The 72,089-nt window shown below is 41.6% G+C and overlaps 1 long non-coding RNA gene across 1 annotated transcript; it reads left to right on the top strand.

The window, feature by feature from the left end:
- The first annotated feature begins 1,185 nt into the window (after positions 1-1,185).
- LOC124595936 lies at positions 1,186-36,208 on the top strand. The gene is made up of 2 exons (XR_006978264.1): positions 1,186-2,173; positions 34,875-36,208. It is a non-coding gene; the product is annotated as an uncharacterized LOC124595936 (long non-coding RNA).
- Positions 36,209-72,089: the final 35,881 nt, after the last annotated feature.

Below are 72,089 nucleotides of genomic sequence, written 5' to 3' on the forward strand. Positions count from 1 at the left end.
ATATGCCGCAGGACTGCACATGGCCACCTGATGCCCTATCACGCACGATATTCCAAGTGCGACGAAAAGCGTGAGCACAGCAAAAACGTCCTCGTAGCTGCGCATGCGCAGTACGGCCTGTTTTCTGGCGCTCCCTGGCAACTACACAAAGTCACTAGACAGTAGACACTAACGAAGTCGGGAGTTGGTGTTCTTGGTGTCACGTGGTGTAGCCATATATTTGTACATTGTACAGATTACTCATTACTTTCATTATTTATTGTTTTTCTGTGGTTACTGATTATTTCACAGTGAGTGGTGGACAAGAGCAGTGGAACGTGATGAAGTGTAGTGGATGCTTAATAGGTTGCCTCCAGTTTTTCAGACTTAGTGTGACCAGCCGGGACTAGTGCAGCAGGGGATACAACCCATCGGCTTTGAACAATGACGTCACAAGTCGCCAGAGAGCATGTATTACAGAGATGAAAGAGCTGAGGAGAATGTTGAGAAACAAAGGAATGCGAGAGATAAACATTGATCTTGTCAAAAGCATAAGTGTTTTTTGACTTTTTAAAAAAAATCTCACGAGATAGAATAAACTGATCCTACTTTATTAAGCAATATCTTGTCAAAAGCCGAGAAGCGATTGTTCTTAATGTTCTAGCTCCCTTCAGTACATAATAAGTGTTTTTTGACTTTTTAAAAAAAAAATCTCACGAGATAGAATAAACTGATCCTACTTTATTAAGCAATAGTGTTTTTTTGGCTTTTTTTAAAAAAATCTCACGAGATAGAATAAACTGATCCTACTTTATTAAGCAATAGTGTTTTTTTGGCTTTTTTTTAAAAAAACTAACGAGATAGAATAAACTGATCCTACTTTATTAAGCAATAGTGTTTTTTTGGCTTTAAAAAAAAATCTCACGAGATAGAATAAACTGATCCTACTTTATCAAGCAATATCTTGTCAAAAGCCGAGAAGCGATTCTTCTAGTGTTATAGCTGCCTTCAGTAGCTGATAAGTGTTTTTTGGCTTTTAAAAAAAAATCTCACGAGATAGAATAAACTGATCCCACTTTATTAAGCAATCAGTAAAAAAACGAAATTGAAACATAACAGCAAAAGCTTATTAGAATACAGAACTGCTTTATTATCTATGCCTCGAAGTGAAGACATTAAGATCTATGACTAAGGAATGACGTCATTGTTCAAAGCCGACGGTTTGTGTATCCCCTGCTGCACTAGACCCGACCAGCCTGTGGAAATGGCTTATTGATCACGATGTAGTTCCAAGCAAGATGATGTGCAGAAAATGCCAGCAACCAGCGAAGTTTTTATTTTATGACTTTTCATTTAGATGTTGGAGGCCGCGCATTGTGCGGAAGGGTAGTCGTATGGTAAAAGTTCAGTGTACGTTTCACCAGAGCGCACGAAAAGGTTCTTGGCTTGGGAATTCACTGTCAAGTGTGATCGACATTGCTCACTTTTGTTCCCTTTGGCTCTGTGCTTCGTATCCTAAGACGGTAAAGCTCAAGAGGATAACTGGTTTCACTTCACTGACGGTAGCGAACTGGACCTCAGCATGCCGCGAAACCTGCTTCGAATCCTGCGCGACGTTTGGGTGGTCCAGGCACCGTTGTTGAGGTAGCAGAAGCGAAATTCGGCGAAAAAAGATATTCTCTTGGTAGGAAAAAAGACGTGTGCTGGGTTATTGGCGGTATACAGCGCGGATCGCCCAAAATATTCCTTGTTCACGTCGATAAACAAGGAAAAGAAACTTTGCGGCGCGTTTTATCAGAAAATGTTCTCCCTGGAACTAGCGTTATAAACAACTGCAGTAATGTATACGGCACTCCGAGTGAGCAGGATTCGGAACAGAGCGATGAAAATCATGGGCTGCAATTTGTATTATCTAATAATAGCGATGCTGATACACGAACTGCGCAAAGAATATTGAGACGTCTTCGAAAATTTGTACCGAAAGGTCGCAAGCGAGAACAGTTTCAGGGGTATCTGGCAGAGTGCGTTTTGAGACAAGCATATCGGCCCAGGGAAAGATTACATCACTTACTTGTCGAGGCAAGCAAAGTTGGCTCATCACGAGGGTCAATGATAGCTTAGTATCATGTGGCAAAGGCAGTTGTAAATGCCGCAACAGGGTGAAACCTACTGCCAACGATTCCATTCTGTACAGGTAAGTAAGTATTATATTTGACGGCGTCATGGTGCCGAGTGTTGTACTACAAACTGTATAAAAAATGATGCATTTTAGAAACTATTTAATGTGTCTTATAGATCATTCTATGTCAAAGCAACCAGATCATGCCACCCACTGTCTCAGATTTTCATGAAACTTTGCACATTTGCTTATAACACTTATTATAAATTTTTTTTTGGTCTGAGACAAAAACGTTTTATATTGAATTTTCAATGCAGTTATGTTCTGGTAATTACGATCTGTAGAAATGTGATACTTATCTACATAAATACTCATAAATCAGGTTTTAATTAAGCCTTTAATTTAGAATTTGTTTCATCAGTTAAGAGGTGCATATAGTTAACAGAAATGCATTTATTTCAGCAGTAAAGTTACAAAGAATATTACAAAAAATGTTTAAAATGTCATGTTCCATTTCTGGTAAAATTAGAAGGGCATTGGAAAAACTCTTATCACCTTTCTCCAACCCGCTGGGAACATAGTTTTGGTAGTAGTAGTAGTAGTAGTAATAGCAGCAGCTTTTTTCATATGTAAGTCTGTTTTTACACGGACATAGGACATGTCAAAGTGTTTACAAGGTTAGATCAATTTAAAATAAGCTAACTCTTATACATTTACAGACTTCTAGTTAGAAATAATTATTAGATTTACTCCTGGCATACAATACTTTTTTTACAAATAACTTATTAAATAATGTAATGCCACACTGTTCACTCATATTTCACTATCAGTCACTGCACACACTATACACACATTGTTTCATAACTCTTCACTCACTACACACACACAAACACTGGTGATCTTTGGGCCATTTTCTATATTGCAACTTGCCATTTGCTATCCTGAAAAACTGAGTCAGCATCCCTCAAAGCTCAGATAGAGGAAGAGGTGTTAGTATTGTGCTATGCATAGCTTTGGGGTAAGTTTTTCTAGAAAAGGAAAAAACATCAGTGTGAAGGTGTTCATATGGAATGTTGGATGTTTTATAATCATTATTATTATTTATTTGTATTACTTTTTTTTTTACCAAACCCCTACTCTGTTTCATCTAAGTAATCCTCCAATGTATAAAATGTATTGCATAATAGGTACTTTTTAGCTGCCTTTTTAAGTAAGTGTATTTTTGCAATTTCTTTAATCTCTTTTGGTAATTTGTTGTACAGTTTCATTCCTTGGTAGAAAATGCTGTTTTGAGTTTTATGTTTATTTTTTCTTGGTAAATGTAAGTTGAGTCTATCTCTTGTTGCATGGTAATGGACAGAGCTGTTTGTGCAGTAATTGCCAACATTCTTTTTGATGTGCGCAACTGACTGGTAAATGTATTCACATGGAGCAGTTAAAATCCCCAGTGTTCTGATCAGATCTTTACAATGAGCTTGACTATTATTTTTGGTTATTATTCTTATGGCTCTTTTCTGGAGTTTGAAAATTGTGTTAATATTTTGTGCATTTGTTCCCCAAAAAAAGAATGCCATAACTAAGAATTGAGTGTACATATGAATAATATGTAACTAAAAGACACTGCATTTTACACACTGATGATAGGATTCTAAGGGCATAACATGCTGATGACATTCTGTTTGCAAGTACCTTTGTGTGTTTACACCACTTCAACTGAGAATCAATATTCATGCCTAGAAATTTTGCATTTGTTATGCAGTCTATAGAGGTGCCATCTACATTTAATTTCACATTGTCATTTTCCCTCTTTAAACTAAAATTAATGGCATTAGTTTTCTTTATGTTCTATGCCACTTTATTGCTTATTGACCGATAGTAAACTTCCTTGAGAGTTTCATTTGCTTTCTCTGCAAGGAGTTCTCATATTCTCTCAGTGACTATAATACTGCTGTCATCAGTGAAGATAATTTTTTCACCCTTAGTAACACTACTGGGAAAGTCACTGATGTATATCAGGCATAGTATTGGTCTTAATATGCTACCTTGCAGAATCCCTATATTAATGTATATTGGTTCTGGTAAGTGTTTTACTAAATGTTTAGATCTATTTGAAGTATGTGTCACTTCTACTCTTTGTACCCTGTCTGCTAGGTATGATCGAAACCAGTCACTAGCTACCCCTCTTATTCCTAATGCTTCTAATTTATTTAGTAGAATCTTGTGGTTGACTGTATCTCTGCATCTCCTTGATCACATATATTCTTGACGAAGGCAAAGTACTACCAGTCCTCGTATGCAGCTTTTGTGGATAGGTGTACATACATTGCAGGGCATTTTCATTGAATGAGAAAATCAAGAAAAGGTTTTTACACCAAGTTACTCTTCTAATTTATGATAAATTCGCCAAATAGTTGTAATCGTGAAAATTCCTGGTACTGGGTATTGTGCATGTTGTCAAAAGTCTCCTCGTGGTTCTTGTATAGGAAATCAACAATGATTTTCTGTTGAAAGTGAAAAAAAAAAAAATTGATATTTGCGTTGGAGATTGGAGTGTGGAATGTCAGGTCCCTTAATCGGGCAGGTAGGTTAGAAAATTTGAAAAGGGAAATGGATAGGTTAAAGTTAGATATAGTGGGAATTAGTGAAGTTCGGTGGCAGGAGGAACAAGACTTCTGGTCAGGTGACTACAGGGTTATAAACACAAAGTCAAATAGGGGTAATGCAGGAGTAGGTTTAATAATGAATAGGAAAATAGGAACACGGGTAAGCTACTACAAACAGCTTAGTGAACGCATTATTGTGCCCAAGATAGATACAAAGCCCACACCTACTACAGTGGTACAAGTTTATATGCCAACTAGCTCTGCAGATGACGAAGAAATTGAAGAAATGTATGATGAAATAAAAGAAATTATTCAGATAGTGAAGGGAGACGAAAATTTAATAGTCATGGGTGACTGGAATTCGAGTGTAGGAAAAGGGAGAGAAGGAAACGTAGTAAGTGAATATGGATTGGGGCTAAAAAATGAAAGAGGAAGCTGCCTGGTAGAATTTTGCACAGAGCATAACTTAATCATAGCTAACACTTGGTTTAAGAATCATGATAGAAGGTTGTATACATGGAAGAACCCTGGAGATACTAAAAGGTATCAGATAGCTTATATAATGGTAAGACAGAGATTTAGGAACCAGGTTGTAAATTGTAAGACATTTCCAGGGGCAGATGTGGACTCTGACCACAATCTATTGGTTATGACCTGTAGATTAAAACTGAAGAAACCGCAAAAAGGTGGGAATTTAAGGAGATGGGACCTGGATAAACTGAAAGAACCAGAGGTTGTACAGAGTTTCAGGGAGAGCATAAGGGAAAAATTGACAGGAATGGGGGAAATAAATACAGTAGTAGAAGAATGGGTAGCTTTGAGGGATGAAGTAGTGAAAGCAGCAGAGGATCAAGTAGGTAAAAAGACGAGGGCTAGTAGAAATCCTTGGGTAACAGAAGAAATATTGAATTTAATTGATGAAAGGAGAAAATATAAAAATGCAGTAAATGAAGCAGGCAAAAAGGAATACAAACGTCTCAAAAATGAGATCGACAGGAAGTGCAAAATGGCTAAGCAGGGATGGCTAGAGGACAAATGTAAGGATGTAGAGGCTTATCTCACTAGGGGTAAGATAGATACTGCCTACAGGAAAATTAGAGAGACCTTTGGAGATAAGAGAATCACTTGTATGAACATCAAGAGCTCAGATGGAAACCCAGTTCTAAGCAAAGAAGGGATAGCAGAAAGGTGGAAGGAGTATATAGAGGGTCTATACAAGGGCGATGTACTTGAGGACAATATTATGGAAATGAAAGAGGATGTAGATGAAGGTGAAATGGGAGATACGATACTGCGTGAAGAGTTTGACAGAGCACCGAAAGATCTGAGTCGAAACAAGGCCCCCGGAGCAGACAACATTCCATTGGAACTACTGGCGGCCTTGGGAGAGCCAGTCATGACAAAACTCTACCATCTGGTGAGCAAGATGTATGAAACAGGCGAAATACCCTCAGACTTCAAGAAGGATATAATAATTCCAATCCCAAAGAAAGGAGGTGTTGACAGATGTGAGAATTACCAAACAATCAGTTTAATAAACCACAGCTGCAAAATACTAACACGAATTCTTTACAGACGAATGGAAAAATTAGTAGAAGCCGACCTCGGGGAAGATCAGTTTGGATTCCGTAGAAATACTGGAACACGTGAGGCAATACTGACCTTACGACTTATCTTAGAAGAAAGATTAAGGAAAGGCAAACCTACATTTCTAGCATTTGTTGACTTAGAGAAAGCTTTTGGCAATGTTGACTGGAATACTCTCTTTCAAATTCTAAAGGTGGCAGGGGTAAAATACAGGGAGCGAAAGGCTATTTACAATTTGTACAGAAATCAGATGGCAGTTATAAGAGTCGAGGGACATGAAAGGGAAGCAGTGGTTGGGAAGGGAGTAAGACAGGGTTGTAGCCTCTCCCCGATGTTATTCAATCTGTATAATGAGCAAGCAGTAAAGGAAACAAAAGAAAAATTCGGAGTAGGTATTAAAATCCATGGAGAAGAAATAAAAACTTTGAGGTTCGCCGATGACATTGTAATTCTGTCAGAGACAGCAAAGGACTTGGATGAGCAGTTGAACGGAATGGATGGTGTCTTGAAGGGAGGATATAAGATGAACATCAACAAAAGCAAAACGAGGATAATGGAATGTAGTCGAATTAAGTCGGGTGATATTGAGGGTATTAGATTAGGAAATGAGACACTTAAAGTAGTAAAGGAGTTTTGCTATTTGGGGAGCAAAATAACTGATGATGGTCGAAGTAGAGAGGATATAAAATGTAGACTGGCAATGGCAAGGAAAGCGTTTCTGAAGAAGAGAAATTTGTTAACATCGAGTATAGATTTAAGTGTCAGGAAGTCATTTCTGAAAGTATTTGTATGGAGTGTAGCCATGTATGGAAGTGAAACATGGACGGTAAATAGTTTGGACAAAAAGAGAATAGAAGCTTTCGAAATGTGGTGCTGCAGAAGAATGCTGAAGATTAGATGGGTAGATCACATAACTACTGAGGAGGTACTGAATAGGATTGGGGAGAAGAGGAGCTTGTGGCACAACTTGACCAGAAGAAGGGATCGGTTGGTAGGACATGTTCTGAGGCATCAAGGGATCACCAATTTAGTATTCGAGGGCAGCGTGGAGGGTAAAAATCGTAGAGGGAGACCAAGAGATGAATACACTAAGCAGATTCAGAAGGATGTAGGTTGCAGTAGGTACTGGGAGATGAAGAAGCTTGCACAGGATAGAGTAGCATGGAGAGCTGCATCAAACCAGTCTCAGGACTGAAGACCACAACAAGAAAAATTGTAAACACCAGACGCAGTTGTTGTTTGTACATCATTCTGTAGTTGAAGACTAGCTTTTCTCGATAAATGTTTCACAGTTCCTCCCAATACATCAAATACTGATTACTGTAACTAGTGGTTCTTTATTTGAACACTGCATCTATCAGTGAAATGATGCATTTCTTGACTAGCGGGTAGTGTTATTTGTGAGCAACATTCACCAATTCTAAAACATGCTCCATATCTGCACTTATAAAGCATGGTCATTTCACATCAGTGATGTGGTCCTCACATGACCATTTCTAAATCCAGGTTCAACAATATTTTGGGCAGATTCCAGTATATGTACAAACTTGCTGCTCGATATCTCGCTGGGTTCTATCTCTACAGCCTTTTGTAGATAAGGATCTGAAGTTTACACCACCTACAACAATGCCAAAGTACCAAATTTGGATAACTTTCATGAAAGGCACTCTTAAAGACCCTGCTTTTGTATACTGAAGAGACGGGTCTACGGAAGTGTCCGATTCCACCCATCTTCTTTGACCCATGACGTAAGGGTGTTGTGGCGTGTGATGTCATTACGGCACACAGTTTATGAGCTGGTTGTGTTTGTAAATGTCGCCTTTGTTGTATTTGATGGTACCCTCTGTGTGTGTGTGTGTGTGTGTGTGTGTGTGTGGGTGGGTGTGTGGGCTGAAATTTGTTGGTGGTAATTAATGGTTTTTTTTTTCGGTCCATTTTTCTAGAGTTGTGATGTTTCGTGTATTTATTGTGTATCGGATGTGTTAGTTTACGTAGGGATGTTTGAATTTTTAATTTTTGAGGTGTTGTGGTTTAAGTTCTGTTTTTCGTAGTTGTAGGTGTTGGCTTTTTCATATCAGTAGTTATGGTTGACCTACATAGGTCAAGGGAAATGACCGATTACAATTTTCATACAGTTTTATATACAGGTATTGGTGTTTTGGTATTGTCAGCTGTGGTCAAGGGAATCGTCTGATTCGATTTTGTAATTTTTTTTTTTTTTGTGTGTTTGACGATTGTGTTTCTTTATTTTTACTGTTACATTTACCTTGCCCCTCCCTAAAAACCCCAATTTCCCACGGTTGTCCCATTAGTTTGGTTGTATCTTTGGAGGAAGATGTTATTGTCTTATTTATATGTATTTTTGTGTTTTTTGCCGTGTGTATGTAGTGACATCATAGGCGCCATATTGGAGACACTTAGAATAGCCATTTCCACCATATTAATGATGTTATGTGTCAAAGCAGGAAGGTGGAATCGGACACTTCTGTAATCCCAAAAAGACTTTTAGTGGTGAATACGACTATATTACTGATTAGATTTTGAAGTACATCAGGCGACAGCTGTACTAAGTTTCAAAAATGGCAGAAAATTCACAGTGTGACTTGGAAAGCCCATGTTTAACGAGCCATAAAGCATAATTTTATGGATGAATTCAGCCAAGAATTGGTAATATGACACACAGCCATTTATTACTTTTCACACACACAGTGTATATGTTGGTCTGTGACATTGACGAGTAAACAGCCATGCATTTGACAGTAGTCTCTGACCTTTTCTATCAAAATGTGTGCACCTGCAAATTTGATGAAAACGTTTTGGGTTCCAAACTATGGGTAGTTTTGGGCCCTTATAGCTGTACTGTGTGTTCTTTAATCTTTTTTATCCTGCTATTTATAAGGCAGAGTATTCTCTAGCTTCAGAAGCAATGTACGAGGTTTGCACAGAAAGTAATGCACCACATTTTTTTTTCTTCAGCAATACTTTATTGAACATAGTGAGAAGTACACACATGATAAGGTAGTGTTTTATCTACACACCCTATTTTTCCACATAACCTCCGTCCCGTTCTACGACCTTCCTCCTGCATGGAACAAGGGTGTGTATGCGCTGCCGGTACGAATCCTTGTCCTGGTGGCAGAGCCAATGCTTGACTCTGTGAATCACCTCCTCATCGTCTTCAAAATGTCTTCCACAAATGGCATCCTTTAATGGCCCAAACAAGTGAAAGACCTAGGGGGCTAGGCTAGGTCTGTAGGGTGAATGGGATAACACTGTCCAACCCTGTTTTGTGATGTGTTCAGCAGTTCTGAGACTTGTGTGGGGCCAAGTGTTATCGTGTTGCAGCAAAACATCTCCTAGGGTTGCTGTGATGCCAAAGTCGCTAGAAGTGTGTCTTAAGTTTTTTTTTTTTTTTAATGTGTTGACATATGATTCTGAATTAATGGTACTACCTCTCGGCATCACATCAATGAGAATAACGCCTTCACAGTGTCAGAACACAGTGATTATGACCTTACTGGCAGAGGCAGGTGCTATGAATTTTTTCTTTTGTCGGGAGTGGGAATAGCTCCATTCCATCGATTGTTGTTTTGTTTTGGGATAAAAATGGTGAACGCAGATTTCATCACCTGTCACAATCCGGGACAAGATCTCCCCCTCAGGTCCAAAACATTGCAGCAAATCAAGACAAGTGTCTTTTCCATGAGATTTGTGATCCACCGATATACACTACCGGGACCCATCTTTTACACACTTTTGAATATCTAAGAGTGCGGACAATTACATCCACACTGCCTTTGCTGGTTGACAGATGCAGTGCCAACTGGCGAGTCATAATGTGTCTGTCCTCCTGAGTGACAACATAAGTTCGCTGCAACATGTTAAGTGTGACAGCCTTGGATGGTCTCCCTGACCACTGCAAATCGTGGAGTTCCGCTGAACTGCCTTCTGAAGACCTCACCCTCCGTGGTCAGCGACAAACTGTACTTCTGTCTTAAGCCGTTGCTCCAGACTTTGCACAAGTGTTTGTGAATATTCCCTACAGTTTCTTTCTCTACAGTGAGAAAGTCAGTGATGGCATGTTGCTTGTAATGTACATCACTTACAAACGCCATTTTGAAACTGTACTACAGCTACGCTACCTGTCCTGAGTGACGGAAACTTGGTGTGCTCATTTATGAGATTTCAAATAATATGTACACTCCTGGAAATTGAAATAAGAACACCGTGAATTCATTGTCCCAGGAAGGGGAAACTTTATTGACACATTCCTGGGGTCAGATACATCACATGATCACACTGACAGAACCACAGGCACATAGACACAGGCAACAGAGCATGCACAATGTCGGCACTAGTACAGTGTATATCCACCTTTCGCAGCAATGCAGGCTGCTATTCTCCCATGGAGACGATCGTAGAGATGCTGGATGTAGTCCTGTGGAACGGCTTGCCGTGCCATTTCCACCTGGCGCCTCAGTTGGACCAGCGTTCGTGCTGGACGTGCAGACCGCGTGAGACGACGCTTCATCCAGTCCCAAACATGCTCAATGGGGGACAGATCCGGAGATCTTGCTGGCCAGGTTAGTTGACTTACACCTTCTAGAGCACGTTGGGTGGCACGGGATACATGCGGACGTGCATTGTCCTGTTGGAACAGCAAGTTCCCTTGCCGGTCTAGGAATGGTAGAACGATGGGTTCGATGATGGTTTGGATGTACCGTGCACTATTCAGTGTCCCCTCGACGATCACCAGTGGTGTACGGCCAGTGTAGGAGATCGCTCCCCACACCATGATGCCGGGTGTTGGCCCTGTGTGCCTCGGTCGTATGCAGTCCTGATTGTGGCGCTCACCTGCACGGCGCCAAACACGCATACGACCATCATTGGCACCAAGGCAGAAGTGACTCTCATCGCTGAAGACGACACGTCTCCATTCGTCCCTCCATTCATGCCTGTCGCGACACCACTGGAGGCGGGCTGCACGATGTTGGGGCGTGAGCGGAAGACGGCCTAACGGTGTGCGGGACCGTAGCCCAGCTTCATGGAGACGGTTGCGAATGGTCCTCGCCGATACCCCAGGAGCAACAGTGTCCCTAATTTGCTGGGAAGTGGCGGTGCGGTCCCCTACGGCACTGCGTAGGATCCTACGGTCTTGGCGTGTATCCGTGCGTCGCTGCGGTCCGGTTCCAGGTCGACGGGCACGTGCACCTTCCGCCGACCACTGGCGACAACATCGATGTACTGTGGAGACCTCACGCCCCACGTGTTGAGCAATTCGGCGGTACGTCCACCCGGCCTCCCGCATGCCCACTATACGCCCTCGCTCAAAGTCCGTCAACTGCACATACGGTTCACGTCCACGCTGTCGCGGCATGCTACCAGTGTTAAAGACTGCGATGGAGCTCCGTATGCCACGGCAAACTGGCTGACACTGACGGCGGCGGTGCACAAATGCTGCACAGCTAGCGCCATTCGACGGCCAACACCGCGGTTCCTGGTGTGTCCGCTGTGCCGTGCGTGTGATCATTGCTTGTACAGCCCTCTCGCAGTGTCTGGAGCAAGTATGGTGGGTCTGACACACCGGTGTCAATGTGTTCTTTTTTCCATTTCCAGGAGTGTATGTTACATTTTGCATTTGTAGCATTGTTTTCGGCTGAAGGAAAAAAAGTGATGCATTACTCTCTCAAATTTCCCACCAACCAAGCATTTTCATACATACAGCATACTGCCTGGTTTGTAATGTTGCAAGTAAAACAGCTGGAATTTCATCATTTGCTTTAAATGCTTTAACAATGAATACTGCAGTATCATGAGAAACTCTGTTTACTCCAACCTTGTTTAAATCATTACTCTTGAACTGATGATTTCTTTCTTGTCCAGAAATTGTGTGATCTTTGGTGAACTTTCTTTCCCGATCAAACTGAATTTTTTGAGTTTCTTACTATGTAACATAACGGTGATTCTTGAAATGGTGTCATTGCAGAACTTAAACAGATAAGAGGAGCCAATATTTGATTATCTAAAGGGCTGTGAAAACTAGCATGAGCTGACTGTCTTTTAGCTGTTCCTCCAATTCAATCGCAATGAAATTTTCCAATATTCTTTTCATGCAGACATAAATTGATAAAATTCTTGAAATTATTGTACTGGGCAGCAGATCCATCACTAGAGTAGTGTATGTGCTTGATGTCTCCTGTTGTTATCCTCAAACATTTAGTCAGCCTCGTTACGAATACATGAAACTGCAGTGGTATCATGACGAAGGCAGTCACTAATAATGCACACTTATATTCTATACTTCTTTACTTCCAAAGTAAACTACAACGGGATGCAACACATTTTTGAAATGAAATGGTGGCTTGTTAAACCATTAATTTTTAAAAGCAGTTCAACTGTAAACTGTTCTACAGTTGCTTGATTTGTCTCTAGTTTATCTCTGTCAGTATAAACCTGAACCCACTGTTGGTATTCTATAACTTTTTCTAGCTCATATTCTTTGAAAACATCTACCAAATAAGCTTCTAGTGCAGGTTTTTTGTGACATTGTTCATAATGTCATTGTTTGATTCCAAACCGCGCACTGTCTTCTTTGATTAGTACCTTATAGTCATCATCGGGTTGGAATTTTGATGTATTACACATACAGAGTGAGTACCAGTGGTGCTGACTGTAATACACCACTTTGGCCAGAGTTCACAAAATGTGGCGAATCCTGATTTGCTGCCATTCTGCCTACAATAGGCTATGGACATTTCTTTCAAGTAGAGACATTCCTGCTTACGAACTTTTTTGCCATGCACTCTTATTGCTATGTAATCATTTTTACCCTTTGCTGGTAGTGCCAAGATGTGAGCCCCCATGTTAAGTTCTCTTGCTTGCTTTACCATTCTCACAGAAACGTTAAATTCTTTTGTTGTTCTAAGCTCCAGCTGGTTGGGCCCAGGGTCAAAATTTGAACTTTGCTGGAATGACTTGAGTGATGCATTTTATTTTCTAGTTCATTAATTAAAATGTTCATGACAGTGCATTTCTGGCATTGATTCACCATTTGTGTGTCCATAACAGTGAACCTCTTGCCAGCAGCAGCTGTTGTAGCCTGGGGAAGAGGAAAGTTCGAGATGAGTCGTTAGCTTTAGCCAATGACATAATGTTAATGTCTGCTGTCACGTTGCCTTGCTGTGCATATATTCGCAGTTAGCTGTGAGTTGCCAAAGCCAGAGAATGTGATACTTAGAGAGAGAGAGAGAGAGAGAGAGAGAGAGAGAGAGAGAGAGAGAGAAACATGGTTGTGGTGGCAGCTTAGCCCATTTGAAAAAATCAGTGTCACATTATAGTCACCATATTGTTTAGTGTTTGTTGCATGTTTCCTGTGTCATTGGTAAAAGCCAACAACTTGTTTCGAGCATTCCTCTGTATTCTTTTAGCATTGGTGATGCTTTTGCTAATTCATTAAAGCTTTAAAAGGAAATCTTCAAGAAATGCCAGGGAAGTATTCACTGCGTAGTGTGCATGTAATCAGTAGCCGTAGGTTCTTGCTCATCTAGAGCCTGTATTTGTGATGAGCAAATTTGTGCCTACACCTGGGGCAAAGCTGCTGGCCCAGCTTGAAAACTTTATTAGCCAACAGTTTCAACTTTTCAACATGAGTAATATCAATTGGATATAAAGCCTTCTTAATTTCATGTTTGTTTTTTCCAAATGGATTACAACAGGTATTTTGTAGAAATTGAAAATTTGTCATCAGCTGGGCATTGTGGTAGGTATGGACAAATGTGAACATCTAGTATAAAGTCAAGTCCAACAATTATATTTCTTTCAGTAGCTGAGGCTGACTTTAACCATAGTACAATTGCGAAAGTTTAAGACCTGCCACCTCAACTGCAGCAGGAGAGGGGGAATGCACCAGACACTTCTTGCTTCAGAAATTAGTTCAGTCACAAAACTTTTCAAGATTAAGATAATCATCAGATCAACTGCAGAGAGGAACTGACAGTTCAGAGAAAATAAATATAATTCAGCAATGACTGAACAGAGAGCAATTATTTTTGGCTATAAGCAGGCAGTTGTAAAAATTAAACAATTAGCTTTTGAAGCTTAAAAAATTCTCTTTCAGGTTCTAGCAAGTTATAAAAGATTAAAGAACATACAGTTGAGATATTGGCCCCCAGAACTACTCAAAACTTTGCACCCAAAACTCTTTAATCAGATTTACAGGTGCTTAAATTTTGATAGAGAACAGGGGCATTGTACAAAAAGCACAAGACAGCATGACTGTCATACACTAAATTCTCGCTAATCTGGCCCTCAGTAATCTGACCCAAATCTGGTAAGGTGCACAACAATGAATTATTGTGTGCTACAATGTTGTGAGTGAATGGCAATGTTAAGGAATGCTATACATATATGAAATTGTGGCATTTTACACAGTTCAGTATCATGTCTTTCTAAAAGGTTACAGTAGACCTCAAGCAGGAAATGGAAATTTTAAATTGAACCAAGGATCTTCACTAAAAGCCATTGCTACAGAAGAATGCTGAAGATTAGATGGGTAGACCACATAACTAATGAGGAAGTGTTGAATAGGATTGGGGAGAAGAGAAGTTTGTGGCACAACTTGACCAGAAGAAGGGATCGGTTGGTAGGACATGTTCTGAGGCATCAAGGGATCACCAATTTAGTATTGGAGGGCAGCGTGGAGGGTAAAAATCGTAGAGGGAGACCAAGAGATGAATACACTAAGCAGATTCAGAAGGATGTAGGTTGCAGTAGGTACTGGGAGATGAAGAGGCTTGCACAGGATAGAGTAGCATGGAGAGCTGCATCAAACCAGTGTCAGGACTGAAGACAACAACAACAACAACAACATAAATCACTACCAGTGCAATATTGTACTTAGAAGAAACCATGGATTAGCGGAGAAGTATTCTCTCGGTGGTTCCATGAAACATTTGTACTGACGGTGAGTAAAGAACCAAAGGAGAAAAAGCTTCATCTGAAAGCTATCCTTATTGACAATGTTCCTAGTCATTCGTCCAATGTATCTCCAAAGTCCGATGGTACACAAGCACTCTTTCTTCCACACAGTGTGACGGCCCCTATTCAGCCCGTGGGCCAGGGAATATTGGAATCAATTGAATGTCATTATCAATTTGGACTTCCTGTCTCCTTGCTCAATGAATGTGAAGACATACTGACTCTATGCCGAAGGTGTGAAAATCAAGCGACCTACGTGATGTTGTTTTTCAAACTGCCAAAGGTGATTATGGATAAAGCAGGGTGTGCTGCCATAATGAAGAGCAGGAGAAAAGTGTGGCTATCTATTGATGCAGAGCTGCATCCTGTACTGAGCAATGACGATAAGCCAGACAATTTGAAATATTAGATTGCTGATACTTTTGTACACTTTCATGTTCCACATCCAGGAGGAGGAGAAATTGGTGGAGATGTTGCGAAGTGGCTGCATGAGGAAAACTGGAAGACAGACCAAACTTTAACACATGAAGAAATAATCAAGAGCATGCAGTGAGGTATAAGTGGAAAATGATGAAGAAGAGCACAGATGGAGAGAGCATGAAGATTTCTCACACTGCTGGTGCTGAAGCTGCAGACGTTTTCCTGCAGTACATTATGCAACAAACAGATACATGCAGTACCAACGTAATGCTTGTAAAACAGCTGTGTGACAAAGCAAGCTGCTGTTGCGTATCACCGTTGCGACAGTTAAAAGTTCGGGACTGATTTCATAGTGAATGTTGATACTACTGTTTAATTATGTACACATTCAATGACAAAGTTTTCTTTGAAACTGAGTGTATGTTTTTAAAATTGTGTCTCTGGACTTAATAAAGTATATCCCGTATGTTGTTAAAATAAGTTTCAGACACTATCAGTAATCCAGTGCTGCTGCTTCTCAGGCACCCATATGTGCAAGGAATGGCCAGGTTAGTGAGAGTCTAGTGTATTACCAATTCTTGGCTGAATGCAGCCGTCAAATTATACTTTATGGCTGGGTAAAGATGGGCTCTCCAAGTTGCACAATGTATTTTCTGCCATGTTTTGAAGTACTGGTAATACATCTGTCATCCAATGTTTTTAAAAGTTCAATCAGCAATATATTTTTACTTGGAACAAAAAGTAGTTTAAGTATATAAAAGCGGGGCTTGTAATAGTATGTTTCTGTCCTCTATCTATGAGAGGGTGTAGAAATCAAACCAAAGGAGATAAAAACTTGAAACTTTGTACATATCCATCAATGACACTGAGAAACCTTTCCATAAAATTTCATCAGATTTGGAATGGTTGAGTGGGAAGTCTGGGTCCACTTGACATGGAATGGCCCAGCAATGGTTAACTGTTACCAATTTATTTTCCTCATTTACCACAGAAACAAACAGGATGGATTTTACAGCTGCTTCTTTTCCAGCAGTAACAGTTGGATTTCATTCTGAGTTATAAAACTGTAGTTTTCGGCAAAGTCCATTAACAGAATTGCTTATTCAGGGGTTAAATTTTCTTTCAAATTTTGCAGGGGTCTTACCTGCACTTCAGACGCAAAGTAGTACATTTTAAGTGCATGTAATTTTATCAACAACAACACTTTGAATTTTTAAACAGTTGCAGTTGGCCTGGTGGTCTGTATTAATCTTCTTGGCTGTACTCAATTTTGTCAGCAATATCTTTGTAAGCTAATTTTTCTTTCGAAAATTCTGACAGTTTGTCATCATCTGGATAATTATCGCAGTGATTATGCATGCAGTCATAGTTTTCTGGGGTTATTGAAAGTTGGGATACATCCATCGGCTTTGACCCATGATGTCATTAAGGCAGCAGACACTCCTACTTCATATGTATTCAGTTAGGTGACCACTACATCACTCATACACCTGCAGACGATGTGGGAAGTGGGAGGTTTGTGGGTGGGGACAAACTGAATAAATGTCAGTAACACCCATGACATCATTCCAAACAAATATCCCTTAAAAAATGACGTACACGGTATCATACATTTTGCTTGACGTAAATAGCTCAAACAAAGACAGCAATAACAGGAATCCACACACAACTCAAAAACCTGGCACTGCATATTATGCTTGACCTATACGCATGCACACCATACTATGCAAGCCACCTAATGGTGTGTGGTGGAGGGTACTTTTCTACCACCAACTAAGTCCTCCAACCCTGTTCCACTCGCAAATAGCGTATGGGAAGAATGATTGTCAGTGAACACCCGTATTGGCTCTTGATTTCTCGAATTTTCTCATCATGGTCCCTATGTGAGACATACGTATGGGGGAAGTAATGTGTTGCTTGACTCTTCCAAAAAAGAGCTCTCTCAAAATTTCAATAGTAAATCTCTCCATGATGCACAATGCCTCTCTTGTAAAATCTGCCAATGGAGCTTGTTGAGCAACTTCATAACACTCTTATGCCGGCTAAACAATCCCGTTTGGAAACTCGGCGCTCTTCATTGTATCTTCTCTCTCTCTTCTATCAGTTCTACATGGTAGGGATCTCAGATAGATGAAAAACACTCAAGAATCTGTTGAACAAGTGCCTTATAAGCCACTTCTTTCAAGGACGAGTTAAATTTCCTTAAGATTCTTCCTATGAATCTGAGTTTGGTATCTGCTTTTCCCACTGTTGGTTTTGTATGGTCATTCCACTCAAGGGCAGTCTGGATAGTTATTCCTGGGTATTTTATTGCAGATACTGTTTCCAGTGGTTTGTCATCAATACTATAGCTGTACTGTAGTTGATTTCTTTTCCTATGTTTGCGCAATATGTTACATTTATTTACATTCAGGGACAACTGCTAGAGCATGCACCATTCATCGATTCTCAGATGGTCATTCTGTAAATTGTCACTATCTTCTAGCATTTCTACTTTGTTATAGACAACTACATCATCTGCGAACAGCCTTGAAGAGCATCCGATGCTGTCTATTAGATCATTCATATATAGTGAAACCCCACTTTTACACATTTTAAGGGACTTCAGAATGATGCTATAAATTGTGGGAAAATTTAAAATGTGGGAAATAACGTTTTAAGCTGTAAAAGTTACATGTAGGATACCCCCTTGCTTTTGTGGACTTTATGTATGATATACACAGTTGAGCCAAAACATTATGACCATCTGCTTAATAGCTTGTTTGTCCATCTTTGGAACGAAATACATAACTGATTCTGCGTATCAGGTATCCGACAGTTTGTTGGTAAGTTTGTGGAGGTTTGTGGCATAAATAATGGGCGGCTGATTTGCATATGTGGTGATGGCGCCTGATAGCGATCCAGATGGGTTCCATATGTTTTACATCAGGCAAATTTGGTCAGCAAAACATTGTGAGTTCACTGTAAAACTCCTCAAACTACTGTAACACAGTTATGATTCGGAGACATCGACAGTTATACTGCTTAAAGATGACATTGCCATGTGGGGAGAGATCAAGCATGAAAGGATGCAGGTGGTTCATAGCTGTCAGTGTGTTTTTGATTACTACCACAGGTCCCATGCAAGCACAGGAGAATATCTCCCCTGACATGTTTCCATTAATTGATGGTTGAATGCAGATAGTCCCATGCCCACTGCAGTCGTATTTGATGGTGATGTTGGGTCAACATGCGAACACGTAGTGGTTGTCTGCTGCAGAGCCGCATGCTCAACAATGTATGATGAATGGTGTGCTCTCAAACACTTGTGCAGGCACCAGCATTGTGCTCTTGCAGCAGAGATGCCACAGATCATCATCTATCGTACTTTACAGAGCTGACAAGCCTCCGAATCCCATATCTTGTGAAGAGCTCATGGACGTCCAACCATTTAGCATCTAGTGGCAGTTTCACTGTCCTACCTCTTTCTGTAGATGCTCACGGCAGTAAGACGTGAACAGTTGATGAGCCTTGCTGGTTTTGAGATACTTGTTCTCAGGTTCTGCATAATAATAATAGAGGCATTTATCTCAATGGATTTCCCCATTCGCAGCCTGATTCTTCGGTAGGGTGATCCTCCATCCGTATGTGCTCCGCTTATGTACTTCTATTTCAAGTCATGTGCCCGCAACAAAACCAGGCAGCATTCAACGTGATGGTGGGCAGTGGTCGTAATGTATTGGCTGATTAGTGTATGTACATAAGCTTGTCAGGGACTTATTATTTGATAAATGTTTATTATCTAATAAAAACCACTGACGTAAATGGAACAGGTAACTGTATGGGATGAAGAAACGTTTGATTCAGTTTCGTACATCATAATCGATGTTAACGGAAAGCCTCAGTTGTCATTCATTATTTAAGCAATGAAACACTACAACAGTTACATATTTTTTCATGCTTAGCATGACACAATTCGAGAATTTTTTCTCATTGTTGAGTGCAAATATTTGCATAAGTATTTTGTGTGGTGTTTGCATATGTGGTGTTTGTCTCTTGGACTGTAGTTGTCTTTCTGAGATTATCAGGTACTGTGCCTCCTCTGTTATGTAGAAAACTACACACAGGCCAACTATCACTCACATAGTTAGTTTGTGTAACACCACAAAAAATACATATGTAAATACTGCATTTCACAACAAGAATACGTTCCTGAAACACATTTTGTTCATATTGCGTTCCCACTGTGCGTTAGGCTCGCGACTAACTATCATGTTCTTATTGTGGAAGAAGTAAGTCTTCTATGTTATCATGTTTTTATTAAAGATCACTCAGGGAAGAACACATAACATAGGCAGTGATTACACAATAATAACCAATGGAATGTTACAGAAAACTTGGGTAGAACTCCCCAAAAACGTTCTGTGAAATCAGTAACGGAACAATTATAACATAGCACATCTTTTCAAAGTCATGGAACGCTTGTGTGCTGCGGCAAGGAGTAAGTAGTTGTCAGCGCTCCTCGCAGCCAGCACGTGAACCCTGTTGACACTTGCGTTCCTTCAGCTGATCGCGGCTGCCAGCCGTGCGACCCCCTTAGTTGCCACACAGCCCCTCACAGGTGAGCAGAGCACCGTTGTTGGTAACTGGCTCAGACGCTGTCCTCGAATCTGGCCAGAAAGTTCACACGGCGTCCGGACCGCGTTGTACATTGTGTCTGCTTCGAAGGAGCTTTGTGAGGTGCTGGATTATCAGTTGGCGAAAACGCCGGTTGGCGGAGGGAGCTGTACGCATCTAAAGATTCCTCAAAGACAAAAGCAGGTTTAACTCGATCGACCAACACTGTTCCTTTTTCCATTCACCATAATGTCCATCGTTTTGTCCCGTCTTGTTATTACGAAGTGTGGCCCAGTGTAAGGTGGCGTGAGCTCTGGTTTAATGCCGTCTTTGCCTAGCATGACATGGGTGAAGTGCTTGAACTCTTTATGTAGAAATGTATGCAGTGTCCCATGTTGTGATGCCGGATGCAGTCACATGTGTGAAATCTGATACCGCAGTTGGATTATAAACTGGGACGACTGTGATACATCCCTCGGTGAGGCACCTGGATCGATAAACTCACCTGGTAGCCACAGGGATTCTCCATAGACCAACTCAGCAGGATATGCGTCAAGGTCTGGCTTAGTGATGCTGCAGAGGCCGAGTAGTACTAAAGGAAGAGCCGTGGTCCACTTTGATTCATGACACAGTAAGGCGGCTTTGAGGGTCCGGTGCCACCATTCAGCCATGCCGTTGCTGGCTGGATGATAACTCATTATTACATGATGTGATACACTGCAAAACTTATTCAGCTGAGTAAACAATTCGGACTTGAATTGGTGTCCTCTGTCAGTTGTTATATGTAATGGACAGCTGAAACAAGCAACTCAGTTGGACATATATGCGGCAGCCAGCATTTCGGCAGAAATGGTGTCAATCGGAATAGCTTCTGTCCAGCGAGTGAATCTATAGGTGATGGTTAGCAAATAGCGTTGACCCTCTGAGGGTGGTAAAGGTCCCACGACGTCCAAAGTGGACGTGAGTGAACCTCTCGGTTGTGTCTGGGAATTTGCCTACTGGCGCGCGAACGTGACGTGAAATTTTGCTGCGTTGACAATTGACACGTACGCGAGACCACTGACAGCAATCTTTTTGTATCCTTGGCCACATGTAACAAACAGATATGAGCTTCGTTGTTGCCTTTACCTCTGGATGACATAAATCGTAGGGGTTATTAAATATTTGCTTACGCAGGTCTACCGGGATGCGTGGGCACGCTGCTTTGTTATTGGAGATGTCGCAATATATCTTAGTGTCTAATCCTGGTACATCAATGAACTTGAGTTACAGTCCTGCTGTGTCATTGTTAGGCAATTTTCAAGTTCTTGATCTGATTGTTGTGCTTGGGCCAGGTGTGCGTTGACGTGTGACAAACAGTCTGCCACTACATTGTTCAACCCAGAGATGTGTTTAATGTCGGTGGAAAATTGAGCAATAAGTTCAGACTGATTAAACTGCCTCAGCGAACATTTGTTGTTGTTCTGGTGGACGGCGAATGTCAGAGGTTGATAGTCTGCATAAATTGTAAATTCTTTCGGCTCCACCTGCATTCAGAAATACTTCATGGAAGCTTAGATGGCCAACAACTCCCGATCATAAGCGCTCCGTTGTTGCTGAACAGGCGATAATTCCCACGAGAAAAAAACTAGGGGCTGCCAGGCTTCGTCCACATATTGCTGCAATGCTGCATCTATGGCCACCTGGCTAGCATCAACCACAAGCACAAGAGGCACGTCTAAAGCAGGGTGAGCAGGACGCGTTGCCTCAGGTATGCTTTTCTTGGTGATTTCAAAAGCGTCTATCATTGATTGTGACCACAGCACAGGTGCTTTGCCTTTTGTTTTCGGACCGGCCAGAACTGCTGTAAGTGGTTCTTTAAGTTCTGCCGCATGTGGCAGATGGCAGCAATAGGAATTGAGGAGTTGAAGGAATGTACGTAATTCTTTGGCTGTCTCTGGGCGAGGAACATTCAAAATGGCTTTAAGTTTTTCTGGCAAAATGTGCGAACCCGCCGAAGAAATTAGGTGACCCAAAAACGTTATCTCCGGTTGTCCGAACAATTAGTGACGTTCAAAACAATGCCGTACTTGTCAAGGCGCTCAAAAACTTTAATGAGATACTGTTCATGTTCCTCTGCCATTGCTGAGAAGACGAGTATGTCATCTAGGTAGGCAAAACAACATGGTAACCCTCGTAATATAGGATCAATGAATCGTTGCCATGTTTGTACGGCGTTTCTCAGGCCAAACGTCATAAATAAGCTTTCAAACAAGCCAAAAGGCATTGTAATGGCTGTCTTCCTGATACCTTTCTCAGCAACCGGAATTTGTGTGTGTGCTTTGGCACAATCCAACACACTAAACAACTGTTTGCCACACAATGCATGATTGTAGTCTTTAGTAGAGGTACTGGATAGCAGTCTGGAATTGTTATCATGTTTAAGGCGCGGTAGTTGCCTCATGGCCGTCACATGCCATTCTTTTTAGGCACCAAATGCAAGGGTGACGACCACGCCCCTTTGGATGAGCGGATAATGCCCTTGGCCAACATAGCATGAAACTCTGCTGTAGCGATCACATACCGGTTGGGAGCTAATCATCAGGGTCTGCATGAAATCGGGGGGCCAGCTGTCATATTAATGTGGTGTACTGTATCATGACGTACTTTTTGTTGGGCCTCTGGAGGCCTTGTGAGAGCAGGGAACCACACTAGCAGCTTAGAGTACCTGTTGTCCGCAGCCTGGATCGCCTTATCGTCGTAAATTGCAGCTTGGCGCTGGAATCCAGCGCTCGACAGCCCTGTGACTGTGTGTGGCAGCCGAGCGTTCGTGACGTCAGGCATGAGGCGCCAAGAGGTCTGTGCTGATGATAGGCTCCATCACGTCTGTGACTGTGAAGTTCCACACCAAAGAACATCTCAGTTCGAGGTGTAGTTCCAAAAGCTGTACTCCATAATCCGTGATCACAGAATTATTAGTGGCAGGCAGTTGAAATGCCGCGGCCTGACTGTATTTTTGTTGTTATCGCGTGGTAGAATGCTGAGGTCGGATCCGGTGTCGATCAAAAACTTTTGGCCTGTCTTGCGGTCCGTTATGAACAGACATACAGAAAATGTGCCCGGTGTGTTTACTTAAGTGCGATGTTTGTGGGTGGTATATGCAGAAGGCAGATGACATTTGTGTGCCTGCTCTCCATATCGCTGGTGATACCAACATACGTTAGTAGGCGGTGTGTCACCAGAGGCATGGGCGCGTGATGAAGAGTAGCTGTGGGATGTCTATCGGAACTATCCTTTAACGTTCCGGTCGGCAGGCAATTCATTCGTCTACTGAGGGTGTCGACCTTGCTTAGTAAGTTATTGTTCAGCAGTTTGGTTAGTGTTTCCATTTAATTCGTGAGACTATTGTAGTCGGGTTTAGTGCCCTTTGAAGCACTTGAACATGCCGTCGACTTATCAGAATAGGAAGCAGGCGCACAATTGCATCTTGAATACGGTTAGCGAGATCAGCTATGGCGTCAAGTGGCATATCAGTTTGTGACGTGATGATGGCTTTCATTTGAGCCGGCAATCTACTGCTCCATAATGTACGAAGTAGCATATCCGGGACTGTGCCTGCATCAACTTTGCTCCTCAGGTGACGGAGGTATTGGGACGGATTTTTGTCTCCAATGCCCTCCTGTGTTAGAACCTGCCGTACTCCTCTTGTGAGGCGGATACTCGTTGAATTAACTCTGTTTTGAGTTTCACGTAGGCCTGTGTGTTGGGTGGTGAAGTTATAATATCCTGTACTTAGGCCGCATATCGATGGTCTAATAGGCTCACTACCAATGCAAACTTGGTGGAATCCGATGTCACACCTGCACAAAGAAAACTCGCCTCGACTTGTGCAAACCATAACGCGGGGCTGTGAGGCTAAAATGGTGGTAGTTGTACTGCCAGTCTTGAAATCGCGGGAGTTCCTGGTGTATCTGTCATGTCTGCTAACAAATGTTACTTTCTTGGTGCTGATGAATTGTATTCTTAGCCACAATCGTGTCGGGGTCACCAGATGTTGCGTTCCCACTGTGCATTAGGCTCACGACTAACTATCGCGTTCTTACTGTGGAAGAAGTATGTCTTCTAAGTTTATCATGTTTTTATCGAAGACCACTCAGCGAAGAACACATAACATAGGCAATGATTACGCAATAATAACCAATGGCATGTTACAGAAAACTTGGGTAGAACTCCCCAGAAATGTTCTGTGAAATCAACAACGGAACAATTATAACGTAGAACATCATTTAAAATTCATGGAACGCTTGTGCGCCATGGCAAGGAGTAAGTACATGTCAGCACTCCTCGCAGCTGGCACATGAATCTCATTGACACTTGCGTTCCGTCAGCTGTTCGCGGCTGCCAGCTGTGCGACCGCCTTAGTCGCCACACTCAGTATGAAAAAATACATAATTGGTGCTGTGTGTAAACCAAAAGCATTGAGCAGTGGAAATTGAGTGAAGTTGTTGTCAGCTAGCACTGCAAGTGGCCAAACGAAACACACTAAATATGATTCAACCAACACTGATTCGACAAAGGTGTCACGGTCACAACAATATGAAGCTGTGATTCGACAAAGGTGTCATGGCCACAACAATATGAAGCTGTGTACGCGCAGTAGAGACAGTTTGGAAATGATTGTGATTGGTCATGATATTTGTTTCAAACAAACCTAGTTGTTACCATCAGCCACCACACTGAATAGAGCTTGCCAGCAGCAGGAGATATGGCATGAAATGCTCCAACTTTTACCCGTTTAACGGTTTAAATCTGCTGAGTTAATTGCGTCCTGGTGTCAATGTTTGTAAATACTACTTGATGGCCAACACCATGCCAGCATCATTTTACATCAGTTTTTTCTCCGTGAACAGTTTTTCACAAACTGTAAATCACAGGGAAAATTATAAATATGTTGATGCAAAATCAGGTGTGAATTAACATTGTGGACACAGGAAATTTGATGGGAACAATAAAAAATGTTGTAAATGCCAGGAAAGCATTAATTCCGGGAACATAAAAGCAAGCTGTACTGTATATTGTAAACAGTAATGGTCCCATCACACTTCTTTGGTATACTCCAGAAATTACATCTGTCGATTTTGTTCCATTAAGAGCGACATCTTCAGTTCCATCTGCAAGGAAGTCTTGAATCCAGTCGCAAATCTGCTCCAATACTCAATAAGCATGTATTTTTTTCACTAAACGGGAGTGCAGGATGGTGTCAAATACCTTCCTGAAATCAAGGAACATGGCATCAACCTGAGTGCCATTGCCTGTGGCGCTTGTATCTTGTGGAGGAACAAAACGAGCTATGTTTCGTAGGATCTTTGTTTGCTGAATCCATGTTGTTTTTATAGGCGAGATTTTCATTCTCCAAAAACTTTATAATTCTTGAGCATTAGACATGTTCCGTAGTTCTGTACAAATTGATTTCAGTTGCATAGGTCTGTAATTGTGTGTATCTGACCTACGGCCCTACTTATAAACAGAAATGACGTGCACTTGCTTCCATTTGCTAGATACCCTTCATTGCTCAAGCGATCTACGATAAATTACTGCTAGAAGGGGAGTAAGTTCTTCCATGTAACGTTTGTAGAGTCTAATAGGTCTCTCATCTGGTCCTGACGCCTTTCCACTACTAACCAGTTGTTGTTTTTCTATTCCGTTATCAGTTACCTCAATAGCTGCACTTTCGATTCAGTTTTGGCCTTCTCTCTGTTATCTTCCGTTTTGGTGGCAGTTGGTCACTGAGTGAATCAATAGATGATTTTGACCCACTTACTGTTTTTACAAGCCGGCCGCGATGGTCTCGCGGTTCTAGGCGTGCAGTCCGGAACCGCGCGACTGCTATGGTCGCAGGTTCGAATCCTGCCTCGGGCATGGATGTGTGTGATGTCCTTAGGTTAATTAGGTTTAAGTAGTTCTAAGTTCTAGGGGACTGATGACCACAGCTGTTAAGTCCCATAGTGCTCAGAGCCATTTGAACCATTTGTTTTTACAAATGACCAAAGGTCTTAGCATTTTTACTCATATCAGTCGAAAAAGTTTTACTTCCAAAGTCATTTAATGCTTCTGTCATTGCTCTCCTTATGTTCTTTTTCACTTCATTCAGCTTTTGTTTGTCAGCTAGGTTTTTACTTCTTTTGAATCTGAGGTGAAGTTCTCTTTGTTTACAATGCAGTTTTGCAACACAGCTATTAAACCATGGTGGGTCTTTCTCATCCCTTAACACCTTAATTGGAACATACTTGCCTAGGGCATGTTGTACGATTCCTTTGAATTTTTTTCATTTGTTCTCCGAATCGTCAGCCTCATGCCCTAATATTTGATGCTGACTGCTCAGATACTATGAAATTTATATCTTGTCATTCTTGCTAAGTAAAAATATCTTCCTACCTTTCTTAACACTTTGTCAGACCCGTTGTAATAGATGCTATCGTAGCCCTTTGATCACTGATATCTTCCTCTGCATTAACAGATTCCATAAGTTCAGATCCTAAGACATTATACTCACGAGTTGGTTCTCTAACTATCTGCTCAAAGTAATTTTTGGACTAGACATCCAGAACAGTGTTACATGAATCACTGTATCTGCCCACCAATTTTTATTGCATGACACTCCCAATATGTACGTGGCTAGTTGAAGTCACTCCCTATTGCAGTGGCATGATGAGGAAAATTATTAAGAATATTCTGCAAGTTCTGTCTGAAGTGCTCTACCACTAGAGCTCTTGACTCAGGTAGTGTATAAAAGCATCTGATTACCATTTTTGATGGATCTTTGATACTTAATTTCACACAGATTAATTCACAATCGGAATTCATGATAACCTCACTAGATTTTATCAAATTGTTTAATGCAATAAACACGGCGCCACCATTGGCAACTAACCTATCTGTACGATAAACATTCTAATCTGAACTTCATATTTAGTTGTCATTAACTTCCGGTTTCAACCAACTTTCTATCCCTAATACTACCTGTGCATTATAACCTTCAGTAAGCGATACTAATTCTGGGACTTTTTCTTGGATGCTCGTGCAGTCTACTAAAGTCATATAAACCTTTTATATCCCTAATCTGTGAGAATGAAAATTCCCTTAGGATTTTATGGCTAATTTATCCGGAAAATCGTCTTTAATGCCAAGGGAGGGCTTCTCTTAGCCTAAAGGAAAGCCCCATGTGCATGCCACACTTACTCAATTACCCTAATAGCCACCTCGTGCATGTAGTGCACGCCTGATCTGTTAAGGGGAACCGTACAATTCTGCACCCGATAGTGGAGGTCGAGAAATTTGCATCCGATACCATCACAGTGTCATCTGTGCCTTTGGCTTAGATCTTCCTTTCTGCTCCAAACCAGAGGACCACAATCATCTGTGGGTACTATGCTACAAATAGATAGCTTAGCCTGCCCAACACATATGATGCTAGTTGCCTTCACCAAATCATCCATCTGTCGAAAGGAGCCGAAGATGCTCTCAGAAACCAAGCAGCAGGTGTCATTTGTGTGAACATGTCCCACTGTATGCAGGTGGTTGCACCCAGTGCGCTTGATAGCTGCTGGCAGGGACTCAGCTACATCATGGACGAGACCCCCAGCAAACATTCTGAGAGCACACTGGCATTCTTTCCTGCCTTGCTTGCTATTTTTCTGCTGAGGCCCCATCACCCACCTAATGTTTGAGCTCCCACCGTCTGCACTTGTCCGGACTGGGCAGGAAAATCAGCCACTGGCCTAACAGGAGTGGCATCCCATGCTGGCTCAAGAGTTATTGTCAACACTGGGTAGCACCTTGTACCTGTTGCTAAGGCATAGGGAACCAGTCATGCGACCTGCTCCTACTTTCGCCTTGTGCCCAGTGATTGGCGGACCCACTACTGTCTGCCACCCACTTTCAAAGGAGGTCGGATCAATCAGATGTTGCGTATCAGAAGATGCAGTGATACCTGGGTCACCAGGGGATTCCAACAGCACCAAAAGTGTTGCAGGTCTTGGCCCCAGTGCTCTGATGTCACCACAACTTCGAGCGTTATCCAGAAGTGTGTTGATGGTAGCCAATGCTGCTTCTAGCTGTTTACAGACAGCAGCCGATTCTCTTTGTGTCCGCTTACAACAAGCACAGTCCCTAGCCATGTCGTGATGTGTAAAAATTCATATAAAATCTCAGATGTCTCTATTGAGTTTGGAATGCACGCAAAATATAACGAGAAGAATAAAGAAACACTAAAAACTGCTCTGCAGATTTCTTGCTATATCCTGAGATGGCAAGCTCTTAAAAAGAAATAAATCTCTCTACTGAAATTGTTGTATCTGCCGTTACCTGTTACTAGAAACTGCTTACCCAAAAGCTACTGCACAAGATAAGTATGCAAACTAGAGTCCACTGAGCTAAACTATATGCTGCATACCAGCACGAGATTTAAACTTAGTGGTGTGACGTAGAGCTTCTGGCAGCAGGAAACTTACATTGGGAAGTTGTTTTACACACTTCCTGCAATGTGGTTTCAGTTGTCTGAGACTGCAGACGTGTGTGCAATTTGCATTTGTGTGTGTGTGTGTGTGTGTGTGTGTGTGTGTGTGTGTGTGTGTGTCTCTTAATGGCCGAACACTATGATTGTGTGAATCTTTTTGTTGTGCCTATCGTGACTCAGCATCTCTGCTATATGATGAGTAGCAATTTTCCTTCTCTAATATTGTTGCTGTATGTAATGATTTAGTTTTTTTTAGTGTGATAAAACGATTACACATCTGTGATTTTATCCAGTTAGGTATAAATAACATAGTGCAGCTATCAAAATATTCATGATGATACCAAAATGTTCTGACACATTTTGGGAAAAAAGGGGAAAGAAAAAGTAGAATGGTATTATTGAGTATATAAGGGGACACTGTTTTGGCATTGACACATGGACGTTATGTTGATCAGAACAGTATACTGAGGTATTAATGAAATATATAAATGAAAGTTTCAGACACAAAAATGCATTCAGAAAATTATAGAAAATTTTATTTCTGTAGCATCTCCAGGAGAATAAGAAAACAACTAGTTACCTATGATTGATGCCAGAGTGTGGAAGTCAGTAACCAGACTTATAGAGAACATTTTGCCAAAAGAACAGATGGAGTTTGTTGTTGTAGATTTATATGTGCCAATACCCAAATTAAAATTTACAAAATTGTAGCCACCAGATAAAGCATCTAGCAGGAATAATTTTAAAATCAGGAGAGATTATGTTGCAAATGTGGCAACACCCAAGCAAAATCCTTTCTAATGATGTTAAGGCTTGGAAAACTTCGTTGAGGATTTAAAACATAAGTCATATTCCAGTGTCTACGTATCCATCATATAACACTGCAGAAAGGTGTAGGGGAGCAATAGGAAGGTAATGTAAGACATAATGTTAGTAAAAATCACACAATTTGGAAAGAACATGTCGGTAGTTTTGGAAAGGTGTTCCAAAAAGTCTTCAACACATCACTTCTGGATTTTCTCCCTATGAAATTTTATGCTATAAAAGGCACCTAACTTGATAAAAACATTGATTGGACTTCCAGAGTACAAAAGCATTTCTCCTCAAGAAACAGAAGAAATAGTGTGGGAAACTATGGAACAACAGGGAAATATAAGGAAATAAAGACTTGACAAGAAGTTCAAAGCAATCTAGTTTACAGTTAGTGAACTGGCTGTAGGCAAACCAAAAGGAAAAATCTACATCCATCTGTGGCGAATTAAAGCAGTTCTTTGATGATGTTTTGGTTCATTCAAAATTCTTGAGAATCCCTGTCTAAATGCTTACAGATCCACATACATAAAATCAAGAATTTTTTTGGTTTAAGAAATGTAACCAAAGTGAAATGATATAAACAGGTAACCAAGGCAAACAACTAATGTGAACATGTACACCCATTGTAATTAATTAGGAGTCTATTAGATTTTTATAATTTTTTGCCTAAACACTTTTTTCCTTGTGACGTTATGCCTGTCAGGCCAGGTGGACATACAACCTTCTGCTATTTGTGGCAGGCACGAGGCCCTAAAGTTGATTTTACTTTTCCGGGCTTCTTGTCAGAAACACCATTGTACTCTCATAACAGTTCCGTTAATTCTCTCCTGACTGGGACTTCACTTGTACGCTTCCTAAAATTTTAGCTTGAACTAAGTTATCACACTGCTCATCAATCATTTCTTCCCTATAACATCAGAAAACAATAATAACAGTCAAATTACCCCCATTCATTGGCTGCCCCCCCTCCCCCCTTCCTCAACTGGTTATTGGTGTTGGTACAACTTCTAATTGACGATTCAATCCCATCTCCAGCCATCCTGATTTAGGTTTTCCGTGATTTCCCTAAATCGTTTCAGGCGAATGCTGGGATGGTTCCTTTGAAAGGCCCCGGCCGATTTCCTTCCCCATCCTTCCCTAACCCGAGCTTGCGCTCCGTCTCTAATGACCTCGTTGTCGACAGGACGTTAAACAACGCTAACCTAACCACTAACCTAACAACTTCTAATAATCAGTCTTGTTTCTGAAGAGACTGCTTTTTGGCCCAGTACATGCAAATTTTTTAATGAGCTGGTTATATCCTACCTCTGCCTTCACAATCCAGGTAATCCCCCAGTTGACATTTCCACCTAAATCTGGAATTGTAAGGCAACCTTGTCTAAATTTTCTATCTCTAACATAAAAAGATAAAATTACCTGTTTCTTTGCACTTTTACTTGTTGCTCAACATAAAAGCTGTACTACTGTACACAAAATGACAGAAAAGTTGCATCATTTGGCAGTAAAAGCAGAAAAATGACAAGGGTATGACGTCAGACAGAGGGAGTGGGTCATTGATTCAGGAAAGATATCAGATGCTCAAGTGGTATTCATCTATACCCCATCTGCTACAAATTTCTTACTTTGACACAGATATAGACATTATTGAATGTTTGGATAACAGTAACAGCAGCCAGGTATCAGCACATATGAGGCACAGAGGCTATTAAACTTTTATGGTTATGATTATAAGGGCTCACTATCTACCATTCAGCTTAACTAAGATGAAAGACTAATTTTACCAACAAATTGCTTTTTTTTCCAAAATAGCCTTCTGTATTGGAACCCCTTAGTGGTTGTTGAAGGACTTGCGTCTTGGTGATACTTATGACTAAACCAAATCTTCTGCAGGAGTCATTTAGCAGGTTCATGTATGTTTGGAGAGAATCAGGAGAATTAGCCATCATGCATACGTCGTCTGAGTAAAGAATTTCTAAGATAGATATTTCATTTACGCAACTTTTTGTTCTGAGCTGAGAGATGTTGAAGACACTTTTGTCTGTTCTCGAGTCAAGACCCATTTGACCACTGCAGGCTTTGGTCGCGTCTCTCATAACAGCTGCGAAGTAAAGTGAGAAGAGTGTGGGAGCCAGTACACAGCCTTGTTTTACACCGCATGTCATGGGTAATGGATTTCTGCTGTCATGTTGTCTTGAAACTGTCTAATCAAGGTAATAATTTTGTCAGGGCAGCTTTAGTATAATCCAGAGAGCGTCCTGTGGGACTGAGTCAAATGCTTTTTCTAGGTCTACAAAGCACATGAACAGAGGCTGATGTTGCTATAAGCTTGCATTTGTTTGACTACAAATATGGCATCCACTGTGCCTCTGTTTGGGCAAAAGCCACACTGGCTGTCTGGTAGCACTTTTTCTGCAAGGTGCGTTAGTCGATTGTTGAGTATGTGAGCCAGGACTTTCCCTGCTGCTGTGAGAAGAGAGGTTCCCCTGTGAGAACTGTAGTCAGAAATGTCACCTTTGCCTTTGTAAATCTTGCAAATGCATGCATCTTTTCAATCTTGTGGAATTATTTTGCACTCCCAAATCTTTGAAATTGTAACAAACAGTGGGTTTGTAATGTTTGGTCCACCATATTTATAAAGTTCTGATGGTAAGCTGCTGATTTGTTATTTTTCAGCTTAGCCAGTGCTGAAATGAATTCACTGAACGAAGAGGCATCAGCAAGTTGTTCATTGACTAGCAGGCCTTCAAGTGATTCTATGTATGGAATATCAGTCGTCTGATGGTTGGGATTAAGAATGTCATCAAAATGTTCTGCCCAGCAACCAAGGATATCACTCTGTTGCGTCAGCCAACAGGTTTTATCTTTGTCATAAACAGGTGCTATCTCCCTCGATTTTGGACCAAAGATAGTTTCCAGGCACTCGAAGAATCTGCCTGTTCGGTTTGTCAGCATATTATTGCATTCCATTGGGTTTATTCAGCCACCATTTGTCTTTGAGGGTGCACACCTTTACTTTCATGTTGTAGTGTGCTACTTTACGCTTGTCAAGACCAGGACTGTGAAGAGATGATCTGAAATCATTAACAAGCTTTTTGATCTCTGCATCTGAATCGTCAAACCAATCTTGGTTCTTTTCCTGAGGGTTTCTCAAGACTTCCGTGGCACATCTGCACAGTTAAGTAGCATATACATTCCAGTGCTCATGTACAGAGGCAGACTCTGATATCAAAAGCCCATCACAACTGAATGCATCGTCCAGTTTTGCTCTCATAGTCTGATTGTCGACCAAGATTTTGCAGGATAATTTTGATGGTATTTTGTGTGACACTCGGCATGGTGCTTTCAAAGTTATCTTTAATTTGGACCTCAGAGATCGATGGTCTGTCCAACCCTGAGTGCCTCTCATAGCACTTGTGATCAGTACTTCACCAAGATCTTTTTTCGTACGATCACATATTCTAGAAGGTACCAGTGCTTAGATCTTGTGTGCCCCCACGTCGTTTTATATTTATCAGGCATCCAAAAGTATGTATTTGTCAAACAGAGTTCAAATTCAGCACAAAGTTAAATGATCAAAACCATTTGAGTTGCATTTTCCAATTCCATGGTGATGACTCCATTCCAGGCATTGAAATCACTGCCAACCCGAGCATTGAAATCTTTGAGCAACAGGACTTCATCTGTAGAAGGAATGCCCTGAAGTACACATCAGAGATCTTAGTAGAACTTGTACTTCTCCTCATCGGGAGATGGCAGTGTAGGTGCGTAGACACTGATCAGGTGAATGTATTTCTTAGATGTTAGTTTAAGTCTGAGCATTATGATTCTGTCGCTGATGCCTTTCGGAACTTCCATCAATGAACATGCCAGTTTATTGCATATGGCAAAGCCTGCACCACTTTTCGCCCGTTTGGCAGATGGTTTCCCACTCCAGTAGTAAGTGTAACCTATGAGCTGTTCACACAGCTCTCCGGAGTCATTGAGATGTTTCACTTACGGCGGCAATGTCGATGTTATATCTAGCCAACTCTCTAGCAGTAAGTGCTGTCTTTCTCTCTGGAAATTGATTATGGTCATTATCCAGTAAAGTACGGACATTCCATGTACCAGTCATAAAGTGTTTAATGCAAGTATTTCCTTTATTATTTTTTCGACTGCAGATTTTGCTGAACAAGTGACCGCGGTTTGCCACTTGCACTGAGTTGAGATGGGCTATGTTTAGGCCACCTTTTCTAGGCCACTCCCTGGATTAGGAAAAGCAGAGCGATCCTAAATAGGGCTGCTTTGTCTTCTGACAAACTGCCGAACCATTCCTCCCATCCCTGTCAAGTTACAGAATGACCATCACCGTCTGACTGCCTAACGTGCAGAGCACACACTAAGGTTCGGGCACACCAAACTCTTGCCTCACCATCAGTACTCCATCACTGCAGGACTACTTAAAAAAACTCGTAGCCCATGAAACTTTGCTGGAGTCATCTGTGCGTGAATATATTTAAGTGGAAAAGCAGTTGTGCAGGTGCAGATCCACTCTCTCATCCTCAAGCTCAGATGGCAGTGGATCGCAAGGCCGATATGCCTGCCGAGAGGCAGAGGATGCAGTGAATGAACACATGCCAGTAGGAGTATCCTGACATACACCCTTAAGGCATATCACAGATGCCTTGCCTCATCGATACAGGAGCCATGAGTATTTGCCTCTTGACGTTACCTGCCTCCTACACCGATGACGTATGACACAGGGTGGTAGGAAAAAGGACAAGGCTAGGACAGGATGAGTATAGGAAAATGGGGATAGATAGGACGTTGTGGGACACACTTTGTCTGGCTCCTCCCCTTCAGCATGTCCGACTTGGGTGACCCTTCTGGTAGCTAAGCTACCACTGGCATAGCCCTCTGGATCCAGAGCACGCAAACCTCCTCACCCACATGGACAGTGCTTCATTAAGGCAGTGTCCCAGGAGGAGGTGTCTACGTAAAAAAAATCCAACCACAAAAGCAATTTTTGAAGAGCTATTCTTAAGATATTACCAGGTCAGCATGAGAAATGGTACAAATATGTACAGCTATGCCCAGCTATGCCCAGTAGTTATTATCCCGGATTGTTTAGAAGCAGTGATTATATTTTCTCAGTAATGACAGAACACTTTGACCAGCAGGTAATCGATAAGGATACAATGAGTACTTGCACACAACGAACCACCATTAAAGCTGCCTTTGTTTATGTCTGTCCATAATTGTTATTGTTTATTATTACTGTACATTATGGTTCTTCTTCTTTGTTCAGCATTCTCCAATGTGTCAAGACCTGCAGCAGGGAAGGTGACCTCCAGCAGATGGGATCCTGTGGCACATTTGGTCAGAATGTTTGAGCAGGACAAGGAGCAGCTGTTTTCCATGCCCCTCATCAATGAAGACAGCCAGCCTGTCCCAGACTCACAGAAGCTGCAGCAGGGAAGGCGATCTCCAGCACATGGGATTCTGTAGCGCATCTGGTCAGCATGCTCGAGTAGGACAAGGACCAGCTCTTATCCATGCCACTCATCAATGAAGGCAGCCAGCCTGTCGCAGACACAGAAGTGCACTGTGGAGTTTACATCACATGGTGCAGGTCAGTACTGCCCTCCAACATACAAGTCATCCAGAAAATTTGTGTTATACTAAGGAGAAGTGTTGATTTGGTGGATCAGAAGCTGCAGCAGGGAAGGTGACCTCCCTCACATGGAATTTTGTAGTGCGTCTGGTCAGCATGTTCAAGCAGGACAAGGAGCAGCTATTATCCATGCCACTCATCAGTGAAGACTGCCAGCCTGTCCCAGACTCACGGAAGTGCACTGTGGATCTTTCAACAAATGATGCAGGTCAGTACTGGACTCCAACATACAAGTCATCCAGAAAATTCTTATTGTACCTATATAAGTGTTGATTTGATGGATCAGAAGATGCCAATTCCTCCCAGCACTCTACTGATTTTAACTTCAAACTTACATAACAGTTTTCAAAGCTCTTAAATGTTGGTATAGAAGTGTCGGTGGACAGTGACTGGCATGTTGTGTTAGACATTTGAAAATGCACGTTAGTGTGTTGACAGAATTTGAATGGGATGAACTGTGTGGTACAATACACTAGATCCATCAGCAGATGACTTCGGAGTATTGTCCATCTTGTCCATCCCTGGACATATATGATGCTGACCCGATGCTGTGTCTCACATAATTGTGTGACAATGTGGTACTCATCGTCAGATTTGGATGCCGATCCATTATCTACAATGCACTCCGGTTACAAACTTATTCAGCCTAAGGATGGTGCTATCTCTTGTATTGGAAAGACTGAGCAGACGGCTGCCTTGTGTGCAAACTGTGGATAAAGACATTGTGAACTATCTCTATATGTATAGTGTGCCTGCAGACAATATAGAACACTGAATCAATATGGTGTCAGAAGAAGGAGCTAAGACCCATGTTTGGGAGAAATACACACTGAATTATGTAAATATAAGAAAGCTTTAATTGCTAAGTTTTGTGTAGGTGTAAAGATAAAGAAAGTACAAGTTGATTTTTTTGTATGTAGTGCACCCTATGTATGTTTGGTAAATAAAAATATGTATATTATCACAAACCATGTTTTATTTTGTTTTGCCATGTATGCAATACCACAGCAGCACCAAGTTGTCTGAATCATCTTATCACCACAGTCAGCATCTTAAGTCACTGTTAAACTAAATGATAGAGCAAACATTCTTGTATATGTATATATACCATATGAGCTGAGCATTGCAGCTCAATTGGTGACATACATGTTTTCTATAAAAGTCCATTGTACAGCAAAACCTGATGTAGTCTGTATCATGGTGGGGTAGGTGAAGCATCCTCGACACAAAAGATTGTTGTAAGTAACTGGTCCTGTGATGTTATGGAGGAAGACAAGAAGAAGAAGAAGAAGAAGAAGAATGGGATACTGCTACAAAATAATATGTTGGCTATAACTGTAGGTGTATCCAGTTGTGGTAAGACAAATGTTCTCTTGTCACTGTTAACACATCCAAATGGAATCCGCTTTGAGCAAGCAAGGACAGAACAAGTAGAAAATGTTATGGGAAAGGCAAACCAAAGACTGCATTTTGTTGGCAGAACACTTAGAAACTGTAAAAAATCTACTAAAGATACTGCCTACATTACAGTTCTCCATACCCTTTTGGAGTACTGCTGTGTGGTCTGGGTTCCTTACTAGTCAGGATTAATGGACTGCATCGAGAAAATTCAAAGAGCAGCACATTTTGTGTTATCACAAAATAGGGCAGTGTGTGTCACGGAAATGATGATTGCGAAAATATTTTGTGGACACCAACCTACATAGGGAGAAATGATCATCATAATAAAATAAGGGCGCACGGAGAGATATAGGTGTCCATTTTTTCCATGCACTGTCCGAGACTGTAATAATGGAGAATTATTGTGAAGTTGGTTCGATGAAACCTCTGCCAGACACTTAAGTGTGATTTGCAGATTATCCATGTAGATTTGTATTTTCAATAATGCTGTTTCAGCTCAGGTACCAGCTGCAGCAAAAGATACTGCATTCAGTCAAAGCAGGGAAATCCTGGTGCCAGAAAAAGTAAAGCCAAACACTATGTTCTTATATGTTGTCACTGGAAAAACAGGATCAAATTCTGTGATATTTCTGTTTTGGCCATTGTATGGGTGTTCAGTAGTTGAACGGAATGGACAGTGTCTTGAAAGGAGGATATAAGATGAACATCAACAAAAGCAAAATGAGGATAATGGAATGTAGTCGAATTGAGTCAGGTGATGCTGAGGGAATTAGATTAGGAAATGAGACACTTAATGTAGTAAAGGAGTTTTGTTATTTGGGGTGCAAAAAACTGATGATGGCCGAAGTAGAGAGGATATAAAATGTAGAATGGCAATGGCAAGAAAAGTGTTTCTGAAGAAGAGAAATTTGTTAACATCGAGTATAGATTTAAGTGTCAGGAAGTCGTTTCTGAAAGTATTTGTATGGAGTGTAGCCATGTATGGAAGTGAAACATGGACAATAAATAGTTCAGACAAGAAGAGAATAGAAGCTTTCGAAATGTGGTTCTACAGAAGAATGCTGAAGATTAGATGGGTAGATCACATAACTAATGAAGAGGTGTTGAATAGAATTGGGGAGAAGAGGAGTTTGTGGCACAACTTGACTAGAGGAAGGGATCGGTTGGTAGGACATATTCTGAGGCATCAAGGGATCACCAATTTAGTATTGGAAGGCAGCGTGGAGGGTAAAAATCGTAGAGGGAGACCAAGAGATGAATACACTAAGCAGATTCAGAAGGATGTAGGTTGCAGTAGGTAATGGGAGATGAAAAAGCTTGCACAGGATTGAGTAGCATGGAGAGCTGCATCAAACCAGTCTCAGGACTGAAGACAACAACAACAACAACATGGGTGTTCACGTATTTTATTTGAATCAGACATATTCCAGAATTCCAAAAAAGTGAGAGATAATGCAAAACAGACAGTTCCAATTTAAAGCACATTTACCAAGCTCTTGTAAGATTTGTAAAGATATGTGGAGATTGATGGAGTTGGACACAGTATGGGTTTCCTGTTATTGATAAAACAGGAAAATGTGTGACGGTAGGTAGAGGCACAACTTTGAAGAGTTTAGAGAGAGAGAGAGAGAGAGAGAGAGAGAGAGAGAGAGAGAGAGAGAGAGAGGTGGGAATGTTAGTATACATCACACCATGGACAATTTTCCACACATCCAGGGCACTTCATCTGAGAGGCTGGGTATACATGTATACATAGAGAATTTATCTGTATATAGACGGAAAATTTCACCTCTCAAATGTGAAGTTGAGGATCTAGAGATATCTATTCAAACCTTTCTGAGAGTGATCAACGAATTGGGTTACTCAGCTTGAAAAGAACGACTGAACTGTAAAGGTTGACAGGATTGGGTGGAGTATGTGCAAGGTGCACCAGGCAAAGGAGTCCGCTTAGGTGTTGACTAAGCATAAGGTCATTGTGGCGTTGTAGGCTGTTCAAGAGAAGGTATAACTGCTGAGGTTAGGACATTTGGATTGAAAGAAGACACTGAGACAAACCTTTAAACCAGTTACTGAATCTTGAACTCTCAGCAAAATTACAGAACAGTGATAGTGTTGCTGATTTCATTGACCATCAGAGTGATGCTAGGATAGACAAAACGTTTAGTGTGAGTGGTGAAAAACCATACATGCTGGGCATGCAGCCATAAGTTTAAAAGAAAAACAAATACAGATAGGCGATACGGAATTTCAAACACCAACTGGTTTAATGAACCACATTTTCCTAAAGCCCACAAAAACAGTTAAATTATTCATCCAAAGATCTGGAGATGTATGATAAAATACTGCAATTGGAGAGTGTACATAGAAAAGTGGCGAAACTAGCACAGTGGAAATACAGAACCATTATAAAACCTGTATTAGATACTAGATGTACAATTGTTGATGGTATTCACATCCAGCATAAAGAAGTCAGCAACAGACACCCACAGTATATTACGATGATCCCAATGAGCTAATAAATCGACTATGATGGCTCATGGCTTCTGCAGCTGCTGGTAATTCTGCTCATTTAAGTGAGGTTGTTTCAATAATATCTGATCTTAGAGGCATAATCAAACAAGTATGGAGACAGTAGTTTGAGAACTGCATAAACTAGCATGCAAAACATACCCTTGTAGGAATGTTGTGATTAGAGGTTTGGATGACTTATCGCAGGCTGATCATGTAGATATGCGGGAATATTAAAATGCAAATAATGGATTCAAATATATTTTAATGGTCCAATTTGCCTGGGCGTTATCTTTCAAAACAAAACAGTGAGACCTGTCACAGTGGTGTTTCAGGTGTGATGCAGGAAGGAATGAATCAATGCCTGGACAACCTTTAACTGATCATGGTGGAGAGTTTTGAAAAAGGTATTTGAAGAACGTATTGCAGTGTTATCACTACTCAAGATTCACCCAGCTGAAGGTGAGCATTGTGGAATGTCTGAACAGAACAATAAAAAATAAAATGTGGATGCATTTCAGTCTTTGTGGTTCATACAAATGAATGGATATCCTCAGAGAAATAGTTGGACAGTATAAGCAAGCAAAACAAAGCACAATAAAAATGTGACCAACTCATGTTTGTGATGATGGACTCATTGATACAGTGTACTAGCACATTAAAATTCTGGCTCCACGTAAACAGAAATTTGATGCAGGTGATTTGGTGTGTATCTCAAAACACAATACAGCATTTGAGAAATCACACCTCCCAAACTAGTTGAGTGAGATATTCAGTTTCCAGAGTGCAGAGAATAAATCCCAGAAAGTGTGTGTTAAAAAGGATAACAGCAGCATTGAAATTTCAGGATGCTTTTACACAGAGAAATTGCAGAGGTGCTCAGAACCACATGGTTTCTCATAGAACATTCATAAGATGCCGAGGGAGTAGAGCACTTGTTAAATGGCTTCGTTTTCCTGCAACACAAAGTAGTTGGATTAATGCTGACAATTTGCTGTATAAAGGGGTCTACATACCATAGTCAGCGTAGTAGCATAACATGCATGGTAGGAGACACCTTATAGGAGGTGGTGGTGGTGATCTTTACAAACTTCCAGTTGAATTACACATTCCAGGGTATAATTACTGTGGACCTGGTAAAATGCTTCAAAAACGTTTTTCTTGTGATGATGTGGGGATTACCCTGCTTGTTGAGGCTTGTTTGGAACATGAAATTGCATAAACGAAACATGAAGATCTCCCAAGATGTCACACTGCAGATCGAATTTTACCCAATAAAGCCATGTCAATATGTGTGAGAAGGGATATTGGTACAGGACAGTGCATTGCAGCAATTGTAGTTGATAAAACCATGCATGGTAAAATTAAGTTGGGCTTGAACGTCAATTTCAAGCAATTTATGAATTCTGCAGGTCATGCACTGAAGAAGAAGAAGAAGAAGAAGAAGAAGAAGAAGCTGGGGCAGGGGTGGTTAAAAAACTCTATCCTGGCAGCGATGAATGCAGCTAAAAGCGCCCTGAAGCATAAAGGATCGGTTACAGCGCCTCGAGTTCTGCTCATATACCCAAGACATCAGACAGAAGTACCCTGTCCTCATTCCTGCCCTCACAGGTCGCTCAGTGATGGGTTCACTAGCTGGTGGTGCTGTGGCTGTTGGTAGAACAGTCAAAAACTCCCATTAGCAGCTAGAGAAAGCAATAACATAAACTGGATGATGGAAGCAATAGCCATTGGAAAAGGAGTATACCTGAAACCATACAGAAAGCGACTAGTTCTTTCCCTAAATAAAAAAGCCTGTTAGATATCCTACTGGATAGATGGCTTAAAATACAGATCTGACCCAATTTGTTAGGAAAAAATTCAGCATTCGAAGAGTATGTGGAAATCCAGAGAATGTAGAATTGTGAATTTAGATGTTGCTGGGGACCAGGAACGCACTGGGTGGTGTATGTTAAGAAAAATACGGATAATGTCTGCTATTTTAACTCGTTTGGAGACCTCCAGCCACCAGAGGAGTTTCAATGATACTTTGCTGACAGATGTGCATTCTACAATTTTCATTGCTACCACGACAAAACTAACCTGTGTGTGCATCATGTTCCTCCTAACATCAAAGAGAAGCATATACAGGGTGAGTCACCTAACATTACCGCTGGATATATTTCGTAAACCATATCAAATACTGATGAATCGATTCCACAGACCGAACGTGAGGAGAGGGGCTAGTGTAGTTGGTTAATACAAACCATAAAAAATGCACGGAAGTGTGTTTTTTAACACAAAGCTACGTTTTTTTTAAGCGGAACCCTGTTAGTTTTGTTAGCACATCTGAACATATAAACAAATATGTAACCAGTGCCATTTGTTGCATTGTAAAATGTTAATTACATCCGGAGATATTGTAACCTAAAGTTGACGCTTGAGTACCACTCCTCTGCTGTTCGATTGTGTGTATCGGAGAGCACCGAATTACGTAGGGATCCAAAGGGAACGGTGATGGACCTTAGGTACAGAAGAGACTGGAACAGCACATTACGTCCACATGCCAACACCTTTTTACTGGTCTTTTTGACTGACGCACGTGTACATTACCATGACAGTTGAGGTACACGTACACACGTGGTTTACATTTTCAATTACAGAGTGGAATAGAGTGTCCTGACATGTCAGGCCAATAGATGTTCAATGTGTTGGCCATCATGTGCTGCACACAATTGCAATCTCTGGCATAATGAATGTACACGCCGCAGCATATCTGGTGTAATGTCGCCACAGGCTGCCACAATACGTTGTTTCATATCCTCTGGGGTTGTAGGCACATCACGGTACACATTCTCCTTTAACGTACCCCACAGAAAGAAGTCCAGAGGTGTAAGAACAGGAGAACGGGCTGGCCAATTTATGCGTCCTCCATGTCCTATGAAACGCCCATCGAACAACCTGTCAAGGGGCAGCCTAGTGTTACTTGTGGAATGTGCAGGTGCACCATAATGCTGATACCACATACGTCGACGTGTTTCCAGTGGGACATTTTCGAGCAACGTTGGCAGATCATTCTGTAGAAATGCGATGTATGTTGCAGCTGTTTGGGCCCCTGCAATGAAGTGAGGACCAATGAGGTAGTCGCCAATGATTCCGCACCATACATTTACAGTCCACAGCCGCTGTCACTCTACCTGTCTGAGCCAGCGAGGATTGTCCACGGACCAGTAATGGATGTTCCATAGATTCACTGCCCCGTGGTTTGTGAAACCTGCTTCATCAGTAAACAGATAGAACTGCAACGCATTCTCTGTTAGTGCCCATTGACAGAATTGCACTTGATGATTAAAGTCATCACCATGTAATTGCTGATTTAGCGACACATGAATCGGGTGAAAGCGGTGATGATGCAGTATGTGCATGACACTACTTTGACTCAGTCCACCGGCTCTCGCAATGTCCCGTGTACTCGTGTGGGTTCATGGCAACGGCAGCTAACACACCAACTGCACCTGTTTCTCCTGTGACGGGCCTGTTACGGACCTGTTTGCGTGCTACGACCATACCTGTTGCATACAGTTGGCGGTAGATGTTTTGCAATGTGTGACACGTTGGATGCTCTCTGTCCGGGTACCATTCTGCATACACCCTGCAGGCTTCAGCTGCATTTCGTCGACACTCGCCATAGATGAGTATCATCTCCGCCTTTTCAGAGTTCGAATACACCATGGTCACAGTTCTTACAACACTACACTATCACAGGCGTCTGGTAACACGGTGTACTACAGTTGGTCTGCGTGCAGAGACGAATGCAGAATAACAATAGCAGCAAGCACTACATGGAGACACTGCGACAGCTAGACCAAACCACAACAGTGCAGTACAGCCACTCTCGTAAACACGGTCATCATCGTAAACATGTCCCTGCAGATGCTGCTCGCCGACCGTGGCCCGTGTTTGTTACAACACACAACTGAACGTCGGAGATTTCAAGCGTCAACTTTAGGTTACAATATCTCCGGATGTAATTAACATTTTACAATGTAACTAACGCCACTGATTACGTATTTGTTTATATGTTCAGATGTGCCAACAAAACTAACGGGGTTCCATTTTAAGAAAACGTAGGTTTGTGTTAAAAAACATACTTCCATGCATTTTTGTATGGTTTGTATTAAACAATTACACTAACCCCTCTCCTCACGATCGGTCTGTGGAATCGGTTCGTCAGTATTTGATGTGGTTTACGAAATATATCAAGCGGTAACGTTAGGTGACTCACCCTGTATAAAGAGGAGTGTTAACCGTCCACCTGTCAGTTTGTGTTCAGATGCAATGTCCTATACTCTGGCTTTAAAAGAACAATCGTCAGCATTATGTGCAAATTACTTGTCACTGATTGATTTAAGCAATGGAGAATCGTGTATTGTGCTGATGGGACTAGAGACATACAACAGCATTCCGAATATGACAAAGGCTAACAATAAACTTCATTTGGAAATTAATGCCAGAAAAAATTGTGGAAACTGAACCTTATGCATACGATATTGATGATTTTTAAACGATGTTTTAAAATGGTCTAAAAAGGGGAGTCTGCTACATGCAAACATCAGTACATTAAAATCTGAAATAAAGACACTAAATGCAGCGACTGACTTAACCAGAAAGATTCAATAAGATAGCTACTGGATTTCGCAATGAAGAAGAACCCTAATAAATTTTACAGGTCTGACCAGTCAGTGGATATACTTCCTGTCAGTAAAATCTGTGTTGAGTGTAATATTGCAACAAACTCCTGTCTCAACAGCAGATTGATTTATACAATTTACAGATTCTTTCCATCAGTTGGAACATGGTATAAGATCATTGAGACAACTACCAAAGCTATATATCTCCCAGTAACAGTTCAGACATTGGACTATCTGGAGCTGCGTATTGTGGGCCAGGATAACTAGATTAGATTAGATTAAAATAATTATTCATTCCATAGACCCATAAAAGAGGGAATCCTCCTGGGTGTGGAACATGTCAGGTAAACACATTACAAAAATGTAATTAGAAAAACTTGAGTTTCATTAATTTTAATGATCCTCAGTCAATAAACAGTAAAATTATGCATGTGAATTAAATTTAAACTTCTAATATTTACATGTTTAATACTTACATCTGCTGTCATTAAATCCATCATTCAGACATTTGTTAGTTTCTTGTCTATTACAACCAAGTGTTGTCACAAATTAAGTAAATTATTCATTTCAGTGATCCTCAGTTAAGAACAGTCAGATTATGTACAAGATTTAAAATTAAACTTCCACTATTTACAGACTTACATCTGCTTTCCATACATCCATTATTCACACAGTAAGTAGTTACTTGGCTGTTACAACTAAGCATCATCAAAAATTAAAATATAATACATTTTAATTAAAATAGTCTACTGCACTTGTTGAGAAACCCATGGATGGATTAGAAGGAGTTAGCCACCAAAAATTCTTTTAAATTATGTTTAAATTGTGGTTTCTCTCAAACTAAACTCTTAATGATTGCTGGTAACTTATTGAAAATATGCATTACAGAATACTGGACTCCTTTATGGACAAGAGTAAGTGATTTTAAATTTTTATGTATGTTGTTGTGGTCTTCAGTCCTGAGACTGGTTTGATGCAGCTCTCCATGCTACTCTATCCTGTGCAAGCTTCTTCATCTCCCAGTACCTACTGCAACCTACATCCTTCTGAATCTGCTTAGTGTATTCATCTCTTGGTCTCCCTCTACGATTTTTACCCTCCACGCTGCCCTCCAATGCTAAATTTGTGATCCCATGATGCTTCAAAACATGCCCTACCAACCGATCCCTTCTTCTAGTCAAGTTGTGCTACAAACTTCTCTTCTCCCCAATCCTATTTGATACCTCCTCATTAGTTATGTGATCTACCCACCTTATCTTCAGCATTCTTCTGTAGCACCACATTTCGGAAGCTTCTATTCTCTTCTTGTCCATACTAGTTATCGTCCATGTTTCACTTCCATACATGGCTACACTGCATACAAATACTTTCAGAAACGACTTCCTGACACTTAAATCTATACTCGATGTTAACAAATTTCTCTTCTTCGGAAACGATTTCCTTGCCATTGCCAGTCTACATTTTATATCCTCTCTACTTCGACCATCATCAGTTATTTTACTCCCTAAATAGCAAAACTCCTTTACTACTTTAAGTGTCTCATTTCCTAATCTAATTCCCTCAGCATCACCCGATTTAATTTTACTACATTCCATTATCCTCGTTTTGCTTTTGTTGATGTTCATCTTATATCCTCCTTTCAAGACACTATCCATTCCGTTCAACTGCTGTTCCAAGTCCTTTGCTGTCTCTGACAGAATTATAATGTCATCGGCGAACCTCAAAGTTTTTACTTCTTCTCCATGAATTTTAATACCTACTCCGAATTTTTCTTTTGTTTCCTTTACTTCTTGCTCAATATACAGATTGAATAACATCGGGGAGAGGCTACAACCCTGTCTCACTCCTTTCCCAACCACTGCTTCCCTTTCATGCCCCTAGACTCTTATAACTGCCATCTGGTTTCTGTACAAATTGTAAATAGCCCTTCGCTCCCTGTATTTTACCCCTGCCACCTTTCGAATGTGAAAGAGAGTATTCCAGTCAACATTGTCAAAAGCTTTCTCCAAGTCTACAAATGCTAGAAACGTAGGTTTGCCTTTTCTTAATCTTTCTTCTAAGATAAGTCGTAAGGTTAGTATTGCGTCACGTGTTCCAACATTTCTATGGAATCCAAACTGATCTTCCCCGAGGTCCGCTTCTACCAGTTTTTCCATTCATCTGTAAAGAATTCGCGTTAGTATTTTGCAGCTGTGACTTATTAAACTGATAGTTCGGTAATTTTCACATCTGTCAACACCTGCTTTCTTTGGGATTGGGATTATTATATTCTTCTTGAAGTCTGAGGGTATTTCACCTGTCTCATACATCTTGCTCACCAGATGGTAGAGTTTTGTCAGGACTGGCTCTCCCAAGGCCGTCAGTAGTTCTAATGGAATGTTGTCTACTCCCGGGGCCTTGTTTCGACTCAGGTCTTTCAGTGCTCTGTCAAACTCTTCACGCAGTATCGTATCTCCCATTTCATCTTCATCTACATCCTCTTCCATTTCCATAATATTGTCCTCAAGTACATCGCCCTTGTATAGACCCTCTATATACTCCTTCCACCTTTCTGCTTTCCCTTCTTTGCTTAGAACTGGGTTTCCATCTGAGCTCTTGATATTCATACAAGTGGCTCTCTTCTCTCCAAAGGTCTCTTTAATTTTCCTGTAGGCAGTATCTATCTTACCCCTAGTGAGACAAGCCTCTACATCCTTACATTTGTCCTCTAGCCATCCCTGTTTAGCCATTTTGCACTTCCTGTCGATCTCATTTTTGAGACGTTTGTATTCCTTTTTGCCTGCTTCATTTACTGCATTTTTATATTTTCTCCTTTCATCAATTAAATTCAATATTTCTTCTGTTACCCAAGGATTTCTATTAGCCCTCGTATTTTTACCTACTTGATTGTCTGCTGCTTTCACTACTTCATCACTCAGAGCTACCCATTCTTCTTCTACTGTATTTCTTTCCCCCATTCCTGTCAATTGTTCCCTTATGCTCTTCCTGAAACTCTGTACAACCTCTGGTTCTTTCAGTTTATCCAGGTCCCATCTCCTTAAATTCCCACCTTTTTGCAGTTTCTTCAGTTTCAATCTGCAGTTCATAACCAAGAGATTGTGGTCAGAATCCATATCTGCCCCTGGAAATGTCTTACAATTTAAAACCTGGTTTCTAAATCTCTGTCTTACCATTATATAATCTATCTGATACCTTTTAGTATCTCCAGGATTCTTCCAGGTATACAACCTTCTTTTATGATTCTTGAACCAAGTGTTAGCTATGATTAAGTTATGCTCTGTGCAAAATTCTACAAGGTGGCTTCCTCTTTCGTTTCTTCCCCCCAATCCATATTCACCTACTATGTTTCCTTCTCTCCTTTTTCCTAATGACGAATTCCAGTCACCCATGACTATTAAATTTTCGTCTCCCTTCACTACCTGAATAATTTCTTTTATCTCGTCATACATTTAATCAATTCCTTCATCATCTGCAGAGCTAGTTGGCATATAAACTTGTACTACTGTAGTAGTCATGGGCTTTGTGTCTATCTTGGACACAATAATGCATTCACTATGCTGTTTGTAGTAGCTAACCTGCACTCCTATTTTTTTACTCATTATTAAACCTACTCCTGCATTACCTCTATTTGATTTTGTATTTATAACCCTGTAATCACCTGACCAAAACTCTTGTTCCTCCTGCCACCGAACTTCACTAATTCCCACTATATCTAACTTTAACCTATCCATTTCCCTTTTTAAATTTTCTAACCTACCTGCCCGATTAAGGGATCTGACATTCCACGCTCCGATCCGTAGAACGCCAGTTTTCTTTCTCCTGATAACTACGTCCTCTTGAGTAGTCCCCGCCCGGAGATCCGAATGGGTGACTATTTTACCTCCGGAATATTTTACCCAAGAGGACGCCATCATCATTTAATCATACAGTAAAGCTGCATGTCCTCGGGAAAAATTACGGCTGTAGTTTCCCCTTGCTTTCAGTCATTCGCAGTACCAGCACAGCAAGGCCGTTTTGGTTAATGTTACAACGCCAGATCAGTCAATCATCCGACTGTTGCCCCTGCAACTATTGAAAAGGCTGCTGCCCCTCTTCAGGAACCACATGTTTGTCTGGCTTCTCAACAGATACCCCTCCGTTGTGGTTGCACCTACGGTACGGCCATCTGTTTCGCTGAGGCACGCAAGCCTCCCCACCAACGGCAAGGTCCATGGTTCATGGGGGGAGGATTTTTATGTATATTGTTCTAATTTCTAGTATTGATACTGTGTACTAAGCAGTTAGTTGGAAAAAGAGATGTATTATTTACAACAAACTTCATTAAGGAATAAATATACTGAGAAGCTCTGTTTAATATGTCCAATTCTTTGAATAGGTTTTGACATGATGTTCTTGGATTTACACTACTCATTATTCTTATTACACGCTTCTGTATTCTAAAAATTTTTTCTCTGTTTGTGGAGTTACCCCAAAATATGATACCATATGACATAATGGAGTGAAAATAAACAAAATGTGCCAGTTTTTTTATATTTATATCTCCTATGTCTGTCATCACTCGCATTGCAAACACAGACTTGTTTAGGCGCTTTAGCAGTTCGTTAGGATGTTGCTCCCAACTGAATTTATTATCAAGTTGTAATCCCAAGAATTTTACAATCTCAACTTCTCCTATTTCCATGTCATCATATTTTATACACACACCAGATGGAAATCTCTCTGAACGGCATATAGTGGGTCTTTTCAAAGTTTAATGACAGTGAATTGGCTATGAACCACTTACATGTCGGTAAAAATTTGATTAGCTGCCCTTTATAAATTTATTTGTTTGTATCGTCTGCAAATAAGACAAATTTGGCATCTGGTAATGTAACAGATGACAGGTCATTAATATACACAAGAAGCAGTAGTGGACCTAGTATGGAACCTTGGGGAACACCACATGTAATTTCTTCCCAGTCAGATGATGTCTGATTGCCTACTGCTGAAGTGTTACATAATGACACCCTTTGTTTTCTATTAGTAAGATATGACTGAAACCACTTTGCAGCTCTACCAGTGACGCCATAATATTTTAATTTACTTAAAAGAATGCTGTGATTCGCACAGTCAAACGCCTTTGACAGTTCACAGAATATGTCAGTTGCCTCTAATTTGTTGTCCAATGAATTAAGGACATTTTTGCTCTAAGTGTAAATAGCTTTCTCAATATCAGAATCCTTAAGAAACCCGAACTGTGACTTTGACAGTATGTTATTTTCACTAAGGTGTTTAAGTAGATGCTTGAACATAACCTTTTCAGAGATTTTTGAAAAAGCTGGCAAAAGTGAGATCAGTCAGTAGTTTGACATCATTTCTTTGTCTCCTTTCTTGTGGAGAGGTATAACTTCAGCATATTTAAGCCAGTCCCGGAATGTTCCTGTGACAAGTGATTGATTACACAATTAACTTAAGATATGACTAAGTTCACATGAATGCTCTTTTATTAACTTTGTTGATATGTTATCATAACCACTAGAATGCTTTGATTTCAAGGACTTCATGATGGAATCTTTGGGTGAAGTAAGTGTCAATTGTATTTTACTGAGATTGCTTGTGTGCACTGGTCTAAGATATTCCATTGCAGTATTTACTGAACATGACAACCCACATGCTATCAGTAACAGAGACAAAATACTTGTTTAAATGGTTTGCAACACAACATGCATTTGTTACCAGGGTTTCATTTATTTTTAGAGCTATTTGTTCCTCTTCATTTCTGGCTCTACATGTCTCTGACTTAACTATATCCCATATTGTTTTATTTTATTGCTGGATGTATTTATTTTCTTCTCATAATGCAGGTGTTTAGATTTCTGGATAACCTTCAATATTTTGCAGTAATTTTTGTAATGAGCTATAATGCTAGTATCAAAGGTGTCCCTATGTATCAGATAGAGTTTCCTTTTTGTCTCACATGATATCTTTATCCCTTGTGTGATCCATGGTTTCTTATTAGTTGAGTTACTTTAATTTGAGTTACCTTCTGGGGAAAACAATTTTCAAATTAGGTGCTAACTTTATTAATGAATGGTTTGTATTTTCCATTTGTGTCTTGGATGCTGTAAGCATCCATCCAATTAGCTGTTGATATACTTTTTGGGATGTGAGGTCGTGGTCCAAGAACTTTTCTGCTCCTTACGTTTCGTCCAGGCTGCGCTGGACTTCCTCAGAGGCGCTGCTCCGCTGAGTCTTGCCGACTGACTGGTCGGGTGTCTGAGAGCGACTTATATATTGTAAGAAAGGGGGCGTGGTTTAGGTGACACGTGATGAGCAGTGATAATCCATAGCAAAGATAAGGTTGACTATCGATTACCACCTTGTCAAAGATAAAAATTGTTAGCAATTTTGTAGAGCCACTGTCCATATATCGCTAAATTTCATAGCCTCCTCTTTCCTATTAAAATTATCGTGACGTTTATAAATTTCAATAGCTTCTCTATATAGCCGTGGATAGTAATTTAACGTTGTAGATAAAACTTTGGTATCCGAAAACTTCACTTGGTGGTTGCCTGGTTGAAGAGCATGTTCTGCTACAGCTGATTTTTCTATTTTTCCAAGTCGACAAAGGCTTTTATGCTCTTTCAGTCGTGTGTTTACGCTTCTTTTGGTAGTACCAATATAAACTTTACCACAGGTACACGGAATTTTATACACACCACATGTCGACAGGGGAGGGCGTTTATCTTTCACAGATCGTAGTACTTGACTTATTTTCTTTGTTGGTTTAAAGACAGGTTTTATGTCATATTTTCGTAAAATCTTACCGATCCGATCTGTTACTTTTTTAATAAAAGGGAGAACTAATGTATTTTTCTGTCGTTGTGGTTCATTCTTATCTTTTGGTCTTCTATTCCTTGGACGCAAAATTCTATTTATCTCTTTTCTTGAGTAGCCGTTTTTTCAAAAGCCTGCATCAGATGTTTCACTTCAGCATCCAAATGTTCAGGTGTACGTATCTGTTCTGCTCGATCGACAAGACTTTTTATGACACCTCTTTTTTGTTGTGGATGATGATTAGAATTTTTATGTAAATATCTGTCCATATGTGTTGCCTTCCGAAAAACTTTATATTCCAAGCTTCTATCAGACCGTCTCATAACTAAGACATCCATGTTTACAACCATTTATTGGAAAAACTGACTCATATATAAAAGACTCGCATCATTTTATTGAAAAACTAGAGGTACTAACTCTGACCCCTGAAGATATTCTTGTAAGTTTTGACATTGTGTCCTTATTCACAATGATTTCTGCTAACGAAGTTATGATTTTAATAGCGGATATTTTTCCAGAAGATTTGACTGTTCTTTTCAGACATTGCCTTACATCAAGTCAGTTCCAGTGGGATAATGAATTTTATGAACAACTCGATGGAGTAGCAATGGGTAATCCAATAGGCCCTGCGATTGACAATCTGTACATGGAGAAATTTGAACAATCAGCCCTAGACAAAGCTAATAAACCATCTCGTTGGTATCGATATGTAGATGACACATTTGTGGTTTGGTCCCATGGCAGAAAGGCCTTGGACGATTTCTTTGATTATCTAGACAAAATTCACCCAAAAATACAGTTTACCATGGAAATAGAAAAGGATAACAGAACATCTTTCTTGGATGTCTTAGTTATGAGACGGTCCGATAGAAGCTTGGAATATAAAGTTTTTCGGCAGGCAACACATACGGACAGATATTTACATAAAAATTCTAATCATCATCCACAACAAAAAAGAGGTGTCATAAAAAGTCTTGTCGATCGAGCGGAACAGATACGTACACCTGAACATTTGGATGCTGAAGTGAAACATCTGATGCAGGCTTTTGAAAAAAACGGCTACTCAAGAAAAGAGATAAATAGAATTTTGCGTCCAAGGAATAGAAGACCAAAAGATAAGAATGAACCACAACGACAGAAAAATACATTAGTTCTCCCTTTTACACTCCTGGAAATGGAAAAAAGAACACATTGACACCGGTGTGTCAGACCCACCATACTTGCTCCGGACACTGCGAGAGGGCTGTACAAGCAATGATCACACGCACGGCACAGCGGACACACCAGGAACCGCGGTGTTGGCCGTCGAATGGCGCTAGCTGCGCAGCATTTGTGCACCGCCGCCGTCAGTGTCAGCCAGTTTGCCGTGGCATACGGAGCTCCATCGCAGTCTTTAACACTGGTAGCATGCCGCGACAGCGTGGACGTGAACCGTATGTGCAGTTGACGGACTTTGAGCGAGGGCGTATAGTGGGCATGCGGGAGGCCGGGTGGACGTACCGCCGAATTGCTCAACACGTGGGGCGTGAGGTCTCCACAGTACATCGATGTTATCGCCAGTGGTCGGCGGAAGGTGCACGTGCCCGTCGACCTGGGACCGGACCGCAACGACGCACGGATGCACGCCAAGACCGTAGGATCCTACGCAGTGCCGTAGGGGACCGCACCGCCACTTCCCGGCAAATTAGGGACACTGTTGCTCCTGGAGTATCGGCGAGGACCATTCGCAACCGTCTCCATGAAGCTGGGCTACGGTCCCACACACCGTTAGGCCGTCTTCCGCTCATGCCCCAACATTGTGCAGCCCGCCTCCAGTGGTGTCGCGACAGGCGTGAATGGAGGGACGAATGGAGACGTGTCGTCTTCAGCGATGAGAGTCGCTTCTGCCTTGGTGCCAATGATGGTCGTATGCGTGTTTGGCGACGTGCAGGTGAACGCCACAATCAGGACTGCATACGACCGAGGCACACAGGGCCAACACCCGGCATCATGGTGTGGGGAGCGATCTCCTACACTGGCCGTACACCACTGGTGATCGTTGAGGGGACACTGAATAGTGCACGGTACATCCAAACCGTCATCGAACCCATCGTTCTACCATTCCTAGACCGGCAAGGGAACTTGCCGTTCCAACAGGACAATGCACGTCCGCATGTATCCCGTGCCACCCAACGTGCTCTAGAAGGTGTAAGTCAGCTACCCTGGCCAGCAAGATCTCCGGATCTGTCCCCCATTGAGCATGTTTGGGACTGGATGAAGCGTCGTCTCACGCGGTCTGCACATCCAGCACGAACGCTGGTCCAACTGAGGCGCCAGGTGGAAATGGCATGGCAAGCCGTTCCACAGGACTACATCCAGCATCTCTACGATCGTCTCCATGGGAGAATAGCACCCTGCATTGCTGCGAAAGGTGGATATACACTGTACTAGTGCCGACATTGTGCATGCTCTGTTGCCTGTGTCTATGTGCCTGTGGTTCTGTCAGTGTGATCATGTGATGTATCTGACCCCAGGAATGTGTCAATAAAGTTTCCCCTTCCTGGCGTAATGAATTCACGGTGTTCTTATTTCAATTTCCAGGAGTGTATTAAAAAAGTAACAGATCGGATCGGTAAGATTTTACGAAAATATGACATAAAACCTGTCTTTAAACCAACAAAGAAAATAAGTCAAGTACTACGATCTGTGAAAGATAAACGCCCTCCCCTGTCGACATGTGGTGTGTATAAAATTCCGTGTACCTGTGGTAAAGTTTATATTGGTACTACCAAAAGAAGCGTAAACACATGACTGAAAGAGCATAAAAGCCTTTGTCGACTTGGAAAAATAGAAAAATCAGCTGTAGCGGAACATGCTCTTCAACCAGGCAACCACCAAGTGAAGTTTTCGGATACCGAAGTTTTATCTACAACGTTAAATTACTATCCACGGCTATATAGAGAAGCTATTGAAATTTATAAACATCACGATAATTTTAATAGGAAAGAGGAGGCTATGAAACTTAGCGATATATGGACAGTGGCTCTACAAAATTGCTAACAATTTTTATCTTTGACAAGGTGGTAATCGATAGTCAACCTTATCTTTGCTATGGATTATCACTGCTCATCACATGCCACCTGAACCACGCCCCCTTTCTTACAATACATAAGTCGTTCTCAGACACCCGACCAGTCAGTCGGCAAGACTCAGCGAAGCAGCGCCTCTGAGGAAGTCCAGCGCAGCCTGGACGAAACGTAAGGAGCAGAAAAGTTCTTGGACCACGACCTCACATCCCGAAAAGTATATCAACAGCTATGTCATCCGGTCGTGAAAGCCTTCATTCTACATCCATCCAATTAATTTCTTTGAGCTGTAGAGGACAAGGGGCTAATTTTAGGAAATATGGTGCAAAATTGTGATTTAGTGTGTTCCAGTGCCTGATGCGCCAGCCTCACGGCAGACGGCGGATGAAGGCTGGCCAGCGCATTATGCAGGTGTCACAGTTTTGCAACGAGCGTCGGTATGTGTGTACGTGCGCTGCAGCCATCAACAGCCAGAATGCAGCATTAGCAGACTTACGTAGGCGCGGACCATGTGTGGCGTGGTTGCATTAGCCAACTCATCGAGAACATTCTAATAAAACATGGCGCCACGTAACCGGTGGATTCAGCAGCAGTCTGCACTACGTAAGGGCATCAGAGGTGGGCGTCGGCATTGGTTCGAGCGATTGGGCGTTTGGTCGCTATTACATCGTCGTCATCAGTGACGCTGTCCCCAAGGACTGGCCGGCGGAGGGCGTTGCCTGCTGCTGCACCAGCAACTCCCAACGTTGTCAGAAGCTGCAGCATCTGCAAGAAGCGAGCTAGGCCGGGCCTCATGCTGCGAACCTCCTACTGCCTGCGCTGTCGCTGATCAAGCACGGTGTCGCGTTCCGCAGGCTGCCCACATCAGCACGTCTCCACCAGGACACAAGTGGTGGGGCTGAGCTATGGAAAATGAGTTGGAAGAACCAACAATAAAGAGGAAGATTGCTAAAAACAGCCACCTTCTTCTACCCAGCCATGTCCTACAACCCCGACCACATCACCCGCTCCGGTCATCCTATTACAAGTGGTGTCAATCGGGAAACCTGCGCATCACACACTCCTGTTACAATTGGTGACAGTAGTGGTCTTCTCCTTTGATTTGGAGGAAGTTGTGGCTGGTAATCGATGAGGATATGTGGCACCTGAGTAGGGCAAAATGGATCAGCAACTCCTGCAACATGACAAGTAAGTGCCAATTTTTCGTTTTGTGGTTTGTCTGAACCTGTAGCATAGTACGTTTTTCCTTCCTGTTCTTCTATCTGGGCTTACTGTAGTCTTGATTCGATAGCTGGTAGTGATGTAGCAGTCTGTGTCAGCCAAGGTGGCTATTCAACACCTACTTGAGCGAATGTCGGAATTAGAGACAGAGCTTGCTCGGTCTAAAGAAGCAAGCAAGCAATGGTTTCCTGTAAATGCAGTAATTCTTGACACTAACGCTGCGTCTTTGGTCACTTCTTTCTCGGGAAAAGCTGGGGAGGATGTTGTGATTTTTTTGAGAACCTTAGCACGGCCACTAAATTGGGAAACTGGGGCGCAGAAACACTTTTGTATGTGGCTGAGTTAAAGGTAACTGGGGATGCCAGAGCGTAAGTTACATGCCATGAAGAATTAAGGGATGCTCAGACATTTGAAGTATTTAAAAAAAGTTTGCTGGAAAGATATCGGAGGAAAAATACGTCTAGATATTATTGGGAACAATGGAATAGAATGTATCAAAGGAATGGGGAATCAATAGAAGCTTTTGTAGATCGAATTCGAAAAATTCATGTTAATACCTATGAGCTAGCGGATTCTGATAGGGTTAATGAAGCCATTCTGCAGGAAGCTGAGCAGAGGGCACTAGACGCATTTTTGCGGGGAATACAACCTGAAACCTCCCGCAGGATTAGGATGGAATTCCCTAAGACTCCCAATGAGGTAGTCAGAATCGCTGTGGCGTTACAGGAAGTTGAAGCAGTAACAAAGACGTGGGACAGGAAAGCAGTGTTTAATCCAGAAATAAAATGTTTCAGATGTGGTAGGATGGGACACATTAGACATGATTACAAGGAAGTGCAATGCAGGAAATGCAGACGTTGGGGCCATCTGGAGCATAATTGCAATGGGTCCTGGCAGAAACATGATAGGAAACTGCAAGGTGGGCCTCACCCCCCTCAGTTAAATGGGGCAGGGGGTGGTGTGTCCACTGTGCAACACCCCCTGTAAGGATGAATGCTAGTGCAGAAACAGTGGAAGACTTTTTTCTGACTGGCTTGGTGAGGGCAGACCGTGCAAATTTTTATTGGATACTGGGTCTTAGGTATCTGTGGCGAGTAGAAATGTATGTGGTAAAGTAGAATTAAAACCACCAAGCTGGGCGTTAAGTGACATGGGTGGGGGACAGGTGAAGTCACTCGGATCAGTGGTGTTAAACCTTCGAGTGGAAATGAGGAACTTCCAGGTGAAGGTAGAAGTTCTTCCAGTTGTTGGCAGCAGCTATGATGTCATACTCGGATTGGATTTCCTGGTTGCACATCACGCAAAAGTTAACCTGGAATGGCGAGCATTAGAACTGGATGGAATACAATTTCGCCTAGGTTCTGTGGCTGAAAAACTATTAGTGTTGCAAGGAACCGCCCAGACGTCGGGTGTGCCACCTAAACTGTGAACAAGGTCCCTTAGGGTTAACTCGCAGGATACTATACCGAAGGGTACAGGGAAAATAATTTGGGCAGATGTTGGAGCTAGTGTGCCGATAAATTCGTTGTGTGTCGTTGAACCTTTGTCTGAGAATGAGTCACTAGATAAGATGAAGTGTTTTACGTGCCGTAGCGTGTCCTACATGCGGGAGATAGAAGGAAAAAAGGTTATGCCTGTCAGTATTGATAACTTTGGCCTTGAAGAGGTGCAGTTAGCATGGGGTACCGTAATAGCGAATCTGGAGATAATAGGGGAAGATTAACTGGATAAGAATTTTGCAGCAGATTACACAATGTTGGGAGAGTCTGTCAGCTGGTTCACACTGAGGGGTAAAGAAGCACATTTAGAAGGGCAAGACAGAGAAGTCATGGAGAATCTTTTTACGAAATATAAAGAGTTATTTAATTCTCATGGTCCACTGCCTGCCACACCGTTGGTTCAGCATTACATCCCCACTGGGAATGAAGCACCGGTGTATAAACGTCCATATCATGTTCCAAAAAGTTTACAGCCTGTCATGGAAGAATTTATTAATCAACAGATTAGGGATGGGATAATAGAAACCAGTAGTAGCCCCTGGTCCGCTCCTGTAGTAACAGTGGGTAAAAAATTACCTGGTGGGGGCAAGGCGTATCGTTTTTGTAGTAATTATCGTTTCCTGAATCAAAAAACTGTATTGGATGCATACCTAATGCCTAATATCACTAAAACTCTGGATAATTTGGGTCAGTGTTGGTACTTCACGACCTTGGATCTTTTAAGTGGGTACCACCAGCTGGAGGTCACCCTGGAAGACCGACTGAAGACAGCTTTTTCAACACCTACAGTATCGGTGAATGCCTTTCGGACTCAAAAATGACCCGATAACCTTCCAACGGTTACTAGATAGCGTGTTATGAGGGCTGAAACCTAATCAGTGAATGGTATATTTGGACGATATAATTGTTTTCTCAAAGGACGTGCAAGAACATGTGCGCCGTTTGAGCGAAGTTTTCGATCGTCTGAAAGCAGCGCGGTTAACTCTTCATATGGGAAAATGTCATTTTTTGTTGCAAGAAGTCTGTTATTTAGGTCATATTATAGGACAGGAGGGTGTCCATACGGATCCAAAACTTGTAAAGGCGGTAATGAATTTTCTGACACCTACAAAAGTAAAAGAGTTGCAGTCTTATTTAGGTCTCGCCAATTTTTACAGGAGGTGTATTCCAAAATTTGTGGGAATTGCAAGGCCCCTCATGCAGTTGTTGAAGAAGGGAGCAAAATTTCACTGGTCAGCAGAATGCGAAGAGGCTTTTCGAAAATTAAAAAATTCGTTAACATCTAGTCCGGTTGGGCGTTTCCAGATTTTAGTAAACAGTTTATATTATCTTGTGACTCTAGCAATTTTGCTTTGGGTATTGTATTATCTCAGGAAATAGATGGGCAGGAACACCCGATAGCATATGCTACCAGACAGCTAAACAATGCAGAAAAAAATTACTCAACATCCAAGAAGGAGTTATTGGCATTAATTTTCGGAATAACCTATTTCCGGTGTTATTTGTATGGACGACGTTTCAAAGTGATTACTGACTATGCAGCACTTAAGTGGTTGTTAGGTCTTAAAGACCCAACGAGTAGATTAACTAAGTGGGCTTTGCATCTTAGTGACTACGATTTTGAAGTGATTCATCAACCGGGTAAATCACACGGAAGCGCGGATGGTTTGAGTTGTAAAGTATGCACCATGGAATGCACAGGAATAAATGAGAACGAATGGGAGGAGGCACAAACTGCTGACACAGATTGTCAACGATTTACCTCGCAACGACAGTTCGTCCACACATAGTCGTACCAGAAAAATTGCAAAGTGAAATTTTAAGGCAAGCACATGATTCAATATTTTCTTGTCATTCGGGTCGAAGAGCAACGGAAAGGAGGGTAGCACAGAGTTATTGGTGTTCAACGTGTTGGCAAGATGTCAATCAGTACGTAAAGAATTGCATTCCATGTGCTCAATGGGCGGAATTGAGTCATCAGAAAATTGTGTTGCAACGACTACCGGAAGCGGATAGACCTTTTCAGTTACTTGGCTTAGACGTCTTGGGACCGTCTGTGCAAACACCAATGGGTAATCGCTATGTTTTAACAATAATAGATCATTTTTTGCACTATGTGTCTATGACAGCTATTCCGGACCAGCAAGCCGAAACAGTGGCTCACGCCGTGGTACATCAATGGATATTGAAACTATAATTACAGATCAAAGGACAAACTTTATGTCCGATTTGATGAAACAGTTATGCAAGTTGTTGCATGTAAAGAAATTGAGAACGAGTGTGTTACACCTGCAGGCTAATGGTTGGACCAAGAGAGTTCATTGTACAATAGCTAAGATGTTAAGTTATTGTGTAAATTCGCAACACAACAATTGGGATACCCTATTGGCGTTTGTAACCGCGGCGTATAACTCAAATGTGCGTGAAAGTACAGGATTGTCTCCGTATGAAGTACTGTTCGGTTGGAAGATGCCATCTCCGTTTGAATTGCTCAAGACCCCACCAGGAACCGATATTTTGGCTGTTAGGGATTTATCCACAAAGTGGAAAACAATCTGGCAAGAGGTGAAAAAACACACTAAAGCATTAGAGAGACAGGACAAAGTTCACAATAGAAATGCAGCTTTACCCAAATATCATGTAGGATAATGAGTGATGATGACTAATCTGTTTGTGCCAAAAGGCAAAATGAAAAAATTTGTATCCCATTATCAACGTCCTTTCCAGGTGATCGAGATGACGTCGCCTGTGAATGTAAAATTACAGCTTCCAACTCGCCCTACTATTGTGCATGTGAGCCGAATTTGGCCTTTCAAGGGGAATTTTGAGGAACTTCCTTCATTGTCTGCAGTAACTTCTAGTGGAGAGAAAGTTGAATCTAAGAAAAAGAATAAAAAAAGGAGTAGATAAACAAGGGAACCAAGTTAATTGTGGAAGTGATCAGACATGCTATTATGCTCGTAGGCCACACATAAAAAGGAAGAGCTAATGTGAGTTGTTTTTCTTTTGTTTCTCAGGAGGTGTGACGTTCTGGTAAGACCAGCAGTTCCAGCGTCATGGGTTGCGCTGAAGAGGGAAGGTGTGCTCTATCTCTCAGCATAGTTATTCTGTTTTGCTGTTACAACTTAGCTGAAGCCTTGAAGGTACATCCCATATCAAGTGGTGTTTTTTTCTCGTTACAAGCGGATGTAATTATGCCCAGACATCAATGGACCTTAAGGGTGGACTGTAATATTTGGGCGGTTGACGACGAAATCTGTAAATTAGGGGATACATTTAATGAACTTCATTCCATGGTGGCTAATCAGTCAAGGTTTAATGACACACAGGGGGAATATCAGCTACTACGATCAGCTTTTGCACGCTTATAAGCTCAGTTGCGGCAAACTGCAGGGTTAATCCAGCATGTCCGTAGGAAAAGAGGATGGTTAGATGCAGGTGACCGTATCCTAAAAAATGTTTTTGGGACTGCTGAGGCGGAAGATATTAAAAGTATTAATGATACGCTACGGCAGGTAGAGGATAATGTGAATAGCAACCAGGGAATGCTAGATCTTCACACAACCCAATTAGAGAGTTTGGAGAAAGATGTACATAATAATATGCGCCAATTGCAAGCTTTGGCCGCGACCTGGATGTCCCACATTAAGGCCACAGCTGACACAACCAATCACGACTTGGTTATAATCAAGTACCGGGTGGATAACATCGATTCACAGCTGATAATCGCTAAGCTGCTCCGTTTTCTTGCTGATATTATTACGGAGGCACGCATAGAAGCCACAGAACTACAGGAGGCTTTGTTGCACGCAATGCGCGGGCACCTAACCTCGGTGCTGTTACCTTCGGAACAATTTCAGGGAGCATTACGGAAAGTTCAATTGGAATTTCCCGCATCGCTGGAGCTACTGACGACGTTAACAGACCAACACTTATCTCTGTACTTCAAAATGGCCACTGTTACCAGTATGCGGACGGGTACCCTGCTGAGGATTCATATCATAATACCATTAACATGTAAGGATTGTAAATTTGAATGTTACGCTTTGCATACGTATCCAGTGAAGTGAGAAATTTTGCAGAAATTCGTACAATTAACCGTACTGGAAATACTGTTAGTGGCATGTAACAGACAAGTTCATGCGTTCCTCACTGCACAAGATTTGCTGCATTGTCAAACAGATCCAGTTACCATTTGCCCCAAGAAATTGTTACACACCATTCCCAAATCTTGTGAGTATTCTCTATTCTGCTCTCAAGAACCAGTTGCGGAGTGCCCTAAGGAAATTATAGCAGGCACAGTGCAGTTCTTTCAGCAAGTGGGTCCACATTGGGTATTTTCAGTAATGGAAAACACAGTCGTTATTTGTGTTTGTTACGAGCAGGGTAAGGAAGGGAGTAAGCAAAGAATAGAATTGCAGGGGCAGGGACTGTTCATTATTGGCATACAGTGTGACATTTCAGGGCCAACTTTCCGTTTACCAGCCGTGATTACTGGAGCTACAATCACGAACATAACATGCACATTGATCTATGTACCCGACCAACTGGTGCAATTTGTCACAAAAGGAAATCTCACTCTTTTGAATAGCACATTAGACTGGACTTTGATCGCCTCTTTGGACCGGATGCAAGCGGCTCTGGATGGACGTATAACTATTGAACATCTTTTTCAATGAGTGCATGAGTACCGTAATGAGCATAAGCAATGCTTACTAGTTATTGGACCATCAACCACCGCCACCTGTATTTTTATCTTTGTCATAGGGTTACTATACCATTGGCTCAAGAGGAAGGTAGCCCAAATCCCGCCCCTTCCAACCTTTAACCTAGGGGTCCAGACAAAATCACTGAACAGTTGTGAGGTACTGCAGCAGAACACTGAGTAATGTTTATGAACAAAGGTTAGACTGAGGATAGAAGTGAATGAACACAGTGTAAATAATGAATCAATCGCATTTCGTGGTGTTTGCGAAGTGAACTGTAGTTGTTTGACTTTTTGGTTGAATTCAGGGACGAATTCTTTTCGTACGAGGGAGGGATTGTAGAGGACAAGGGGTTATTTTTAGGAAATATGGTGCAAAATTGTGATTTAGTGTGTTTCAGTGCGCGATGCGCCTGTCTCACGGCAGACGGCAGATGAAGGCTGGCCGACGCGTTATGCAAGTGACACAGTTTTGCAACGAGCGTCGGTATGTGTGTACGTGCGCAGCAGCCATCAACAGCCAGAACGCAGCATTAGCAGACTTACGCAGGCACGGACCACGTGTGGCGCGGATGCGTTAGCCAACTCATTGAGAACATTCTAATAAAACACAGCGCCACATAACTGGCGGATTCAGCAGTGGTCTGAACTATTTAAGGGCATCAAAGGTGGGTGTCAGCATCGGTTCAACCGATTGGGCGTTTGGTCGCTGTTACGTCGTCATCATCAGTGACGCTGTCCCCGAGGACCGGCCAGTGGAGGGCATTGCCCGCTGCTGCACCGGTGACTCCCGGCTTCGTCACAAGCCGCAGTGTCTGCAGGAGACGAGCTAGGCCTGGCCTCATGCTGCTAACCTCCTACTGCCTGTGCAGCCACTGACAGAGCATGGCGACGCATTCCCCGGGCTGCCCACATCAGCATGTCTCCACCAGGACACGAGCGATGGGGCTGAGCTACGGAAAATGTATTGGAAGAACCAACAATAAAGAGGAAGATTGCTAAAAAGAGCCACCTTCTTCTACCCAGCCACGCCCTACAACCCTGACTATGTCACCTGCTCCGGTCATCCTATCACAGAGCAATCTCCTGAATTAAGCAAAACGTTGCATCACAATGCACTATTATAAATGCACAAATCTCGTCCATCACATTGGCTGAACTATTATTTCAATTTCCATTCCCGTGACTAATCACTTGCATAGGTTGCAATGCAATGACAACACTGTGCAATGCAGTTCCACAAACCCACGTACAGTAGAAAAGTTTCGTTTCTTCATGGGGTTTATGATATATACATGAAAAAACTGCAAAACGATGGGAATTTGAGGAGATGGGACCTGGATAAACTGAAAGAACCAGAGGTTGTAGAGAGTTTCAGGAAGAGCATAAAGGAACAATTGACAAGAATGGGGAAAAGAAATACAGTAGAAGAAGAATGGATAGCTTTGAGGGTTGAAGTGGTGAAGGCAGCAGAGGATCAAGTAGGCAAAAAGACGAGGGCTAGTAGAAATCCTTGGGTGACAGAAGAAATACTGAATTTAATTGATGAAAGGAGAAAGTATAAAAATGCAGTAAATGAAGCAGGCAAAAAGGAATACAAACGTCTCAAAAATGAGATTGACAGGAAGTGCAAAATGGCTAAGCAGGCATGGCAAGAGGAAAAATGTAAGGACGTAGAGGCTTACCTCACTAGGGGTAAGATAGATACTGCCTACAGGAAAATTAAAGAGACCTTTGGAGAAAAGAGAACCACTTGTATGAATATCAAGGGCTCAAATGGAAACCCAGTTCTAAGCAAAGAAGGGAAAGCAGGCGAAATACTCTCAGACTTCAAGAAGAATATAATAATTTAAATCCCAAAGAAAGCAGGCGTTGACAGATGTGAAAATTACCGAACTATCAGTTCAATAATTCATGGCTGAAAAATACTAATGCGAATTCTTTACAGACAAATGGAAAAATTGGTGGAAGCCGACCTCAGGGAAGATCAGTTTGGATTCCATAGAAATATGGGAACACGTGAGGCGATACTGACCCTACAACTTATCTTAGAAGCTAGATTAAGAAAAGGGAAACCTACGTTTCTAGCATTTGTAGACTTGGAGAAAGCGTTTGACTATGTTGACTGAATAACCTCTTTCAAATTCTGAAGGTGGCAGAGGTAAAATACAGGGAGCGAAAGGCTATTTACAATTTGTACAGAAACCAGATGGCAGTTATAAGAGTTGAGGGACATGAAAGGGAAGCAGTGGTTGGGAAGGGAGTGCGACAGGGTTGTAGCCTCTCCCCGATGTTATTCAATCTGTATATTGAGCAAGCAGTAAAGGGAACAAAAGAAAAATTTGGAGTAGGTATTAAAATCCATGGAGAAGAAATTAAAACTTTGAGGTTGGCCAATGACATTGCAATTCTGTCAGAGACAGCAACGGACTTGGAAGAGCAGCTGGATGGAATGGACAGTGTCTTGAAGGGAGGATATAATATGAACATCAACAAAAGCAAAACAAGGATAATGGAATGTAGTCGAATTAAGTCGGGTGATGCTAAGGGAATTAGATTAGGAAATGAGACACTTAAAGTAGTAAAGGAGTTTTGCTATTTGGGGAGCAAAGTAACTGATGATGGTCGAAGTAGAGAGGATATAAAATGCAGACTGGAAATGGCAAGGAAAGCGTTTCTGAAGAAGAGAAATTTGTTAACATTGAGTATAGATTTAAATGTCAGGAAGTCGTTTCTGAAAGTATTTATATGGAGTGTAGCCATGTATGGAAGTGAGACATGGACGATAAATAATTTGGACAAGAAGAGAACAGAAGCCTTCGAAATATGGTGCTACAGAAGAATGCTGAAGATTAGATGGGTAGATCACATAACTAATGAGGAAGCATTGAATAGGATTGGAGAGAAGAGGAGTTTGTGGCACAACTTGACAAAAAGAAGGGATTGGTTGGTAGGACATGTTCTGAGGCATCAAGGGATCACCAATTTAGTATTGGAGGGCAGCATGGAGGGTAAAAATCGTAGAGGGAGACCAAGAGATGAATACACTAAACAGATTCAGAAGGATGTAGGCTGCAGTACATATTGGGAGATGAAGAAGCTTGCACAGGACAGAGTAGCATGGAGAGCTGCATCAAACCAGTCTCAGGACTGAAGACCACAACAACAACAACAACAACAACAACAACATGGTTTATGATTTGGGCACGAATTTTGGGATACAGTACATATGTCGAGTCACCTATGGTTATTTACAGACAAACTGACACCGGAGAAGCCACCTCAAAAAGAAAAATGAGAAGGCGAAAACGAGGAAGAACATGGCGAGATAAGCTGCTATCATACACCATGTGATGAAAAGAATCCAGACATGAGGCTGAAAATGACTTACTAGTTTGTTGTACCCTCCATCGGTAATGCTGGAATTCAATATGGTGATGGCCCACCCTTAGCCTTGATGACAGCTCCCACTCTCGCAGGCATACGTTCAATCAGGTGCTGGAAGGTCTCTTGGGGAAGACAGTCGATTCTTCACGGAGTGCTGCACTGAGGAAAGGTATTGATTTTCGTTGGTGAGGCCTGGCACGAAGTCGGCATTCCAAAACACCCCAGAGGTGTTCTATAGGATTCAGGTCAGGACTCTGTGCATGCTGGTCCATTACAGGGATTTTATTGTCGTGTAACCACTCCGCCACAGGCCATGCATTATGGACAAGTGCTCGATCGTGTTGAAAGATGCAGTCGCCATCCCTGAATTGCTCTTCAACAGTGGGAAGCAAGAAGTTGCTTAAAACATCTATGTAGGCCTGTGCTGTGATAGTGCTATGCAGAACAACAAGGGGTCCTAGCCACCTCCATGACAAACACGACCACACCATAACACCAATGCCTCCGAATTTTACTGTTGGAACTACACATACTGGCAGATGATGTCCACTGGCCATTTGCCATACCCACACCCTGCCATCAGATCACCACATTGTGTACTGTGATTTGTCACTCCACACAACGTTTTTCCACTGTTCATTTGTCCAATGTTTACTCTTCTTACACTAAGCGAGGCATCGTTTGGCATTTTCCGGCGTGATGTGTGGGTTATGAGCAGCTGCATGACCATGAAATCCAAGTTTTCTCACCTCCCGCCTAACTGTCATAGTAGTTGCAGTGGATCCTGATGCAGTTTGGAATTCCTGTGTGATGGTCTGGATAGATGTCTGTCAATTGCACATTACAACCCTCTTCAACTGTTGGCAGTCTCTGTCAGTCAGCAGACGAGGTCAGCCTGTAGGCTTTTGTTCTGTACATATCCATTCACGTGTCCACTTCACTAAGGCATCGGAAACAGTGGACTTAGTGATGTTTAGGGGTTTGGAAATCTCATGTGCAGACATATGACACAAGTGACACCCAATCATCTGACCACATTTGTACTACTGAGGTAGCTGATATGGAGTACCTGGCAGTAGGTGGCAGCACAATGCATCTAATATGAAAAACGTATGTTTTGGGTGGTGTCCAGATAATTTTGATCACATAGTGTTGGTTAACCACCATGGAAACAGAGCAGTGGAAGTTAGCGTATCGCTATCATTCAAACATAACAGCTTAAAAGAAACAAACAAAAGAGCACACCACTGGATGACATTACTCATACCCAGGGTTAAACTCAAACCATTGACATCTGGTTAACTGTAATATACGTATATATGTGTGGTGTTTGTTCTTTTGTAGATGTCCAAAAGCTCAGACTCAATTTTTATCCTTGAGCCCCTATGAATCAAGACAGAAAGGAATGAAAGATATTGGTGGCCAGTGAGGATTGATTTACGTCAATGGGGAAAGCTGAAAGTTTGTGCTGGACTGGGAATCAAACCCATGTCTTCTGCTTACTAGGCAGATGCCCTGACCACTACACCATCTGGACACAATGGGGTCTCTTTGGACATCTCTGAAAGAACAGACACCATTTTGATCTTGTAGCCTTCTGAATCAAGACATGAAGGAATTAAAGACATCAGCTGCCAGTGGGCATTGATTTATATTAATGGGTAAATTGAAAATTTGTACCAGACTGGGATTTGAACACGGGTCTCCTGCTTGCTATGCAGACAAACGACCACTAAGCCATCTGGACACAGTGGTAACCACTAACATGCATACTACCACAGCACATCTACTGTCAGCCCATCTACCTAGTAAGCAGGAGACCTGGGTTTCAATCTCGGTCCGGCAGAAGTTTTCAATTTGCCCCATTGATAGAAATCAATGCCCACTGACAGCTAATGTCTGTAATTCCTTTGTGTCGTAACTACAATATGCTTGTGGTCCTGATGGTGGATGAATGACTGTAACTGATGTGTATTGTCAAAGCAATTTATAACTTATGTGAGACATAGTATATTGATCTGATGTTGCTTTAACTGTCTTGTTGAACTGATAATGTGGAAAATGATGACTACATAGCTTGTCCTCTAATATGAGCCTAGCTATAGCTGCACAGGACTTAACAGAGACCTGCAGTGTGCAGATAAAATGACTTAATATCCACATGAATCACTTATCTTGCACAGTTTTGAATATCTAGGGATCCTGCAGCCACACAACAGTGACTGAGTGGCAGTATTACTAGACTCAAGAGCTGGACCCAATAAATGCATGGTATAAATGCATGGCATTAAGTACTAACAAACAACAGTATGACATAAATTACTGCTCATTTATGTCTGGAATAGATATTTCCAGTACACATGTATTTTTATTTCCTTTAAGCATTAGACAGTGGACACATGTGTGTTACAGAGCTATGTATTCTCGAAATTAGAACCGAAAATTAGGCTGAATAGCCATTCACAGTGTTTTATCGTCATTATTACTCATTGAGTCCGCAAAAAGACTATACAAGCACTGTCGGAAAATCACTGTGACTTGGACTAAATTCGAACTGGTGATCTCCATCTTGGCGACTTATTTCCATTTGCAACACATCATCCAAACAGACTTTTTCTCTTTATTTAGATATATATGTGTTAACAGAATCTAGCCTCAGACACATGCCTGCTGTAGATGCTTCTACTTGCATTTAACAACTTTATACTACAGAGATCAAGTATTTGTTCAAATTAAAGTAAGTTTCTTAGTCGCTAATAAAGAAATGTTTGTTCAGGGATACATATAGACACGCTGTCGAACACTAACTCAAGACAAAATCATTCGTATCATAGTGGGATTCGAATCCATGACCTCTGAAAAAGCGTCTTACAATGGAGCTGTGCCATCTTGTCGTCACAGATTTTGTCCAGATTTATGATATATGCAGTGATTTGCCAGAAATGAATGTGACGGAAGTGACAGCTCCAGATGGCCAAGCGTTTAGAAAAATAGTTATTTTGGCGCGGGTTGGGCGAGGCATGAGCCATTTATTTTAACAGGCATTCTTTTGCACAATGGAAAGAGTACAAATTGCTAATCTGAGGGTCGTGGAGTCAAATCCCCTAGCGGAATCTTTTTTTATTTTCAGTTTTTACATTACTTACATTCCAGAAGGCATGATGAATGTGTTGTATTCATTAATATTTTCGTAAAATGTATGAAAATGGCAGGCAAAGGAAAATTTGAGATTGTAAAAAAATTTCAGAGAAAGGATAGTATTTAACAGTGGCCACTGCAAGTAACTTTCCAAGAAGGGATTATAATTAATGCAAACAGGACTTTGTGTTTCGTTAGTTTCATTTTGTTATTCAAGCAGCTCTTGGCAGCTAATGGAATCTTTGATCAAAAAGCTTCAAAACTGCTCTCATCTCAGCAAGAGAGAAAAGGAAATCACATCCCCTAGTTTACTGCTGAATGGAGCGATGAGAGAAAACCTTTTATGAATGTAAACCAAGTTTGTTTAACCTATACAAACTTTAAATCCACCATGTAATTGAAAAATTTATAATGTGTGCAAGATGCTGAGAAAATTACTGCTTCCCTGTTTTTACAATGAATATCACACAGCACATGGAAACCGTAAACTGTAAATAATAAAAGTATTTAATTGCACTTACAATACTCTGGTGTATGCTCCTCAATCGCTTACTGGAAATTTATTTGCAATCTCAAACTTTTCTTTCCCTCTCTTTTTCATGACTTTTAATAGAATGTTAATAAATACAATGTACTGGTCATTCTTTTGGCTTATTTGCAGTCTAAGGAATGAAAAGACTGAAAATAAAAGAAACTTTCCAGATGGGGACTTGACCTCATGACCCTCAGATTGCTGCGCCAACTGCAACTGCTGCCTGGAGATTATGCCAACAGAAGTGGGTGATGCCTTGTCAGACCAACACAGAAAAAGCCGTTTTTTTTCTTTTTCCCTTGTTAGTGTCTTTTCCAGTACTTCACAGAATTGAGGGATTGATGGTAGTCTTGATAGCAAATGGTATACCTATGTATAGTGAAATATGTGGTGCTGCCCTATCTTCAGTGTGAATGCTATATAGTGAAGGAGAATTTACTTTGCACGAAGATCATTCTCCCATGTATAAGTTCACATTCGAAAACCAGCGGCTGTACAACTTGGACATTACATCACGGACTGGCCACAAAAGGCCGCTGATAGGAATCCAATGGAGAACATGACGGCTGAGGCAACACAATGACCATCAGATATCTGGCCCCAACACCAACCAGCTACAGTTGATGCCCTTGGGGACTGGAACCTTGAAGCTTGAAACAAGGTTGCCTGTTATGGCAGTTATGTCCGACGCCATATAGATTCCATCCCAAGATGTATGTTTGAAGTTAGAAATAAGGAGGATTCTTGACCGGTTATTAGAGCACTGAAAGAATCCCATTTTATTTACTTGTTGTTTTGGTCAAGAATGTGTCAATGAGAGCCAGTGGAAGATCACTGGCTCCAGAAAAATATCAAGCTGAAAGTAATAGAATATGATTAGTTTTCCTTTAAGCTACGTTTTTAACTGAAATATATTTCTTTTAGGTATATTTTTTATGCAGAACATTTTTTATTTTATTTGCTCTGCCTACGGACTTGAAAAGTAATACATTAAGAAATAACCTTCTTGAGGCTATTTCTCGTTATTTCAAATTCATCTTTCTCTCCACCTCTATTACTACCTCTTGAATTCTCTCAAAAATATGTAAAAGATATCTTCCTATGTGTATTCACCTTTAATTTTCCCTTCCATCTCTCTTTCTATCTCTCTCTTTTGCTTATGCTATCATCTCACTTGTCTGTCACGCCACCCTCCCAAAATTAATAAACAGAACAAGTAGTTTTCTTTGAAATTGCCGGCCCAAATGGCTGTGCGGTTCTAGGCGCTACAGTCTGAAACCGCGAGACCGCTATGGTCGCAGGTTCGAATCCTGCCTCGGGCATGGATGTGTGTGATGTCCTTAGGTTAGTTAGGTTTAAGTAGTTCTAAGTTCTAGGGGACTAATGACCTCAGAAGTTAAGTCCCATAGTGCTCAGAGCCATTTGAACCATTTTTTCTTTGAAATTATACTTTTCCTTGTAATGTCTTCTTATACCTCACCTAGTTTTTTAACTTGCATCCTCTACCATTCCTTTCAAAACCTATGAAACAGTTTTCTTTTAAATCCTCTCTTTTATTACCAATTCTTCATTCTGAAAACCTTCTTGCCTTATCCCTCTTCTCTTCACCTAAGATGAAAAGTAACTGGGTTACACTTTTCTATAAGATCTATTGTCCTTGATTTTCAATCCATTATTTTGCATGTGCATTTCTACCCTCCTCCCTGTTCCGTGCACTGTCTCTCCGTCTCTGCCCCCCTCCCCCCCCCCCCTCTCTCTCTCTCTCTCTCTCTCTCTCTCTCTCTCTCTCTCTCACACACACACACACACACACACACACACACACACACACACACACACACACACACACAGAGAGAGAGAGAGAGAGAGAGAGAGAGAGAGAGCACTCTTTGCTTCCAGAGTGTTGCAGTACATCGTGACTACTTTCTGTAACATATGAGTTTCTTCAGGCAGTTATATGGAATCTGTGGAGACAGGAAAAGATACATTTAGAGTACAGAAAGATTGAAAGGCCTGACAGTTATGCATCTACACCTGGGTGTAAAGTTCATCAGCAGTTTCCGACTTCGAAGTCCTCTTGTGATTAAGTGCAGAAATGAGAATGGAGGTAGCTGCCGGTTGAGATAGCTGGTCAGTATTTTTGCAATTCAGAGTAGAGACATGGAAAGTGGGTATGTAGAAGAAGCTTGTGTTGTTAATCGAAGGCAGCACTTCGTTAGAATAACTATCAGTTTGAAAGCTTATTAAAAGGAGAGTGAACTATATTGTTTCTATGAGATCTGATGTGCTTGATTTCCTGTGACTCTTGGATCGTGTTTGCTTTGAACATTGGTCTTGAGATTTTTTTTTTCGCTCTTATTTTTGATGACATTCCAGTGTCGTAGCTGGAAGTTACATGGAGACTGGTAGCGATTTATATTGAGATGACAAGTCATGGGGTAGCGATTAGCACATGTGCAGATGGTGCTTAGATTGCGTTCACAAGGTAATCTAGGACAGTGCATTGGTGGAGCTGTCGTTAGTACATAGGTAATTCATGTGGAAAGGTTTCCGACGTGATCATGGCCGCATGACAGCAATTAACAGACTTTAAAGGCGGAATGGTAGTTGAAGCTAGATGCATGGGACATTCCATTTCGGAAATTGTTAGGGGATTCAGTAATCTGAGATCCACAACGTCAAAAGTGCGCTGAGGCCACAAAATTTCAGGCATTACTACTCACCATGGATAGCCTAGTGACTGATGGCCTTCACTTAACGACTGAGAGCAGTGTCGATTGCATAGAGTTGTCAGTGCTAACAGACAAGCATCACGGCGTGAAATAAGCACAGAAATCGATGTGGGAAGTACAACGAATGTTTCTGGTAGGTCAGTGTGGTGACATTTGTCGTTAATGAGCAGTGGCAGCAGATGACTGACATTAGTGCCTTTGCAAACAGCACAACATTCTGTGCTTATGACTGTATCGATAGGACCCTAGATGACTGGAAAACCGTGGCTTGGTCGGATGAGTCCTGATTTCAGGTGGTAAGAGCTGATGATAGGGTTCGAATGTGGCACAGACCCCATGAAGCAACAGGCCCAAGTTGCGCTGTACAAGCTGGTAGTGGCTCCATAATGGTGTCAGTTGTGTTTACATGGAGTGGACTGGATAGTCTGGTCCAACTGAGCCATTCATTGACTGGAAATGGTTTTGATTGGTCACTGGGAGACCATTTACAGCCAAACAACGATGAAATTTTTGTGGATGACTATGTACCATGTCACCAGGCCACAATCGTTTGTGATTGCTTTGAAAAAAATTTTCGACAATTCGAGCGAATAATTTGGCTACCAAAATCCCACAACCTGAATCTCATCGAAGGTTTATAATACATAATCGAGAAGTCAGTTAGTGCACAAAACTCTGCCCTATGGAGACAGCATGGCTCAATATTTCTGCAGGGGGCTTCCAATGACTTGTCGAGTCCATGTCATGTTGAGTTGCTGCACTACGCTGGGCAAAAGGAGGTCTGACACAATATTAGAAAGTATCCGATGATTTTGGTCATCTCAGTGCGTATTTCTGATTCAGTGGTAGGAATTTGGAACTTATCATAATGTACCAAGTTGCTATAGAGCTGAAGTAGTATGCAGATGGTTACGTTTTTATCCTCGCCTCGTGGGTCAGGGTGAGGGACTTGTCACCACAACCATCAAAAAAATGGCTCTGAGCAATATGGGACTCAACATCTCAGGTCATCAGTCCCCTAGAACTTAGAACTACTTAAACCTAACTGACCTAAGGACATCCCACACATCCATGCCCGAGGCAGGATTCGAACCTGCGACTATAGCGGCCGCGCGGTTCCAGACTGAAGCGCCTAGAACCGCTTGGCCACCAGCAGCCGGCCACAACCATCAGAT

The sequence above is a fragment of the Schistocerca americana genome, chromosome 2 (genome assembly GCF_021461395.2).
Source record: "Schistocerca americana isolate TAMUIC-IGC-003095 chromosome 2, iqSchAmer2.1, whole genome shotgun sequence".
Classification (NCBI taxonomy): Eukaryota; Metazoa; Arthropoda; class Insecta; order Orthoptera; family Acrididae; genus Schistocerca; species Schistocerca americana.